The 72,089-nt window shown below is 45.3% G+C and overlaps 1 protein-coding gene and 1 pseudogene across 1 annotated transcript; one reads left to right on the forward strand and one right to left on the reverse strand.

The window, feature by feature from the left end:
• Nucleotides 1-23,655: 23,655 nt before the first annotated feature.
• On the reverse strand, nt 23,656-25,260 carry LOC147701836 (uncharacterized; annotated as a pseudogene).
• Nucleotides 25,261-25,822: 562 nt separating this feature from the next.
• Nucleotides 25,823-33,721, forward strand: LOC147701837 (uncharacterized). Its single transcript, XM_086929373.1, has 5 exons — nt 25,823-25,826; nt 29,122-29,442; nt 30,936-31,031; nt 31,713-31,862; nt 33,258-33,721. Exons 1-5 carry the CDS (start codon nt 25,823-25,825, stop codon nt 33,719-33,721), a joined length of 1,035 nt encoding a protein of 344 aa, XP_086785499.1.
• The last annotated feature ends 38,368 nt before the right edge of the window (nt 33,722-72,089 follow it).

The following is a 72,089-nucleotide window of genomic DNA, read 5'->3' on the forward strand; positions in this document are numbered from 1 at the left end:
GTGTTTGTCCTGCGCTTGAAAATTATTGCAAACTGCACCATGAGCAGTGCAAGAGGAGGCTGCTTCTTTTTGCCACTTGAGTAGATGTTCTACTCGAGCGGCAGCCTCCTCAACATGAATGGATGGTTCCTCAATGCGGACGGTCGCAACCATCTGTGACCACCCTTGTTGAGAAATCTTCCTGGTAGGTGGTCTAGCATTGGATTTTCCTTGCTCGTCAAATTAACGTTGTTTTTTTGGTACTTCCCGTGCACCACAGAGTGTTGAAAACTGTGCAAACTCCACAAACTGAGCGGAGTTAACTGCACAGGCCTAGCAGCAGTCCTTCCTGGCAGAGTATCCACAGGACCAGAAATTTACTGAAGTGGTGGGGTCTAAGGTCTTGTTTTTATACCCAGTGGTGCTTTTGAAGTGGGGGAGAATTCTAAAGATATGCCCTTGAAGGACACAGATGTCCTGCCTTCTTTGTCCTAGCTCCAGGCTAATAACAGGGGGTATGCAGTGAGGCTGTGTCCAGCTTTTTGCTCCCATCGTGCCAGAGATGACTCATTGAGAAACACCTAAACTCTCATTGTGTGTAGCTAACTAGGAGGAACAGATAAAGCCCAAATGCCAACTGCACCCAGTCATGGGATCAGAGACAGGCTACAGTAAACAAATAACTAAAGCAAGAAAAATCCTACTTTCCAAATCAATTTCAGAATTGCAATTCAAAATCTGACTTCAGCATCTGTTTGGATTTAAATTATCATTCCAGAGATACCTAATATGAAGGTTTTATCTCTTCCCAGTTGGAGATTACACTTATGCAATGTAATAACGTGATTACAATGTTAACCTATGGAAGAGATAGACCTTGCAGTAGTGAAAAACACATTTAAAAGTTTTTTCAATACCATGCCATGTAAAACTGTAAAGTACATGTCCTATTTTTTAAATATTTTGCCCTGTGTCCTCTGAATTGTCTAAGGCCTGCCCTAGGGGTAAATTATATGTGTTAAAAAGGAAGGTTTAGGCCTGTCAGAAGGTTTATTTTTCAAGGTTCTGGAATGGCAGGCCTTAAACATGTTTAAAGGGCTACTTAAGTATGTGGCACAATCAGTCCTGCAGACCCACCAGTACCATTTAATGTGCATGCCCTGCCTACAGGTGTTAAAATTTTACTAAGGACTAATAAGTAAATTAAATATGCCAATTTGGTATAAGCCACTATTAGCATCTTTGAAGGAGTGAGCAAATGTACTTTATCACTTGTTAGCAGTGGTAATAAAGCCAAAAAAAGTGAATTCAACAAAACGTAGGAGAAGGAAGGCAAAAGGTTTGGGTGTGACCATCCAAAAAGGACAATTTCCAACAGTACTATTACATTTGAAAAAAAAGGTTCTATAACTTGGAGAAGTGTGTTTTCCTTGCTATTTTTAACTAGACATCAATTTAGGCTTGGTCACCATTTTTTTTAATCCCTCCCCTGCTGATGACGGAACCGCTCCGTCATCAGCTACGGTTGGGCTGTGCTGATGACGGAGCGGTTCCGTCATGGCCCGGCCGCCGCGCCTGCGCGGCGCTGATTTCGCAGCGCTGATTTTGCGCCTGCGCGGCCGTTCTAATGAGCGGGGCGGGTCATGACGGAACCCATCCGTCACCAGCACAGCTCAACCGCGGCTGGTAACGGAGCGGTTCTGTCACCAGCATGCGGCCGCCCCGCCCCGTTAGCGCTGCGTCGGAATAGCCGCCGCAGCGAAAGGGTTAAACAGATATCTTTACCTCAGCATATTGCACTGTACAATATTTCTGTGACTTATAATCAAGCAGTCATGTTTGTATATTTTCATTGACATTGTTTTTGTTGTTTGATATGGCTGGCTTGGCAGTTTGGACTGGACTGTTCCCATAAGGAACAGGGTCAAGACTGATTTGCATATGGCTGGGTCCAAACTGGGGTGTTGTGGTGAGCAAAAGAATGAGGGTTTAAACCCAGACCCTTGTGACTGGGGTAAATGTTTGCATTGTCCAGCATTACAACCATCAATTGTTTCTTTTGTGTATGACATCTTTCCAGCATGATCCCAATAAAGTAACATTTCCAATGACCTTCTGTTAACTCACTTTACATTATTCATTCATAAAAGGCTGTTCGTGTAAGTGGTTGTCCTGCAATCTCCTTATGACATTGGCATAGAGTGGGCCGAATCAATATGCATATGGTGGGATTGTGTTTAGATGCTAAGGCACAATGACATTTAATAGAACTGTGCTCTGAGAACGGAACTTTTAAAACTTTTGTGATGATACCATGATGATTTTGCAGTTTTAATCATTTGAATTGCAATAGTCAATACAAACCCTTTTTGAGGATGAACCAGAATTTTCCTGGAGGGTTTCTGCTGCAGCTATGGATGCTATCTGTTTCTTTATTGATTTTACTGCTCATTCGAAACTTAAAATATTACTCTTTATTCTGTATCCTCTATGCCTTCATTGCAATTAATTAATGCTGGCTCTGTACTGCATCTTAAGTTGTTTTGTAATAAAACCTTGAATTTATTTTGCTAATCTACAACTCAATTAATGAGTAGACCCTTTCTCAGTTTACTGTATTTATGACCTATTGAGAGGTGTCTTAACTTGGGGTCGGCCAACTTGCCTCATGAACTATAGGTTTAACACCACCTCCGATTCAACAGACCATGGGCAACCTGTTGAGCTAGAGTTTTGGGGTGTACATTTTTCGGGGTTCTTTGTGCCCACAATACTACAACAGAATGATTGATAGATTTTAGAGGCATTATGTGCAAATAGCGTCCCTGAAGGCCACGTGGAACTGGAGGAGCCTAAAAACATAAAACAAATCTAAAAAGAAAAAGAGAAACAGAAAGAGAAGGACCCTTGATGGAAAGCACCAGATCTTACAATAACTATCAAACAGCTATGTTTTTTAAGTTCAAGAACATTTTATTTGATAATAACAAGAGAGAAACCAGGTGTCAAAACAAAATACATTGGAATATTAACTGAAAGACTGTGAGCAAAATAAAACAATCATAAAAATGCAAATATGATGAGAAAATAAATCTGGGTACTAGAGAAAGGAAAAATAGAAGGTAAAAAAAAAGAAAGGTATGTTAAACAGCAAGCATAATAAACATGAAAACATTCGTAAGGAATAAGAAAGTGGTACAATGGAGAAAAAATGGAATGCATCGAGCAATTAAGGAGGTTTGAGGACTTCCTGTTGCGAAGGTGGTGGGTGAAACAAACGTTTAGAACATGAATCCAAATAAAGCGTGACAGGAAGCCATAAGTCCATGCGTTTTGTAGCCATACATGTCGGAAAAACATAAGCAGTGTCAAGTCTATGATTATGGCAAACATTGAACCACCACGCCTTGAAGGAAATATTGGAAAAGTCTTTCCAATTGACCGTTATTTGTTGAAAGGCAGCTGCCAGTAATAAGTCAACATATTGAGGCTGTAAATCAACATTGTCCCAGCAAGGGGAAAGGCTGCCCAAGAATACATGTGTATGAGAAAAAGAGACACAAGTATGAAAAATCAAATTAATTTGAGCCCAAACCTGCAACCAAAAGCTGCGAACAGGAGTGCATAAAAATAACATGTGAAATAAAGTAGCGTGTGGTGATGAGCAAGGCCAACAAGTGTGGGGAGTGGTTGGAAAACGTTTGTGAAGGTCAAAGGGTGTAAAAAGAAGTCTGTTGTAAATGAAAAACAAAGTCTGCGTAAGGGTTGCCGCCCTCGAGGATTTGCGGATCTTGGTCCAGATTTTGTCCCAAAAAGGAACTGGCCAGGACACAGACAGGTCATGTTCCCAACAATCCTCCACCTTAGATTTGGGTCTGATAGACTCACCAGTGGGTGTAGTGTGTAAAAAGGAGTGAAGTGAGGAAGGGAGAGTAGATGAAACAGGAGGGGAACAAGGCTGTGAAAGGCGATTGTAGTTTGTTAGGACTGTATCCTTAAGCAGTTGATAGTTGCGAGCGAAGGAGGTAGGGAAGTTATAAAGGGAGCAGAGAGTAGGGAAAGGCAAGAAGGAGGAGTGAGAAAAGAGTTGGGAAATCCACAGCAGACCCTTGCTATGCCATGTTCTCCAAAAGAAGGGTCTGTTACGAATGAGTAAGGAAGTATTATGCCAGATGGGGGAGGAAAGAAAGTCAGCAATGTTTGTGGGAGGAGAATGAGAAGAAGATAGTAGCAATGTAGTGGTGAATTTATGAATAGGAGTAGAAATGGAAGCGGGTTTACGATAGAAGGAAAGATATTCAGCGAAGGAAAAGGGAGAAAGAAGAAGACGTTCAAATTTGGTCCATAAAGGACAGGGAGTGCTAGGGTCTTGCAACCAAAAGGAAGCTTGCCGCAGTTGGAACGCTTTATGGTAAGCAGGAAAGTCGGGGAAGTTAACCCCACCCTCTCACTTAGGACGAATCAAACGGCTAAAGACATTCGGGGCTTTTTTTTATTCCAAAGAAAGGACGTTAGAGTAGAATTAATTTTTTTGAAAAATTTAGAAGGGACAGGGACTGGAATATTAGAGAGGGTATAAAGGACAATGGGAGACAGCATCATTTTAATGGTATCGAGGCGACCCCACCAGGATAGATAGAAAGGATGCCACTTGGACGTGAGATCTGCTAATTTTTGAATGCATTTGGACATTGTAGGAAGGTGGATATCTGACTATGGTTACCCCCAAACTTTTTGCCTGGTGTTTAGCTGGTTTTTGACTTAGTTGGCCTGGGATCCTGCTATTCAGGGCCCCAGGCTGATTGCTCTCTCCTTAAAATGGACTCCATGTACCTTAGGTGCATAAAACAATTGGAATTGGTTCGCCTTATAGGCCCCTGTAACAGTGTACCATAGGTACCCAGGGCATAGGTGTAGCCAAGGCCTACCAGGGGCTGCAGCATGTATTGTGCCACCCCTGGCCTGGCCTCCATATTTGACACAACTGGCTGATCACTCAGCTGGGGTAAGTTGGTGTAATCACCTCTTACTTAGGTACAGTATGCCTGTGCCTAACCCTAAACTGGACACATATGTTCCTATCAGCCACTCCTATGGAAGGCCTCATCAATCCTGGAGGCAGAGTGCTTGGAAATATGTGAGATGGTGCTCTAGCATGAGCTGAGCCTGTCTGCAGCTGTCTGGAACCACTCCCTAAGCTGTTCCGGGATATTGCCATACCATATACTCTTAAGTGCATTATAATCCTCGCGGTTATATGCTATCTTTGGTTTGGCTTTATCAAAACATGTCGAGTAAGGTGTCATACGAATTGGAATACTATCCCCTCGCCAGTTCTGGTGACGGGGATAGCATTCCACCCTTCTAGAGGGACACAACATGTGTGTAGCCTTAACCCTGGTTAAAGTTAAACAGAGCCTCAGCATCACAAAATGGATGCTGCCACCACAGACACATGTCTGACCTCCTGCTGCTGGGAGTCCTTCCAGCGAGGAGGGCCTGGACAAAGGGTTTCCTGCCTGGGGAGGTGCGAGCACCACCCCAGACAGGGTTTTGTGTATTGGGTAGGACAGGGCTGAATAGATTGAGACATGCCTGGGGCAAACAAGGTGTCCCTGTGCATAAGCCAGCCCAAACCGGTTCTGGGGCTTTCCAGCCCCAGTCCTGGCGAGGACCTGGACAAAGGAGAGGGAGTGTAACCACCCCCCTTCCTGGTCCCACCCATAGGGGAGGGACCTAGCAGGAGAACCACCCCTCAGATGGGAATAAGAGAGGGAGCAGTGCCATTGCACAGCAGATCATCCTGAAATCAACTTTAAACAAGAAGAAGACTGGACTTCGACATTCTGCTGCACAGAAGACTGAAGAGAATCTCCCTTGTGGCCTAGGAGGGGCCACCCTGTGAACACAGGTATCACCCAGCACCTCGACGTCTGCTTTGCCGCCGCCTCCCGCCGGAGCCCGAGCCCAGAGCCTGACAAGACCCAGCTTCCCAGACTTCTCACAGCCCGATCCACAGTCCCTGCAAAGAAGGGACCCGTGGAGGCACCGAGAGACGTGGGAGCGGCCATCTTAAAAGACCCCCGAGGCGCTGACTGCGCAGCACCCGAGGCACCCTCGACTCTGTGCTTTGGGGTTTGAGAAGCCCCACAACCGAGCAGCATTTGCACCAAAGATCAGCCCTCCAGCATCTCCACGATCTGCGTGGGGCCCTTTTGCTTTGTGCCACTCGACTCGCCATCCCGGCCGCTTGTCACGTGGTCAGCGGCCATCTTGGCGACGAAACCTACAATTTACACTGTGGGTCTGGTTGCTCCAGACCTGCCCTCGCTCCTGTAGAAAGGAGTACCCACTCTGACCTTGCTGGTCTGAGTAATAAGCCTTTTTCAATTTCCCCGTGGCTTGCATTAGCCAAGGCTTGTTTGCTTCAATCGAGTTGCCGACACCGCCATCAGCTAGAGCCTTCGAGGGACAGCTCGTGATCGACTCCTGGACGTCCTTGACCTCTTCGTGTCCACGTGGCTGCAGAGAGAAGCAACACCTCATCACCTGTTTGCACCCGACTTTGCCTGGTTCCAATCTGGTTCCACGGTGGTCACTGGTCAGTGACTTTGAACATTGTCCCCTCTGCTTTCAGGTCTTCACCACTTCAGATCCACCCTTGGATCCACCGGACACTTCTCCTTCACATCGCCTGCAGCATCTTCAGCTTCAAGCGCCAAGAACCTGCGTGTCAAAACCCAACGCCACTTCGACCCTGTGCACCCACTTCCTGTGGGTGAGGTAACATTGCAAAGCCGGTGTCCCTACACTGGTACACACCTCTAGGGTCTGTGTCTTAAGTTTTGTTCCTCTAGGTTCAGCGGAAGTGCCCTTAAACTAATTTTGTGCTTTTTACGCACCATAGACTTTGTATTGAAAAGTGCGTGCACTTTGAACACTGCACCGAGTCCCGTGGGCCTTTCCTGACTTAGTCATTGCCAGTCTCGAATAGCTCCAGCGATTCCCAAGGCCCTAGGCCTCTTCACTTTCCTATTGGTATCTCTTATACCACTTTCTTAGTATATGGTTTAGGTGGCCCCTAGGGCTCATCCATATTGTGCAACTTTTGTATATTTTAAACTGTCTTGTGATTTAACGCTTGTGCTTCTGTGCTCATAAAGAGTCCAGGGGATTTTAATAGTTAATAAATCAATATATATTTTCAATATATATCTGTGTGGTGTCCCTTTCATTTGGTATTCAAGGGGGTTGTGTATGGTATAACAGCTGGCTTCACATGCCTTTCAGAGTTTAGCCTAAGACTGCTTTGTCCACGTTACCACTAGGATAACTGGTCTACAAGGTTGAATTACAACCATCATCATGAGGGTTGCTTGGCATGGTACAAAGTGATCACTAGAATTAGTGAGCATTATATACCAGGCCAACTTCTCACATTGGTGAGCAGCGGATTGGGATCTGAGCTTGCTGTTGTTTTACCATTACAATCTTTGAGATTATCATTTGAAAGATCATACAGGTACCTGCTAGGTACATATAAAACAAGACTAGTATACTTAAGTTCTACTGAACTTAGTTGTTGTAGAGCAAAGGGAGTAGCACACCCTAGCTACAACTACTAGATAGGTTTAGTAGGTAAACACCAGTGTAGGTAGATTGCAACACATCCACCCACACTAGAGCAATGTCTGGAGCAGAAGGGTCCAGTGGACTTACTCCTGTTGAGAGTGACCCTCCAAGGGCACCATCCAAATTTGCTATTTTTTCCTTTAAGGAATTAAGACAGCTTTGTGTCTTAAGGGGTCTGAAGACAGGGCCTTCCCCTACTACAGACCACCTAAGAGAGCTCTTAGACCAGTCTGAGACTCTAAAGCCCTCTAAGGCAAACCCCACAGGGAATGCTGAAGGAGGCCATCCTTCAGAGGATGACACTGTAGACACCCCTGCCCCTATCATCCTGGTAGATGAGGAAGCCTCCACCACTGGAGCTCCTCAGGTAGATGTAGAGGTAGATGAGGAAGAAGAGGAGGAGGTGGAAAGCAGTGAGTCAGATGATGACAGAAATAGTCAGGTGCTGGTCAGTAGACTGAACCAGGCTAACTTAAGCTTACTTGGGAATGAATCAGGTAACAACCCATTCAGACCCCCAGGTGGACTTAACCAGAAGCCTAGGAGGAGGAGGACTCACTCAGGTGACTCTGACAACTCCCATGCTTCTAGAGGCTCTCATGGTCACTCCAGAAGGGTGATGACTAGCCCTCAGAGAAGGGAACATGAAGCCAAATTGAGAGAATCTCAAATTAGAGAGGCTGAATTGAGAGTCCAGAGACAAGAGTTAGAAATTGCCCTGGCCCAAGAGAAACTTGCTAGAGCAAGACAGCCTAGAGAGAGTGGATTAGGATCCACTGGTGGCAGCAATATCCAGAAGGATAAAGACGGGTCCTTTGATACAAGAAACCTGAGTAAGATTGTGCCCCCCTACAAAGCTGGGGATGATATCCACAAATGGATGACTGCACTTGAGAGAGCCTGCATGGTACAGCAGATCCCTCAGGAGCAGTGGGCAGCAATCTTGTGGCTCTCCTTTGAAGGTAGAGGCAGAGACAGACTCCTCACAGTTAGTGACGGGGATTCTAGAAACTACATGGTCCTGAAGAGTGCTGACCAAGGCCTCACCGTAAAAAAGGAAAAATGCAGGATTGGGTGCAAGGAGTTAGACTTTCTGGGACACAAAGTGACGCCCGATGGCATCCGCCCGAAAGCCGAGCTGCAGAACACCATAGCAAACTTGATGCCACCAAAGAACAAAGAGGAGATAAAGTCATTCATGGGAATGCTGGAATTCTACAGTAAATTCGTTAAGAACTTCGCTGGTAGAACATTCAAAATACGATGCTTGCTCAAGAAAGACGTAGTGTTTGACTGGGATGAAGAATGTCAGAAGGAGTTCGAGGAAGTAAAGAGAGCACTGGCAGAAGCACCCAGCCTGAAAGCATTCAGTCCCAACAGAAGGACTGTGGTAACCACCGATGCGAGTTCGAAAAGACTAGGAGCGGTCCTCTCTCAAGTAGGAGCGAAGGGGGAAGAAACCATTGCCTTCGCATCTAGGTCACTACAGAAGTCGGAGTCTAACTACTCAGTGATCGAGAAAGAGGCGTTGGCGGCACACTGGGCCATGGGCAAGTTCAGAGACTTCATCTGGGGTACCAAGTTCACCCTACGCACCGACCACAAGCCTCTAGTTGAAGTGTTTAGCAAGAAGGGACTGGACGCCATATCGAGCAGAATCAGGCGATGGGTGGTAAACTTGCAGGAATACACGTTCGGGGTTGAGTATGTACCCGGAACGAAAAATCTTGCTGCAGACTGCCTGTCGCGACTGGTAAAAGAAAAGGCCGAGGAAGAGCCGGAAGACATGAGTAGTGAAGAAAAAGAAGACTTCCGAACGGAAAATGTGTGCGTGATCACACAAGGGGCGCTAAGTGAAGAAAAGTACAAAGAGGCCCTGGAGGCAGACGACCTATTGAAGGGAGTATGTGAAAGAGTAAAGGAGAAGTGGAGACATGAAGACAAGCAAAGCGAAACTCTACGCCCATACTGGATGGTCAGGGAAGAACTGGCTGAGGTTGACGGATGTCTGTTCAGGGGAACAAGGTTGATCCCGCCCGGAGCGGTGAGAGAACAATTGGTGGATTTGGCCCACGAGGGGCATTTAGGCATCTCCAAGACAAAACAGAGAATGCGAGAGGATTACTGGTGGCCGTGCATGGACCAGGAAATTGAAAGGAAAGTCAGAGATTGCATCCCATGCGCAGTTAGCGACAAAGTCTTGAAAACACACACACCGCCTATGGTCTGCAGGCCACCCCCCTCAGGACCATGGGACGAAGTGGCACTAGACATAATAGGCCCGCTGACTGGAGAAGCAAACACGCCGTACATCCTAGTCCTAGTAGATCTGTACTCGAGGTGGCCAGAGGTGAAGATGGTACCAGAAATCACCACCAGAACCGTCGTCGAGTTCTTACGGGAGGTATTCCTCAGAGAAGGTTCACCCAGCAGCCTACTGACGGACAATGGAGTACAGCTGTGCTCAAGGGAGATGAAGGATTTCCTCGAGTATTATGGAATCGCACACAAGCGATGTGCGCTTTACCACCCCGAAACCAACGGCATGGTTGAACGATTCAATAGGACCCTGAAGGAAAGCATCCAACTAGCCAAGACCAATGGTTTGAACTGGAAAGAAGAAGTCAAAAAACGTCTGGAAGCCTATCGCCTAACCCCACACCAGACGACGGGAGTAACCCCGTTTGAACTACTCAAAGCGAGAAGACCTAACACCAAACTTTCACCGGGGTGGATGGGTTGGCATAAAGGATGGACTGATCACTCTAGAGAGGCTAAAGCGCTAGACAGACAGGGCAAAGCCATGTTAGAGAGGAAGGAAAGGTTCGATAGGCTGCACTCCACCCGGGATGTGGGGTTCAGGGTGGGTGATGACATAAAAATCAGAGCGCCAACAGGGAGGGCGAGTTGGTCGGGGTTCAGCAGACCCACTAAGATTGTCAAATTGTTCAGGAATGCAGTGAAGACCCAGGAAGGAAAAATTTGGAACTTGGGGAGAGTAGTGAAGTATCACCCCCCGAAGGAAGACTCCGTTGAGGGGGAAGCGAGGAGGGAAAAGCCACCCGTGCATGGTGAACAGCTCCCTAGGAAGCGTTCTGTAGTAATCCATCCTGCCAGTAGGACTAGCCAAAGGATAGTCAGACCGCCCAGACATCTGGAGCAATATGTGACCTAGCATGCGGGATGTGTTCTGATAATGGTTTTGTTACCTGTTGTATTGTTGTTGTGTAGGGAAGGGGGATGTGTGGTATCTCCCATTGTGAACTGCCACCACCCCTCTGCCCTCCCGGCGCCCTGGAACACTCCGTGGTGACATCACTTAGAATGTCACCACTGCGAAGGTTCCAGGGTGAGCGCCTCGGTAGAGAACGGTGACACTGGTTACCGGTGGCTGAGGTCGTGTGCTGTATCTTAACTTGTGGACTATAATAAAGAACCCTGAGTACCAGTCATCGCCTCTCTCGCCTCATTTGGCAACTTCGACAGATACCCAGAAGACACAGACTCAGGACTGGTCTGAATTTGTTGAGTGTGCCACTAAGGCTCTGGAGGGCTGGTTGCTGGGAAGTAAGGTTACTGACTATACAGGATTGTATAATTTAATTATGAGAGAGCAAATCTTAAGTAATTGTTAAAATCAGCTTCTACATCAGCACCTGGTTGACTCTGATCTGACCTCCCCACAAGAATTGGGTAGGAGGGCAGACAAATGGGTCAGAACCAGGATCAGGCCTAAGAACCAGGGTGGTGACCAAAAGAAAGAGACTACCAAGCCTCAAGAGAAGGGTGGGGATAAAAGTAAGGAAAAGACTTCCCCAGGGCCCCAAAACTCCAAGAATGGGGGTGGGTCCCAAGACACTTCTACATCCCAGAAAAAGCCGTATTGTCATACCTGTAAACAGGTGGGGCATTACAAAACAGATAGCTGTTGTCCCAAGAATGGAAATAAGGAGAACATACCTCCAGGTAAGGCTCCAACACCTCCTGTCACTGTTAGCAGTGGTCCCCCAGGTGGTGGCAGCACCCCCAAGAATTTGGGTGGGTTTACTTTTGGAGGACAGGTGGACTCTGGCCTATCCAGGTCCCCTAACTCAGATACTCTTGTCTATGAGACTGGCATGGGGTTTGCCAATTTCACAGCTTGCCCAAACACTTTGAGCAAGTATAGACAGGAGCCCCTCATCAATGGCTTGAAAGTTGAGGCCTTCAGAGACACAGGGGCCAGCATCACCATGGTGGCTGAATGTCTAGTCCCCTCAAGGCAACTTTTACCTGATGCCAGATATCAGGTGACAAACATTGATGGCATAGAAACCAATCATCCCATAGCAGTAGTCAATCTTAGCTGGGGAGGTGTCACTGGCCCAAAGAGAGTGGCAGTGTGAGCAAACTTGCCTGTAGATTGCCTACTGGGTAATGATTTGGAAATCTCAGCCTGGGCTGAGGTTGAACAGCAAACCCATTCTAGAATGGTAAATCTCCATGGAAAGGTTAGTGGGGCTGTAATGGCTACAGCCCCAATTCAAGATGTCCTTCCTGAAAAGGTTGGGAGGGCTGAGCAAACCTCAGCCCCATCTTTAGATAACTTCCCTCCTGAAAAGAGTAGCAGGGCTGTACTGGTAACAGCCCATACCCAAACTGAGTCTCCTCCTGAAAAGGTTGGAGGGGCTGTGATGGCCACAGCCCAAACTCAAACAGATACATGGGTAGTGAAGCCTGAAATGATGGATCACTCCACCCAAACAGAGAGCATGGAGGAGGAAGATAAATCTCCCCCTCACCAGACTTTAGGAAAGGATCAGCCTCCTCAGGGAACTGATCTTACCCCTGATGAAGGAACTGTCCCAGAGGTTGTTAGGCCTGGCCTGACAGAACCTCTGATGGCAGTGGACCCTTCTCAGGAGGGACCCAGTCTGGAGCAGGTAACCTGCCCCTCTCTACCTTGCCTTACTCAGCCCAGGGCTGCAGAGGACAAGAAGGACAGTGAGACCCAAAGGGCCCCCTGTCAAATAAAGCACCCCCATCAACAGATTAGGGGCACCGAAACTAGTAGCCCTAGTGAGGTGAAAACTTTAAAAACTCCTGAGGGATCCCCCTTAAAAGTAGTTAGGGACCTCCCCCAGATGGATATTGTTGGGCACAGCCAAACCTGGGAACAAAAGGCCCCAAACCTGACCTGTCCCTCCAGTAAGCCAAACAGAGGGACCCAGCCTCCAGCTTTAGGTAGCCAGAGGTTGACCCTGAGAGCACAGTACAACTCAGTCAGAGAAAGAAAGGCACACATGGTGGAGAGTGATTGGAGGAAGCTGAGCCCTACAGAGGAAACTCACTTCAGTACTCCATCCCAACACCAGCCTTTGACTTTGCAAAGACACACCCCAGGTAGAGATTCCCTATGGTGGAGACCCTCAGATGCCCTTAGGGTGAGGGATTGCTTAGTGGACCATGAGACAGGGGGTTACCAAGCCAGAGCTGGTACTTCCTTATATGGCCACTTAGGCAATATAGGCTTACCTGGTCAAGGATAGCCTTATCTCCTTTCGTTTGGGGGGGGGGTTATGTAGGACTCCATGTACCTTAGGTGCATAAAACAATTGGAATTGGTTCGCCTTATAGGCCCCTGTAACAGTGTACCATAGGTACCCAGGGCATAGGTGTAGCCAAGGCCTACCAGGGGCTGCAGCATGTATTGTGCCACCCCTGGCCTGGCCTCCATATTTGACACAATTGGCTGATCACTCAGCTGGGGTAAGTTGGTGTAATCACCTCTTACTTAGGTACAGTATGCCTGTGCCTAACCCTAAACTGGACACATATGTTCCTATCAGCCACTCCTATGGAAGGCCTCATCAATCCTGGAGGCAGAGTGCTTGGAAATATGTGAGATGGTGCTCTAGCATGAGCTGAGCCTGTCTGCAGCTGTCGGGAACCACTCCCTAAGCTGTTCCGGGATATTGCCATACCATATACTCTTAAGTGCATTATAATCCTCGCAGTTATATGCTATCTTTGGTTTGGCTTTATCAAAACATGTCGAGTAAGGTGTCATACGAATTGGAATACTATCCCCTCGCCAGTTCTGGCGACGGGGATAGCATTCAACCCTTCTAGAGGGACACGACATGTGTGTAGCCTTAACCCTGGTTAAAGTTAAACAGAGCCTCAGCATCACAAAATGGATGCTGCCACCACAGACACATGTCTGACCTCCTGCTGCTGGGAGTCCTTCCAGCGAGGAGGGCCTGGACAAAGGGTTTCCTGCCTGGGGAGGTGCGAGCACCACCCCAGACAGGGTTTTGTGTATTGGGTAGGACAGGGCTGAATAGATTGAGACATGCCTGGGGCACACAAGGTGTCCCTGTGCATAAGCCAGCCCAAACCGGTTCTGGGGCTTTCCAGCCCCAGTCCTGGCGAGGACCTGGACAAAGGAGAGGGAGTGTAACCACCCCCCTTCCTGGTCCCACCCATAGGGGAGGGACCTAGCAGGAGATCCACCCCTCAGATGGGAATAAGAGAGGGAGCAGTGCCATTGCACAGCAGATCATCCTGAAATCAACTTTAAACAAGAAGAAGACTGGACTTCGACATTCTGCTGCACAGAAGACTGAAGAGAATCTCCCTTGTGGCCTAGGAGGGGCCACCCTGTGAACACAGGTATCACCCAGCACCTCGACGTCTGCTTTGCCGCCGCCTCCCGCCGGAGCCCGAGCCCAGAGCCTGACAAGACCCAGCTTCCCAGACTTCTCACAGCCCGATCCACAGTCCCTGCAAAGAAGGGACCCGTGGAGGCACCGAGAGACGTGGGAGCGGCCATCTTAAAAGACCCCCGAGGCGCTGACTGCGCAGCACCCGAGGCACCCTCGACTCTGTGCTTTGGGGTTTGAGAAGCCCCACAACCGAGCAGCATTTGCACCAAAGATCAGCCCTCCAGCATCTCCACGATCTGCGTGGGGCCCTTTTGCTTTGTGCCACTCGACTCGCCATCCCGGCCGCTTGTCATGTGGTCAGCGGCCATCTTGGCGACGAAACCTACGATTTACACTGTGGGTCTGGTTGCTCCAGACCTGCCCTCGCTCCTGTAGAAAGGAGTACCCACTCTGACCTTGCTGGTCCGAGTAATAAGCCTTTTTCACTTTCCCCGTGGCTTGCATTAGCCAAGGCTTGTTTGCTTCAATCGAGTTGCCGACACCGCCATCAGCTAGAGCCTTCGAGGGACAGCTCGTGATCGACTCCTGGACGTCCTTGACCTCTTCGTGTCCACGTGGCTGCAGAGAGAAGCAACACCTCATCACCTGTTTGCACCCGACTTTGCCTGGTTCCAATCTGGTTCCACGGTGGTCACTGGTCAGTGACTTTGAACATTGTCCCCTCTGCTTTCAGGTCTTCACCACTTCAGATCCACCCTTGGATCCACCGGACACTTCTCCTTCACATCGCCTGCAGCATCTTCAGCTTCAAGCGCCAAGAACCTGCGTGTCAAAACCCAACGCCACTTCGACCCTGTGCACCCACTTCCTGTGGGTGAGGTAACATTGCAAAGCCGGTGTCCCTACACTGGTACATACCTCTAGGGTCTGTGTCTTAAGTTGTGTTCCTCTAGGTTCAGTGGAAGTGCCCTTAAACTAATTTTGTGCTTTTTACGCACCATAGACTTTGTATTGAAAAGTGCGTGCACTTTGAACACTGCACCCGAGTCCCGTGGGCCTTTCCCGACTTAGTCATTGCCAGTCTCGAATAGCTCCAGCGATTCCCAAGGCCCTAGGCCTCTTCACTTTCCTATTGGTATCTCTTATACCACTTTCTTAGTATATGGTTTAGGTGGCCCCTAGGGCTCATCCATATTGTGCAACTTTTGTATATTTTAAACTGTCTTGTGATTTAACGCTTGTGCTTCTGTGCTCATAAAGAGTCCAGGGGATTTTAATAGTTAATAAATCAATATATATTTTCAATATATATCTGTGTGGTGTCCCTTTCATTTGGTATTCAAGGGGGTTGTGTATGGTATAACAGCTGGCTTCACATGCCTTTCAGAGTTTAGCCTAAGACTGCTTTGTCCACGTTACCACTAGGATAACTGGTCTACAAGGTTGAATTACAACCATCATCATGAGGGTTGCTTGGCATGGTACAAAGTGATCACTAGAATTAGTGAGCATTATATACCAGGCCAACTTCTCACAGACATACAAAGAGAAACGGTATCTGGAATGATGGGAGTGAAGTGCAGCCCAAGGTATTTAATATTAGAGGATTTCCATGTAAAATTAGATGCAGCAAAATCAGGTTTAAATGTAAATTTAGTTAAGGGGAGGATCTCACATTTATCATTGTTAAGCTTATATCCAGAAATTTGGGAATAGGCGTGAACTTCAGTGAGGAAGGCGGGAATCGAAACAGTGGGGTTAAACAGCTATGTTTTTTAACTTCCTAAATTTTAAGTGGTGTTCTCCTTCCTTACTCTGCTGCAGAAATTGATTCCAAACCATTGGATGAAGAGAACTAACTGAAATATATTTTCGTATGTATATATGCAGTGCTTCATTTTGGTGGTTGTCAGTGGGGCCTACTAACACTCATTTATTGGAACCAGTGGTTATTTTTCTTCTTCTGACATTTACTGAGACCAAGAGAAAGAAAGCACACAAACGAGAAAGAAGTATGGAGAGAAATACAGAAAACGCATCACAAAGAGATAATGCAGGAACCTGCAAGAGTGATATAAAGGGGTAGGAAGTGTTTGGTGGTTGATTAAAGAAACATCAGGTGGATTCAAGACTCTGCAGCCTTGGTATCTGTTGCACCCACATCTGATAGTACCATTGCCGGCTTCTGAGGAGAGCTTTTGGTACCATCACTTATTCTTCTACAGATTAAGAGCACTGTATATATGGCTGTCTTTTTTAAAGATGTGTTTTAAAAAACGAAAGGTCTTAGCTAATGTGAATCCTAATAAAATAAGCACTGGCAAAGCCAAGTGGACTCGTGCTGGCCACCAGCCTTTCTTCTTTGTCAATTATTGTTTTGTTCTGTCAGGGTTTTTGCAAAACATTTTGTTGGGGAAGCTACTGGGCCCTCATAAATCTAAAAGAAATTGGTTGAAGTTAAAAATATTTTTGTTCTGCAAAAAGCATATTTTTACCATAGTAGTCCCTGGCACCATGGAAAACAATTGCAGTTAGAAATTCACTTCATTGAGTGCATACTAAAAAAATAAAGTACATCTTAATGAAGAATAGTTTCAAATGGACACTAAGGGGGATAGTCACATGGAAGTGGCGGTGAGAGGCGTTAGCCTCCTTTGCATATCGCCTCTCACCACCACTTCGTAAACGCGGGGCTGCACCCTGCTCTCAAGAATGTGGGGCAGCCTGGCATTTCCCCTTGCGATGGCGCTAAGTTTCACTACTTAGGGCCAACGCAGACACCCTTACACCAGAGTGCAAGGGTGTCTGTGTGCAGGGGCGGGTTGTTTATGTACAGGAAAGTGCCTCTTCCTACACATAAACAATCCTAATTTACCATTTTTTTTAACTTTCATGTGTGCTGCTTCGTGTAGCACACATCAAAGTTACAAAATGGCATTTTTGAAAAGGTTTGTTAATGTACAGGAAAGGACACCTTCCTGTACATGAATAAACCATGCCATTTTGCTTTTTCCATGTGTGCTGCACACATGGAAAAAGCAAAAGCGAAGAGAAATGAAGCATTTCTCCTCGGTTCCCCTACTTAAGACCAGGATTTTTCTGATCTTAAGCTTAGCGCTGCTACCTATTATCGCCGGCCTTGATAATAAGTAGCAGCGTCGATCACAATGGGTGTTGCGGTGGAACGCCCACCACAACACTCACTGCACGCCTCTTTCACTCTACATTTAGCGTGAAAGGGGCCTTACTCTCAAGGGAGCGTTAAACCACTAAATGTTATGTGGGTTAGCGCTGCTTTGAGAATAAGGTGCTGACTCTATCACCATGGAAACATCAGAAAAAGTGACATACCCGTGGATATAGGGGCTTGAGAATATGCCCCACAGCATGTTGTGACCTAGCCGTGGCAGATGAAAATGCCAACCCAAAAGTAATGTAGAACACCGGGAGACGCTAACTGATAAAGCTGAAATGTGCCCTGTGCTCAGCATGAAGTGCTGGCAGAAAGCGATCTGCTATCTCGTCAGACGCCCAATACACAGGTAACATCAAAGTGAAAAAGTAGAAATAAAATAACTGGCACTGAATAGAACTGTAATGGGTGCCTGTGCTCCCTGTGGAAGAGCAAAATTAAGACACTCAAAGGGAAGTTATGTATTGGCTGAAGTAGGCTGATCCCCTGCCCCTTGTTGTGTACTGTAGTGCAAAACACAGCATAAGTAAAATGTGAATGTCACACCACCAGACCAGTGGATTGAGAAAGCTTGCTGAAAGTCCCTTTATTAATAGTATATTTTACATATATTTGTTCAAAAAAATCAAACGGTCTTGGTTAACATGGAGCCTAAAAAGGAGTGACATTGTTCGTACATCACAAAGGGCTGTTTAAACACATTTTGAGCATTTGTTATAAGTCATGGTGCTAACACTTAGATCAGTGACAAAGATAGGTTTCAACAGCAGTTTGTTATGCGCAGCATCTGTCGCCCTTACATATATTATTCATGTTAACACCTTGAACTTCGTGTATGGAACTTGGAGGCGTCAGGGATTTCAGTATTTTTTATACATAAGCTATAAAGTGCAAGGCAAATGCATTTAGTAAGCACCCAGGGATGAATTATCCCTAGGTCCTGGGCCCCACTGCCCAGAACAAACTGCAACAATGAGGGCGGAGCACATGCTGCTGGGATGACCACACATTATTAAGACATTGAAGCAATTCTCTCCTTTGATGTCTAAATAGTTAAAGTAGACTGAAGAACAATAGAACAATTGTGCATTCATCACATTCAACTGTGATGTTCAGTTATTTGAACTAATTATTTCGGTTTGGTGTTCTCCAAGGGTATGGGCTCACTTCAGGTTGCCAGGTGTCAGAGGTATAGAGGAATAGGCAGGAAGCCTCATTGGTGTGGCAGTGGTGGCCTCAAAAATGTACTTCTTGCTTGTAGGGATTCACATGACCAGGGATATGCAGATGTGCAAGAGAAGGAAGCACTTTGATGATCACCCAGAGTTCAACTGGATCTTTTACACCACTTTCTGTAATCTGGGGTCTTCTTCTGCTAAACATGTCTCTCCCAAGATCCTGTCCCTCATTTTCCTTTTCAAACCCTCTGCTATCCCTACTACTCGCCAGCGGTGAATCCACCATGAGGGGGGGGGGAGTAGCTTGCCTCCGCCTCAAAATGGCAGGAAAGGAAAGATAAAGAGATCAATACAGATTTTATTATCATTTTATTTTTCCTTTACTGCTAAGTCTTGGGACCTGGGGGGTGCCAGGCACTGAGGGGAGTGGTAGGTGCACTATCTTAGCTGTGCAGGACAATTTAGCCGGCCATCTCAGATCAGCCATATCGTAATGCGCTGTGAAGCTCTCTCCAACCCCAGCTACATTGCTTGGTGGGAGACAGCAAGCACAGGCTCCCAGTTTCCCTAGGAGCGCAAATTCACAGCGCTCAGGCCAATGCTGAGGCTGGGCTCATGACATGACAGCAGCCTCATGATTAGCCACATTGGAATGTGGGCAGGGCTGGACTGCCTGTAGCGGGCATCGGGCGTTTACCCGGGAAACTGGAAGGGGGGAGTTTTTTCAGTACTGCAATATTGGCCCTCAGTAACAAAGACTGCAATGGACACTTGCTCCCCTCCGACAAATTTGTCAGGGCTACTTTGGGTTCCCAGTCTGGCCCTGAGTTGAGGAGCCTGTGCCTGTGAGGAGGAGAGGAGCAGAAGAGTGTACCTGGGGCGTTTACAGGTGCATTTATTGAATTTACTCATTGTAAGCGTTTTCACACTTCGTCCTTAAGTAACTGTATCGTAAGTATCAAAACAGTCATTGACAGTAGCACAATAAGCTTTTTATTCACGCGTCAATTTGTTAAACAGTTTCAAAATACTTGGCAATATATAACAAAGGATGCAGGGCGTAGTCTTTGGAGTTTCAGAAGAACAGTCTTTGGTCTCTCTCTTTCTCTTGGTCACTCTTCCCCGTAGGACACTAGTACCAACGTCTCCCAAAAGGCAAACAGAGGAACACTACCGTCACAAACTGTATATATTCTTAAAGCTCTATGCGTGCACCCGTCACCAAGAACTTGGGGTCACCGGGACTCGTGATATCTTTATTAAGGAGGAAGGGTCAAGTAGTGAGGAATGGGGAAGGGAAAGGAAAGCGTGTTTCGCATGCAGCGTGCAACAATTTACTTATGCTACAAGCCCAACAGTCCTGTGCCCTCCGACCTCCTCCTCCTCCACCATTCTCCCCACGTTACTTGCCTGGGGCTACAGTCCCCTGTGACCGTAGCAATGGTATCGCGGTGTCCTGTTGCTTGGAGGGACAGCCGGATATGAGCGCGGTGTGTGTTGGGGAAACCACCCGTGGTCAGCTCTGCCGCTCCGCTTCGCCTCCTCCGTGTCTCCAGCACCTGGACTCTCCTTTTCTGTTCTTCGTGTTCCGTCGTCCAATGCTCTGTCCTGCGTAGCTTCGCCTCCTCTCCTGCAGCCGTCCGTCGCAGCCTCGCCTCCTCCGGATCGCCAATCACCCGGTGGCCCACAGCGGAGCCAATGGCTCTCTTTTAGCTTCTGTCCGGACTCCTGCTCCTCCTTTTTGCCGCAGACTAGACCGCTCAATTCTTCTGGTTGGAGTGGACCACTGGACACCATCTTGGTGTTCCCGGCGGATCGGGTGATAGGATGCTCTCTATCACATTGCCTCTCTTCTGGAGATGGACGATCGGGCCATTCAGCTGTCGGAAATCTAGAGAGATAATCTACATTCCCTTGGAACTTTCCCGGCATGTGCAAAGTCTGAAATGAAAAAGGCTGTAAGGCTAAAAACCATCTTAGTACTTTAGCATTGGTGTCCTTATTGGTTGCTAACCACGTTAGGGGAGCATGATCTGTAACTAAAAAGAAAGTCCTCCCCAACAAATAGTACTGTAAGGATTCCATGGCCCACTTGATAGCCAAACATTCTTTTTCCATGGTGGCATAGCGTGTCTCCCTTTGAAACAGTTTGCGACTCAGAAACAGCACTGGTTTAAGTAGTCCCTGATTATCTGGTTGCGATAATACAGCTCCCAGGGGCATATTACCAAGCAATAGCGATAATTATCGCTATTGCTTGGTTAGAGACAAAAATTTACCGCTGAGCTGAGGCGATTTTTATCGCAAATAAACCTTGGTATTACCAAGGTTTATCGCAAATGCGATAAAAATCGGCCGCAATGCATGAATATTGCTGAAAATTCCGCTAATGCTCTTAGCCATGTTATCCACCTCTCATTGGATAACATGGCTAAGAACTGCTGAGGGCAGGTGTTAGCTTTTGGAGATATTCGCGCTTAGCGCGAATATCTCCAAACGTTGGTAATAGGAGATAGCGATGTTAGCGACTGTTTCCAGTCGCTAACATCTTGGCACTCCCACTTTGCATGTCATTAGTGATCAATATCACTGACATGCAAAGTGGGGCCCAAGATGGTCGCTATCTCCTACTAGCTGTTGCTAACTGGTGTTAGCGACAGGTAGTTAATAGGGAGATAATTTTATCTCCGCTTTCTTGGCTTTTAAAGCCAAAAAAGCAGTGATAAACCCCCTTGATAATATGCCCCCCAGTCCTTTATCTGAGGCGTCTGTTTGCAACACAAATGTCTTTTTGTAGTTGGGGCAAGTCAAAATCGGGGCCTTGCAGAGTATAGTCTTTAGGGTTTCAAAGCTTTTCTTTTGCGCTGGACCCCACCCGATTTTTTCTCTTGAAGGTTTTCCTCTCAACAAGTCCGTAAGGGGGCTGGCCACGTCAGATAATTGGGGAATGAATCTCCGATAATACCCGACTAACCCCAGGAAGGCTCGTACCTCTTTCCTGGTGGTTGGTCTGGGAATATCTTTAATAGCTTCCAGATTATCAATTTGGGGTTTTAGGGTTCCTTCACTGATGGTGTAACCTAAATAGTTTATTTGATGGGTGCCCAGAGTGGTCTTCTTTGGATTCATAGTTAATCCTGCCTGCGTCAATGTCTCAAATACATTCTGTAGGTGTTCTAGATGGGTTTTCCAATCAGGGCTATACACAACAATGTCATCTAGGTAAGCAACGGCATAATTTTGATGAGTTTTTAGTAAAATGTCCATTAGTCTCTGAAAGGTGGCCGGTGCTCCATGTAACCCAAATGGCATTACCTTGAATTGGTACAACCCTGAGGGTGTAGAGAAGGCTGTCTTCTCTTGAGCTGCCTCTGTCTTGGGGTATTTGCCAATATCCCTTGGTCAAGTCAATGGTGGACATCACCCTAGCCTCTCCTAGTTTTTCAATTAGCTCGTCTGCTCTAGGCATTGGATAATTGTCAAATTTAGAATTGGCATTTACTTGGCGAAATTCAATGCAGAAACGGATAGTGCCATCTGGTTTCGGCACTAAAACAATGGGGGAACGCCAGTAACTTTTGGAAGGTTCAATAATATCCACTTGTAGCATCTTTTCTATTTCCTGTTCTACCGCCTCTCTCCTAGCTTCAGGTATGCAATAGGGTCTCACATTCACCACTCTTCCCGGTGGGGTAACAATATCGTGGGCTACTAGGGACGTTTTCCCCGGTTTTCCTGAACCAAGGGTAGAGTATTGGTCAAGCAGTCGCTCTAACTGCCGTTTTTCCTCCACAAATAATCGGGGACCCATAGCTGGCCGTTCCTCCTGTTCGCCCCTCTCCAGCTCCTGGGGTAACTCTAGTGGTGTGATGGTTACATGCTTTATGGATTGGACTACCTTGGCCCCTTGGGATCCTGTGTTTGGTTCCTCCTACTTCTTTAATAAGTTAATGTGATACGTTTGTCCCACCTTGTTAGTGTGTGGTACTGCTACTCTGTATGAAACGGGTGTAACTTTCTGAGTAATGGTATATGGTCCTTGCCATGTAGCCAACAATTTCTTATCAGAGGAGGGAAGTAAAATCAATACCTTGTCTCCTACCCTCAACTCCCTCAACTGACTTTTCTTGTCATATTGCTCTTTTTGTCTACTTTGTGCTTTGTCCCTGTTTTGGTGGCCAGTATCCCATAGGGTGGCTAAGGTTTCTTTAATGGTCTGCATGTATCCTAACAGCGGTTTCCCTTCATCCTCTTCCTCCGTCCACTGCTCAGCAGCCATATCGAGCAAGGTACGGGGTTTTCTTCCAAATAGCAACTCGAATGGGGAGAATCCAGTGGATTTTTGTTCATGTGTCCTAATAGCAAAGAGTACAAGGGGTAACTTCCTATCCCAATCCTTTCCTGTCTCACTTATCAGTTTCTTCAGCATGGTTTTAATCGTTCGGTTATACCTTTCCACTAAACCGTCGGTTTGTGGGTTATAGACTGCCGTTCTAATCTGTTGGACCCCCAAAAGCGAACATACTTCCTTCATGAGTTTCGCCATAAAAGGAGTTCCTAGGCCTGTCAAAAGCTCTAACCGAAATCCTACTCGTGGGAAGAAGGATATCATAGCTTGAGCCACAATTAGCGTAGTCATGCTTGTTAGAGGTATAGCCTCCGGATATCTTGTTTCATAGTCCACTAGCACTAATATATACTGATTCCCCCTGGCTGAGGGAGTTAATGGACCTACCAGATCCATCCCTACACGTTGAAATGGAACATCAATAATGGGTAAAGGACAGAGGGGTACTTTCTTATCTTTGGAGGAATTTATCAACTGACTCTTTGGGCAGGTGGTTCAAAACCTTGCAGTTTCTCTATACACTCCCGGCCAGTAAAAACGATCCAGTAAATATTTCCGGGTTAATTCCTGCATGTAGTGACCCCCACCCGTCTGGTTGTGTGCTAATTGCAAAGCTTGTTCTTGAAAGGCTACTGGGACCAGCAACTGTTCTACCCTTCCATTTGCCCCTTCACTTACTCAACACAGTAATCCTTGTTTTATACAGAAATAGGGTCCTACCTTCTCTGAGTCATTCTCTTGCACTTGATTCCAGACATTCGTGAGGGTGCTGTCATCTTTCTGAGCTGCACGGAAGCTTCATGCAGGAGTATCTCCATGCTCTGGGGAAGAAAGTAAACATGAAGCAAAAGACTGACAGGCACTGGTATACTTCTCTTAGTCCCTTCTTTTCTCATTTTTCGACTTATGTTCTCGGACTCTGGGTTGAACTAGGTTTTCGTTAGAAAAGGGAGCCTTCTGTAACCACTCTGCTCTGGCTTCTTGCTCCGAGGCCTCCATCAAATAATCATGAAATTTAGGCAAATCTGTTCCCAACAGAATATTTTCAGGAAGTCGGGGAACTACCCCTACTCTCCAGACTTGGGGATACCCGTCTATTTCCAGTAAGACTTCTGCTAAAGTATATTCCTTAACGTCTCCATGAACACAGGAAACTAGCACGGTTTCTCCTTCACATAGAGAGTTCAGGGGTACCAGGTCTTGTACTACTACCGTATGGTGACATCCTGTATCTAATAAAGCTTCAATAGGTTTCCCATTTAGTCGGATGGCTTTCTTGTATGTTTTCCTGCATAGACCTGTAACCAAAACTCGCCCTCATGACCAACCCACTTCCATTCGTTCAGAGCTGTCATTGTTCAATTGACAATTTCGTGAGATGTGCCCCCACTCTGCAAATCTAAAACATTGAGGTCCCACCTGAACAGGGGAGTTGATCTTTGGAAAGGGCTTTGGGTTGGGTTTCGGGGTAGGAAAAGGGCGTTTTTCTACACTGTCATTGGAAACTCGGGGTGCAGGTTTAGTAAATACAATGGGGGTTCTCCCCGTAGGAGCTTTGAAGTCGGGGGACCTATGGTAAGCACAGGCTAGTTTGATAGCAGATTGGGACGTTAGACCAGGATGTTGTTTTAACCATGCTCTAGTATTGGTAGGTAAAGCATCCAAATACTGCTCTAGAAAAATTTGTTCCGTAACCTCTTCCATGGTGGCCATATGAGGCTGTAGCCACCTGTTACCTAAGTCTCTGACCCTGTAAAACAATGCTCGGGGATTATCACCTGTAACCCATTTTCCCTTGCGAAAGCGTGCCCTATAATACTCTTGGTCACACCCTAATCTTTCGAGAATTGCCTTCTTTATCTCGGGATAAGGAGTTACTCCAGCTGGGTCAGCCTCTTGGTACGCCGTCTGCAGTTCTCCAGATAATAACGGCGCTACATATTGTCCCCACCTGTCTGCAGGCCAAGTGGCTGTGGTAGCAACTCTTTCGAAATTGGTAAAGAAAAACTCAGGGTCTTCTCCTTCTTGGAACTTTTGTAATACACTGCTGGGGATGTTAGGGTGGACACTGGCACTAGAAATTGCATCTGTAAGGCAGAGAATAGCTGTATCTTGGACTTTTTGGTTACTTGTCAACAATATTGCTTGCTCTTTCAATGCCTCTTGAAACGACTCTCTCTCTTTTTGGGCATTCCTATTCTGTTCTTCAAACAATAACTGTAAATGTCTCTGACCTTCTGCCAGCTGCGTTATCATATCTTGTACAGTTACTTGTTGCGTCATCTTGTATCAAATGACAGTATACCACTTCTGACACCACTGTAATCGTTTTCACACTTCGTCCTTAAGTAACTGTATCATAAGTACCAAAACAGTTATTGACAGTAGCACAATAAGCGTTTTATTCATGCGTCAATTTGTTAAACAGTTTCAAAATACTTGACAATAGATAACAAAGGATGCAGGGCGTGGTGTTTGGAGTTTCAGAAGAACAGTCTTCGGTCTCTCTCTTTCTCTTGGTCACTCTTCCCCGTAGGACACTCGTACCGACGTCTCCCAAAAGGCAAACAGAGGAACACTACCGTCACAAACTGTATATATTCTTAAAGCTCTCTGCGTGCACCCGTCACCAAGAACTTGGGGTCACCGGGACTCGTGATATATTTATTAAGGAGGAAGGGTCAGGTAGTGAGCAATGGGGAAGGGAAAGGAAAGCGTGTTTCGCATGCAGCGTGCAGCACTTTACTTATGCCACAAGCCCAACCGTCCTGTGCCCTCCAACCTCCTCCTCCACCGTTCTCCCCACGTTACTTGCCTGGGGCTACGGTCCCCGGTGACCGTAGCAATGGGTATTGCGGTGTCCTGTTGCTTGGAGGAACAGCCGGATACGAGCGCAGTGTGTGTTGGGGAAACTTCCTATGGGTCAGCTCCGCTTCGCCTCCTCCGTGTCTCCAGCACCTGGACTCTCCTTTTCTGTTCTTCGTGTTCCGTCGTCCGATGCTCTGTCCTGCGTAGCTTTGCCTCCTCTCCTGCAGCCGTCCGTCGCAGCCTCACCTCCTCGGGATCTCCAATCACCCGGCGGCCCACAGCTGAGCCAACGGCTCTCTTTTAGCTTCTGTCCGGACTCCTGCTCCTCCTTTTTGCCGCAGACTAGATCGCTCAATTCTTCTGGTTGGAGTGGACCACTGGACACCATCTTGAAGTTCCCGGCGGATCGGGTGATAGGATGCTCTCTATCACACTCATTTTTTTCTTTTGTCCCATGACCACCCCCCGCCCGCCACGCCACTCCTCCCCAACATCAGCCACTACTGCTACTTAAAACACTATCATGTTTTTAATGATGTTTATGGGTCATGCTCTGTGCTTTATGTTTAAGGTGCTCTGCATTATTCCCAAAGCCCTACGCAGCTCAAAGTCCATAAGGAATAAGAACCATGTTTCAGTGGTATTTTCCCAGTAGAAATCTTCGGTCGGCAGACCGGAACTTGTACACTGTCCCCAGATTCCATAAAACTAGATGGAAGGCAAGGCCTTTTCCAATGTGGCTGCATGGCTTTGGAACTCTCTCTCCCTTCACCTGTCCTTGCTGAGCACCAATACCCCTTTTCAAAAGGGTGCTGTGCTGGAAACCTGAAGGGGGTTCATCTCCACTTTTTTGGCTTTAAAAGCCAAGAAGGCGGAGATAAAATTATCTCCCTATTACCTAGCTGTCGCTAACACCAGTTAGCGACAGCTAGTAGGAGATAGCAACCATCTCGGGCCCCTCTTTTCATGTCAGTGATATTTATCACTAATGACATGCAAAGTGGGCGGGCCAAGATGTTAGCGACTGTTTCCAGTCGCTAACATCGTATCTCCTATTACCAACTTTTGGAGATATTTGCGCTAAGCGCGAATATCTCCAAAAGCTAACACCTGCCCTGAGCAGTTCTTAGCCATGTTATCCAATGGGAGGCGGATAACATGGCTAAGAGCATTAGCTCGCTAATGCATGAATATCGCTGACTTTTCAGCGATATTCATGCATTGTGGCCGATTTTTATCGCATTTGCGATAAAACTTGGTAATACCAAGGTTTACCAGCTCAGCGGTAATTTTTTCACACTAACCAAGCAATAGCGATAATTATCGCTATTGCTTGGTAATATGCCCCCTGGCTCTTTACGCTATAGTAAGGCTCCATAGTTTACCTAGAACCCTATGCCAGTCTCTTTGCTGGGTTACTCTATCACTTTACTTTACCACAGTCTAAATGACTCTGTAGGGATGTTGGTGTTTAATTTAAATGTGGTGTCGGTGCCCGGATTGGACCCAACAAGCCTTGGCAACAGCAACCCACGCAATTTAAATGTATGTTTCATATTTGTCTCAGCACTTTTAGTCTACTTCGTAATGTTTACATTTATTGAAGTCGAAACACTTTCTGTTCTTGGGCAGCAAAAACGAGACCTGTTTTTGGAATCACAAGTAAAAATAGAGCTGATTATATCCCACTTTTCGATCTGCAAGGTATGTGCATAATTTAGCTGATGTGTCCATTTTCCCACTTCAGGAGACACAAACAGTTCTATTCAGTTTGGTTGCTGTTTGTTTGCTTTTTGTCGCTGCTGCAAATCCAGGACTTTTTTCCACACTGAGATATTTTGGGCTTTAATGTTCCTGCAGGTCATAATGTGGGCTTCATTTTCGATGTATGTGTTTGGTTTGTTAATGTTGTAATTAAGCAATGAACGCAGGTTCAAAAGTATTGCTTTATTTATTGTCTACACTACTCCACAACAACTCAGCAGTCTTGCCTCAGCTGAGCATTGTCAATATTCCAAGGCAAGCTCACAGTAGGCATGGGCGGATTTTGCGGATTCGCAATCCGCGAATTTGCGGATTGCGAAAATCCGCAAATTCTCGTGGATTTTGCATATTTTTTTTTGTGTTCGCACGGGTTTCTGCAAGTTCGCGAGGGTTTCGTACAATTTCGCAAATTGCGAACTTACTTGTCGGGTCGCCAGTTTTGCGAACTTGTTGTTTCTACGTGCCCAGCCTGTTTGCAAGCCTTTCTTCATCACTGCCACCCTCTGTCACCACTGGCACTCTCTTTGTTCACCCATGCCACCCTCTGGCTCACCCATGTCACCCTCTCTGTCATCACAGCACCCTCTGGTTCACCAGTGTACATTATTGGGGGAAAGCAAAGCACTGCCATCCTCTGTCAACACTGGCACTCTGGTTCACCCATGCCACCCTCTGGCTGGCACACCCGTGCCACCCTCGGTGTCATCACAGCACCCTCTGGTTGACCAGTGAGTGTACATTATTGTGGCAAAGCACACCTGCTAAGTACTTTAAGTTTTGCAAAATTAAATTACAACAACACCTGCCCTGCCCCAACTGACATTAATGAAGGCTGGCACCTGCTTGTCTGCTCCCTTTACTTTGTGTTGCAATGTAAATTTTTTTTAACAGGATCTTTGTTGGCAATGGCATACTTGTAACTATTCTGTGACTGTTAGAGCAGGGTCACACAATAGTTGCAAGTAGGCAACCGAATTCTGGAGGGCCCCTTCAGGAAGCACTACAGGGAATGGTTACAAATGATGAGCTTGAACTTTTGCACCTGCCCATTGCTTTTGCTTTTGCAAAAATCGTTTTTCGGTAATTTCGCGCTATTCGCGAGGCGCGGCGTCGTGCGAAATCGACCGTGGAAGCCGCGAACTCGTGCGAATTACCCCAAGGTCGAGTATAGGCGTCGCCATTTTATTTGCGTGACGTATTTCCGTTTCCGCCCGCTATGTGTAATCTCGCGGAATGAGCGCCTTGCGAATACAAGTTCGCACGAGTTCGCGACAGAAATCGCATGCAAACTTACTTACGCGCACTTGATCGGGCCGCCATCTTGTTTTTCATTCATTCCTATGTGTCTGGGCATGGTGTTTCTATCCTCTCTATATCTCTGCCATCCTTTGCTTGTTTTAATATTTTTTGAATCTATTTAAATTATTATCTATCCCTCTAGTTTTCTAGCTATATATTTTTGTGTTTTAGGCTACTTTTGTTTACTTTCAACTACTTTTTTAAACTTTTATTTTCTTCTTCCCTAGTCTTATTCTTTTTCATTTTTTCTCCTTGTTGCTACCACCTGCCCAGACCATGGTGAAGCCAGCAGTCAAGCTGCCCAAGACAGGCCCCGCAGCCCGTGCCCGGCTCCCGTGTGGCCGTTTGAGGTGGGCGCACTGGTTTACTATGTACAGCGCCGCCTCCCCAGGACCATCACGGCAGGCGGCAGGATCGCTGCTGGCTACAACAACCGACAGGAGCGACGGAAGCAGTGGGAGCAGGTGTGCCGGGCCCTGTTTGACATCTCGGGGGTCCAGCGCACCTACAACCAGGTGATCCACCGCTGGACGGATCTCCTGGACCGGGAGCGCGACCTGCTCGACCTGCTGGGAGTGGAGGTCCCCGGGCTTGGTGAGTAGTAGTAGCAATTTTTTCATCACTCACTACTCTGTTTTTTCTCCTGCTCTGTGTGTTATATTGCAAATGTTTGTTTTAACTTTTTTACAAAGAGCAATAATGCTGCCGATTATATTGATAGTAGAGGTAAATTAATATTTCAAAATCTTCTGTGCATTTCAGGTGCACTGCTCTCCTTCTCTGTGGCGGTGCCACTGCTTATTTGTTTTCTATTTTGTGTTCATTTAATTGAGCTGAGTAATGTATGAGTGTACTTTACAGAACTGCGTAATGCTAGACACAAAGGGGCAGATTTACAAGCCCCTTGCGCAACGTTTACGCTGCCTTACCTGATGCAACAGCGACGTAAACGTGGCGCATCCCTGCGAGTCATGTACAACGTGATGCATCTAGGGAGATGCTCCACGTTAAGGCCTGGGCTTGCACCACAATGGGTGCGTTCCCACGAAGGGGGGGGGGGGAGGTCAGGCAGCTGTGCGCCTCGCAAAAGTGCCTGCGTGAAATCTACAAGATTTAACGCAGGCACTTCCGCGACGCTGCTACGTCAATTCTTTATGCCTGCTTGCTTGAAGCAGGCGTAAGGACTGATGCGGTATGTTGAGTATTGGGCAGCCCTGAGCATTGCTAGACTTGCATTGCGCCTGCGACGCGACTCTAGAGATGCGCCCCTCTTTCATCACGAGATGCGTCACGCATCTGCCTACCCTTGCGCCAGGGTGTGCCGCATTGTAATTGCGGCGCATCTGCCGTGACGCAAGGTTAGTTTTGCGTTACGCATTTGTTCTGGTGCACCTCTGGAGGTGTGCAGCCCAGAACTCGTAAGTATGCCCCTAAGTGTCAGATTTGCAATTACCTGCGCATCCCTGCAAAGTGTGCGGCACACCAGCACCACCCATGGTGCGCCGTATTTACAATGCGGCACACCATGGCCCCAAAACGTCACCGAAGCGTTACGCATCGGTGCCGTAAAGGCGGCTCATTGATGGAGTTGCGTCGCTACGATGGCGCAGCTCCAGCAATGCTGCGTCAAGCCGTACGTCTGCTTCATGCAGGCGCAGGGTTTGAGTGACGCATCATTGTCCTAAATGACTGATTGAAATTTTATATATTCCCCATAGCCACTTTTAGCATGCGTTCCTGCGCAGGAACGCCCTCCCTTGTGCTGGAACACTCCCTTATGGCGCAGGGCTTTAGAATGGGATGCATCTCCCATATGCGTCACGATGTTAATATACGCCACACCATGGCGCCTCTCTTGTTGTGGCGCTGCGTCACAAAAGTGACGCAAGAACAGAGCAAAAGAGCTGCAAGGGCTTGTAAATCTGCCCCTAGAGTAGAGGCTCAGGTGCAGTCCTTCCTTTGTAGCCCTCTTTTTGGCTGAAATAGTTGGTTCTTGTTCTTTCTAAATGTTTGATTTTGGTTGACAAGGACATCGACAAGCAGCAATCATCAATGTTTTCTGTTCTTTCTTTCATGTTGTACGTCAGGTCCCCCCAGGGGCAAGCGGATGGAACAGGAGGATGATGTGGCTCCAAAGGAGGAGGATGCAGGCCAGGGCGGCGAGTGCTCCTTTGCTGGCCCTAGTAAGTTTTCATTTAAATATAGAGGACCTATTGTTGTCCAAGCGTTCCTAATTTAATTTTTTCGAAATAGTGTTTAGATAGGAGCACAATCCATAATACTACTGTTGCAGGGACAATTCTCCACAAACCGAACTATGGACACTAAACACCAGAGTAATAATATTTCAGAGTGGCGTATTTGGCGCACTGTATAAACCTGGTAGTGTCAGAGGCACGGACTCCTCCTTGCAAAAATTGCAAAACCTTTCGCTCAGTCACTCTAGTCTGGAGGACCAAAAACCACAGAGTCTATTCAAGTTTAAAAGCTTTTTTAAAGGAAACACATATATTAAAATTAAGTTAGCTGGAAATGGAAAAGTGCTTGGTGCTGAGTTGATGAGTAATGGAACACATTTCTTGTGGTCGAGCCGAGCTTTCACCTGGTTTGAAGTTGATGTTGCTCTTGTCCTTAGAAGTCCAGGTTCTGTCTGTTCACAGAAAAATGGTGTGTGTTAAAATTAAGCAAGCATTCATCAATTGTGACAAAAAAGTGCAGCAAGACAACAGCCTTCCCTGGAAGGAGGGACATTTTTAATTTAGAGTAGACAGTCAATTACTTTTTCTGTTGTTTTCACATTTCTTCATTCCTAGACCAAATACTAGTGAGTGGTGTAATCTAACATTCTTAAATCTACTTTGTAGGTGGAACATCCGGTGGCGGGGCCAGCTCGGATGTGGTGGTGGTGGTCGACTCAGAGGACAACTCTGGGGAGGAGGCGGCGCAAGTGGCCCAAGAAGATACTGTGAGGAAGCAGACAGTGGTGCTGGCGGGTAGAGATAAGCTGGATCATGGTACTATCTGACTGTTAGATAGCATATGATGTGTATCTACAGAGAGTAGACGGTCACTGTATGAACTACGAAAATACTATGAAATGTTTCCAGGGGGGGGCAACATCATCACCATCTCCTGACATGATTGAGCACAAGTATTAAATAAAATTTTTTTTAATCTAACACGACATAGAGCTTAAATAAACAAAGAACCCCATAGGGGGAAGAGAAAAATCTTGTGCGGCACCACAGCAGACGACCTGGCAACTACATTAAAACAGAGGGAAAAACTAAAAATGCCAGAAAAAAAACAATTCTAAATCAGGAGGATGTGGTTATAGAGCATGGGTCCTCACAAACTTTCTCTCTGGGCCAAATTGACAGTGTGGTTTGTGGCCAAGGGCCGCACCGATGGGGGCAGGGTCAGTGGGGGAGGGGGGTGGATCTAGAGCAACAACAAAAAACTATGACCATGAGGTTGAACTTATGCCCCTGCAGCGGACGCCTTTGTCCACTGAGCCACCAGACCTGGCATACACACATCTTTCTTTCTCTCTCTCTCTGTCTCTCTCCCTCTCTCTCTGTCTCCCTCCCTCCCTCTCTGTCTCCCTCCCTCCCTCTCTGTCTCCCTCCCTCCCTCTCTGTCTCCCTCCCTCTCTCTCTCTCTGTCTCCCTCTTTCTGTCTCCCTGTGTCTCCCTCTACCTCGCTGTCTCTCTCTCTCTGTCTCCCTCCCTCTCCCTCCCTCTGTCACCCTCTGGCTCCCTCCCTCTCTCTCTCTCCTTCTGTCTCCCTCTCCGTCTTCCTCTCTGTCTGTCCCTGTCTCTGCCCCTATCTGTCAGTCTGTCCCTGTCGCTATCTGTCCCTGTTTCCCTCCCTCTGTCTCCCTCTCTGTCTCTCTGTCTGTCTCTGCCTGTCTGCCCCTTTCCCTGTCTCTGCCTCCATCTGTCTCTGTCTGTCTCTGTCTCCCTCTCTCCCTCCCTCTCTCTGTCTCCCTCCCTCTCTGCTTGTCTCCCTCTCTTGCTCTCTCTCTCTCTCTGTCTCACTCACTCTGTCCGTCTCCCTCTCTCTCTGTCTCCCTCCGTCTCCGTCTCTCTGTCTCCCTCTGTCTCCCTCTCCATCTCCCTCTCTATCTCTCTGTCCCTGTCTCTGCCTCTATCTGTCTGTCGGTCCCAGCCTGCTGTAATTACCATATTGTCACTGGGCCAGCACTGGATGGACCTGCGATCCAGGGGGGGGCAAGCGCCCCCCCTTGCCTCTCCCTGCGGACGCCCATGATACTGGCCTCAATAGTTTTGTACTGCGCTGGCTAGTTGCTAGTTGTACTGTTACACAACTTTCTGCTGAATCATTTTATGTTAATCATATTCTTAAAGAGCATTGGTTACAGATTATGTCTTTCTTTCTTCATATAGTTGGCCGTACTAAAACATCCAAACCATCCAGGAGTATGCAGGCTCTACTGGCCCGGCAACGGAGGCTGGATGCCACTGTTGCCGAATATCGGCGGCTGGTGGAACTGGAGGGGGAAGACACGCAGTCCAGTATATCTAATGGGACACCTGCATCCTCCTCCGCGCCCCCACGTTCTGCCGGTCAGCGCAGTGCTCCGGCGGTACGGAGCCGGGCTGGCAGACGCCACCGCCGAGCAGCAAAGTTTGTCCCTCACAGTACTCTCAAGGCTCGCTTGCGCCATGCAACCCACAGAGTGTCTGACCTGGAGGCGGAGGTCCGCAAGTTGAAGGAAAATCAAAATTTGTTGGAGGGCCTCCGCTTAGACCACGCCATCCTCCGGGAGCAGTACGATGCCCTGGCCCTAAGGCATGATGCCCTGGAGGCCAAAGTCCACAGCAGAGTTGGGGTTTTTGGGGACTTTTGAAGGACTATTTATTTGTTGGGGTTAGGGAGGGTCTTGCGGGAGATTATTTTGTTAGGGATATAAAAATATACTTTTTCAAACTTTATCTGAGCATACCTGTTTTTTACTACTTTTGAGCCTGGTGGGTGGTGGTTTTGCAGTAAGTTCGTTTTACTGAACACTGTCATCGTGTTGGTTCACGTGTAATTGGCCAAATGTTTTCCAAAGTAAATGCCTGTCACAGAGTAAGTTAATTCAAGAGTCCTAGGACTTTACTAGTACCACTGTCAGTCTCTCGCCTCTCCTAATACTCCATTATACTACCTCCCATCCAAACGCTTATCTTACCTGTAATTTGTGTTTGAGGGCTGGCTCCACCTGGAATTCACAGTGTCCTAAAGCGTTCTGCAGCAGGGCCCGAACTGGAGTTTCCCGGCGTGGATTTTCTGCAAAACAAAAGCAATCAACATTAGAAATGTGACAGCGGTGCTCACAGACCCCAAAACCCACACCCAAAAACCTAGAAGCCCCACAGACAGCACCCCTAAGACAGGCAAGCGAGCAATAACGCCTAAACGTTCACGTGTAATTGGCCAAATGTTTTCCAAAGTAAATGCCTGTCACAGAGTAAGTTAATTCAAGAGTCCTAGGACTTTACTAGTACCACTGTCACTCTCTCGCCTCTCCTAATACTCCATTATACTACCTCCCATCCAAATGCTTATCTTACCTGTAATTTGTGTTTGAGGGTTGGCTCCACCTGGAATTCACAGTGTCCTAAAGCGTTCTGCAGCAGGGCCCCAACTGGAGTTTCCCGGCGTGGATTTTCTGCAAAACAAAAGCAATCAACATTAGAAATGTGGCAGCGGTGCTCACAGACCCCAACACCCACACCCAAAAACCTAGAAGCCCCACAGACAGCACCCCTAAGACAGGCAAGCGAGCAATAACGCCTAAACGTTTTCACCTCCCATTTCCTCCTAACCAATTTCATCCCTTAATAGACCTTGCCAGCATGGCCCAGCCAAGACCCGTAAACCCAGGCGCAAACAAGTTTGACACCCCCAAACAGCCAAAAAGCAAATCCGGGAAAAAAGCCACACTTAGCAAAATGTATTTAAATGAGGACTCACTACTTCCAGTCCCTCTTTAGGTGACTCGTCAACGTAAGTTTCTTCATTGTGCGGAATCCAGGCATCAGCATTACGGGAAATTGATAGGGTGAGTCTGGAGGAGGAGGATAGACGACCAGGACTGAGTTCTTGTCAACTTGTGAACCTGAGGAATGCTGCGGCATCAAAATCAAGACAGTTCTGCTGATGGGCTTGTTGTTGTGATTGGGTGATTACAGTTTTGTTGTGATTGTGATCAAGCACTTGCTAAACAAAGAAAGACAGACACACAGGAATACAAGTGAATAAGGACGAAAAATAAAGTTAGTGATTCATTGACTCATTTTCAGAACTCGCTGTCAGGGAAGCAGAACTCATCCTCAAACTCTGCAAATTGAGTTGGTAGTACTTCTGGTAACTGAGGAAAACTTCCCTCAGGTAGGTCGGTGTCCTCTTCTTCCTGCGTGCATTCTCGTACTTTGTAATCTGGTGGTATGAAGTGCTGGTTCATCTTTATCATGGTGAGCCGCTCCACATTTGCGGGCAAGAGGCGGGACCTTTTGGAAGTCACAATGCCACCAGCAGAACTAAAAACATGTTCTGAAGACACGCTTGCGAGTGGGCAAGACAAGTAATTGATAGCCAGGTTGGTGAGCTCTCGCCATAGGTTTCTTTTCCCATGCCAATACGCCAATGGGTCCTCTGTAATATTGACCGCTGTTGAGTCATCCAGATAGGCCTGCACCATTGAAACAATGTTCTCCCGGATTCCTGTACTTTGCACTTCTGTGTCCTTTCTGGGACAAGCAAACCCTAGCTGACTTAGCCAATCCTCTTCAGACATATCGCCTGGGCCTGGTGCAGATGATACGGTTGCTGGTGTGGTTAACGGCTCAGAGGAAAAGTCACTCACTTCTGCCACAGGCACAGATGCAGAAGTGCTTTTTTGGGACGCCTGATGGCCTGCCGATTCACTAGTAGTACTGTCTTCTCCTACAGTTTCCTGCCGCTCTTTCAAAACGAATGGCTGACTGAGCTAGCCAACCTTTGTACTCTGTAACATCTGATGTTTCAAAAGGAATTAATACTTTGCCAAACAATGCCTTTTTGTAACGTGGATCCAGAAAAGTAGCACAAATGTAGTGCTGTTGTTTCTTGATATTTACAAGCCGTTCATTGCTAACTAGGCGTTGTAATAATCTCTGCGCCAACTCATATGCTTCATTCTTTCCAGCATCCTTTAATTTTAAAGACACCGCCTTGACTTGGTGCTCGAGCTTCAGCAACAATGGGATAGCTTTTCCCAAATTACAGTCCTCCCTGCTGACTTCACGCGTGAAGACCTCAAAAGGACGAAGCATGTCTGTCAGGCTTTTAACTAGCTGCCATTGTTCCACCGCTAGCATCATTTCTGTCGTAGCACCACCCAGGTTGTAGACATACTCATTGACTACTGGAAACAGCTCATGCAGACGCTCAAGCATGTAGAAGGTTGAGTTCCAACGTGTTGCCACCTCCTGGATAAGTGCTTTCACTGGCATTCTACGTTCATTTTCCTTGCGCCTCAACTCCTTCCGGGCCTTAAAAGAATGGTTGAAATGTGTGCATATTCTTCTGCAGATGGACAGTATTTTGTCGACTGCAAGTTCTTTTTTCAAGAACTTTTGCACGACCAGGTTTATAAAGTGCGCCAAACACGCCACTCTGAAATAGTCACCGTCCTCCATGGCCTTAACTACATTGCTGCCATTATCAGTGGCAACATAACCAACCTTGCATTTTCTTGGGGGCAGCCATTGCGAGACCTTTTTGTTAAAGTCATCCAAAATGTTGTCTGCAGTATGACTTTTCTCCAAGCCAAACATGGCTAATGTTGCATGTTTACAAGCACCCTTAAAAATCTCGTCCAAGTCACCACCGGCATTTATCTGTTTTGCAACCCCTGAAAAAGAGACCCAGTGATGCACATGTAATCAAGGGCTTGGCAACTGGTCCACATGTCTGTTGTCAGGTGTATAGTGTGAACAGCACTCTTCTGCAAAGCTTCCTCAATCAACTCAAGCACCTCTTTATGTAGTGCTGGAACAGCAACCCTGGCAAAATAGAACCGGCTAGGAACCTTCCATTTAGGGGCCAGTGTTGCCACGAGTTCAAGAAAACCCACACCTTCGACAAACGAAAAAGGGAGTAGGTCCACCGCTAGCATTTTAGCCAGCTTAGTGTTGTACAGGCCAACAATTGGGTGGTTGCGTTGAAATGGCGCATCTGAGGACAACATGGCTATAATGGTGCGCTGGACAAATTTACTGGATGATGCTGATGACTTCTTCGACCCAGTTGTGCTCAGTGTTGACATTTTCCGCATTGGTATGTCTCCCAGACTCTCAGTGTGCCTCCTATGTGTTGCGGAGGGTGTGGTGCTGCCAGGGGTACTGGGTGCAACCGGACAAATGACTGACGCTTCTGCCTCCCCGTAATCTTCAGATGAAACATCTAGTACGGGTATATTTTGGCCACTTGCCCTTTGGGATTGCTTTCCCTCGATGTTTGCTAGGTGCGCAAACCATTCGACAGCGTGCCTTCTTTTAAGATGACCTATCTGGCCTCCGGTACCATAGTTGGTACCAGTCTTACCACGGCTAACTCTAGTCTTACAAATGGAACAAATGGAACTGTAATCATGCTTTGCATGGACACTATAAAAGTTCCAAACTGGGGACTGGAAACTTCTGGTTTTGCCGCACGAGGTGATACTGCCAATGCCAGATGAAGCAGTGGTGGATGAGCCTTGCAGACATCTACTGGGTTGTGCAATTATTGCAGCAACCCTACTTGAAGGAGTCGAGCTGGATGGAGGTCCCCTCTGAGGAGAAAATATGAGAGCTGTAGGTTTTGTTGAACTTATTGTACTACCTGACTGCGTTGGTGGTGCTACCAGTGCCACGTCGCCAGGGTCACGCTCAGCATGACGTCGGGATAGAGTATAAATGTCTGTCTGCTGCATGGCCGGTGTGGCTGGAATGACGTGTGTGATGACTAGGTCATTGCTGTCATCCTGTTCATCAACATCAGAATGCACCACTTCATCAAGTCCGACGTTCGGATCCATAAGTATGAGCTTTCCGGGGCCCTTCCTTTTAACATTTGATACCTTTCTCAGCTCATGGTGTGCCTCCCTCTCAGACGTCGGAGATGGTTGCCAATCTAGATCCAGATCATCTGATGGAGCGGGGCTTGAAGAGTAACTTCTACACACCCTCCTTGATCTTTTCCTTGCTGGGGAGCTGGGAGAGAATGAATCATCAGGAGGAGTGGCTTCGTCTTCCTGACATGATACCCTGGCTCCAAAGTCAATTTCCTCCTGTGCCCCTACTTCTGGAAGAACAACCATTGTGGGCACTTGCACCGCTCCATGCGCCGCTACATGGGCCTCTTCACTGACCTCTACTTGCAACTCTCCATGGACCTCTCCTTCTCGGCCTTCTCCTTCTCGGCCTTCTCCTTCTCGGCCTTCTCCTTCTCGGCCTTCTCCTTCTCGGACAGCTCCTTCTCGGCCTTCTCCTTCTCGGACAGCTCCTTCTCGGACAGCTCCTTCTCGGACAGCTCCTTCTCGGACAGCTCCTTCTCGGACAGCTCCTTCTCGGACAGCTCCTTCTCGGCCAGCTCCTTCTCGGACAGCTCCTTCTCGGACAGCTCCTTCTCGGCCAGCTCCTTCTCGGACAGCTCCTTCTCGGCCAGCTCCTTCTCGGACAGCTCCTTGGACAGCTCCTTGCGCATGTACTTGTGCTTGTACTAGTAGCCCATGCAGTTGTTGTTGCGGCTTTGGTTGTTGAATAGTACTTGTGAGATGAGTTACAACCTGTGTTGATTGTGTGCTGCTACTTTCTTGCGATGAGCCAACATCACTGGTCGTTGGTGATTGAACCACTAAACAGGCTACCTGTGCAGCACTCATGGTGGACTTTTGTTTTTTCCACAAAAATTTAGTGGTCGAGGCACCAGTCTCCTTGGTAAGTGGTGCCACTTGCTTCTTCTTCTCCTTAGTAGAGACATCTTTCTTGCAAGAGGAGCTACGGGCACCTCTTTTTGGAGCCATCTTCTTCAGATGTCGGAACAGCAGGCCGCAGCAGGATTTCTTCCTGGCACTGATGCTCAACGATGATGCGGAGTTCTTGACTTTGTGCACCTAAAAGCAAACGAAGACAGGGGAACATAAGTTAAATATATGTTACATATGTAGCGCTTCAATTAATAGTTTGCAAGTAGGCATTTATGAATACACACGTGCACACCACAATATGGAAATATCAAAAATAAGAATTGCTAAATTTTTGGGAAACAGGAATTTAACATTGATCCAAGAGAGCCCACAGAGAGGGTTGTAGTTTCATGTACCACTGACTCCCCCTGGGCACAATGGGTGAAAGCAAGGCAAAATGGGTGCAGGCCTATGGCACAAAGCTCACTGCCTGCCTTCAAAATGGCCGCTTGACCCCCATCCACATGGCCAGGACCATGCCTCAAAATGGCCCCCACCAACATAGCCAGCCCCCAACCCCTACTCCAAAAAGTCAAAAAACACAACACAATCCAATGCCATCCATCAAGTTTCAGAAGATTTATGCTGCCTGCTGGTGGTTTTCTGGTGCAGAATTGCAATTTTTGCAATTTCGCGAGTGCGAGATTGTTGCTTCACGACGCGAACGTGGCAAAAAACCCGCAAAATCCACGAACAGACCGATTCTGGGCCCCCTGGGCATAATGGATGAAATCAGAGCACACTGGGTGCAGGCCTATGGCACAAAGCACACAACCTGGCTTCAAAATGGCCCCTAGACCCCCACCCACACGGGACCAGGCAATAAAATGGCCCCCACCCACATAGCAAGCCCTCAAACACCACCCCAAAAAGTCGTAAAACACACAAAAATCACCACAATCCAATGCCATCCATGCCCTGGGCAGAATCATGTTAAAATTCAACAAAACAGTTGTATCATGCACCCATAACTAAGCTTGGTCCAACTGGATACTGTGGCTAGCCAGTAGCCACTATATAATATTTGACTTAATGTTTTGAAAAAAGTTCCAAAATAGTAGCTAATGCCCCAAACAAACATCAACTTACTTGTGAAATCAAATTTCTAATCCAAAAGTAATCCAAAGAAAGTCAAAAAGGCCTCAAATCCAAATATCCAGCAGCATCCACAATATGTAATCCTTCCCAGTCAAGATCAAATTCAAAATGGACAAAGCAATGGGAGGAGCTTGCTGGACGGGAACACGAAGAACTTGGTGACTGGGGCACTTCCTTCACAACCCCCCCCACAAAATGGACTCCTTGCAATTAATTATGGTGCCTGCTAGTGGTTTTCATTCATGTGCAGAATTGTAATTTTTGCAATTTCGCGAGTGCGAGATTGTTGCTGCACGGGACGCGAGCAGTGCGAACACAAGCAAAAAAATCCGCAGCTCGCGAACTTGCAGATTTTCGGTAAATCCGCGGGAGTTCTAGGCCCCCTGGGCATAATGAATGAAATCAGAGCAGACTGGGTGGGCCTATGGCACAAAGCACACTGCCTGACTTCAAAATGGCAGCTTGACCCCATCCACATAGCCAGGACCTGCAGGACCATGCCTCAAAATGGCCCCCCACCAACATAGCCAGCCCCCAACACCACCCCAAAAAGTCAAAAAACACACACAAAAATCACCACAAACAAACAACATCAACTTATCAACTTAGTTGTGAAATCAAATTTCGAATCCAAAAGTAATCCAAAAGGCCTCAAATCCAAATATCCAGCAGCATCCACAAAAAGTAATCCTTCCCAGTCAAGATCGAATTCAAAGTGGCCAGGAAATGGACTAAGCAATAGGAGTAGCTTGCTGGACAGGAACAGGAAGTTGGAGACTGGGGCACTTCCTTCACCCCACCCCAATGGGAGGAGCTTGCTGGACAGGAACAGGAAGATGGAGACTGGGCCACTTCCTTCACCTCTCCCCAATGGTAATTTTTGTAATTTCGCAAATGCGAGATTGTTGCTGCCCGCGCCGCGGGCCGCGAGCAGTGCGAACACAAGCCAAAAATCCGCAGCGCGCGGATTTGCGGATTTTCGGTAAATCCGCGAGAGTTCGCAGATTGCGGATTTACGCAAAATCCGCGAGCGGAAGGGATTTTACGCCCATGCTTAGCTCACAGGCAACTTTCAGAATGGTCCAAAGATTCTAAAGGGACAAGGGAGAGAAACATACTGTTATAAAATCTACATTATAACACATCTTCTCTGCAAACGTTTTTACAAAACATAAACCACAAATATAACTCTAGGGCATAACCTTAAAAGAATAAAAACACAGTTTTGCACTGAATCCAAATATTTAAGAGAAGGCAGAGAGAGAGTGGTACAACAGATGTGTGGAAATACAGGAAAAGCCACAAACCGCAGATCATTGGCTCATTGCATAATCTTTCTGCCAAACAGGTGCTCTAATTTGTCTTTTAGAGGTTGTTCTTATGGGGGGCACCACAATCTATTTGACTAGAGGTGCCAACTCTAGAGGGTACTGCTGTAGCATTATGCTTCACCACTCTGTCCATGCTCCAGCACTGCCTATTTTCCATTATGGCAACACTCTGTTTGGTGATAGTAATACATATAGATTCAAAATATTTAGAATCCGTTCCAACTCTGCCCACAGGTATTTTAACATAAACCCAGTCACCTGCTTTTCAAGGTTGAAGTTTAGTGCCTTGTTTGATAGCATAATAACCCTAACATTTTGAATGGTGGTATTATTAACTATAGTAGAGTTGCGCTCAATTATGTCAACCTCTGCCAAACAACTGGGAAATAGTTTGGTGCTGAGTTTTCTGCATTTCACTGCAGAGAACGGCGATACATTAGCGACCGAATTGGGTGTGGTATTCCATGCCCATAGCATGATCTGATTAGCCTTATCCACTTTTAATTGCCTAATGCTAGCGAGTTGGATACACTCTTTTACTATGCGATTAACTCTCTCCACCATGCCGTTGGTACGTGGACAATATGAAGCAGTCCTGAGATGCATAACGGTGAGATGAGAGAAGTAATCTGCATTAGCCTATAAAGTTATTTGTACCCCATTGTCAGTAACCAGGGTAGCTGGAATACCTTCTGTTGAAAATGTGTCTTTTAAAATTGAATCAGGGACTCCGTGGTTACTTGATGAACCATCCTGGTGACCACCCAATGGGAATGGTAATTGACTAAAACATATACAAAACATTTTACCATTACACTGCGATTAATAGGACCAATTATAACTAGTACTAGTTTTTCCCATGATTTATCTAGAATGGCTACAGGAGATAAGAGAGATTTGTGGACCATTTTAGATTCATCACGACCAGCACAAATGAAGCTATCTTGACTTTAATTCAACCATGGAATCAATATTAGGGAACCAGCAATGCTCTCTAATGTGGGATTTGGTGAGGTTCTACCCAGGTGGCTTCATGGACCAGGTCAAAAATTTTGTTTCTCAAATTCATGGGAAGTATGAGCTTAGTATTCCTCAGCACAAAATGATTAAGCTTATAAATGTCTCACTGAGCCTCCCAATAACATTTGATGTTGTCATCAACCTCACTCTTGTTACATGGCCAGCCCAAGGGAGCATATGATTGTAATTAAACCAATGCCTCATCCTCTGAGCTTGCTACAATCCACTCATCATTGGTAAAAGAATGAGAACTGACTACCAGAGCAGAATACTCGAATGTATCAAACTCTTTCAATATGTCTAAGGGGACGCTTGATAAGAAATGTTCTGAATGCATAGTACATATTCGAGTTTGTAGCAGAAGCTAGCTAATAGAGGCGGAGCTCAGACGGTCAGCTGACCTAGAGCCCATCCTCTATTTAAAACTCATGGCAGACAACCCACGCAGCGAACGCGCGCATTGAGTAGAACTACAGTGCGACCTGTAAGTGGCTCTGTTCTGCCTGCGTAGTATTTGGAGATAGAGTTATTGTTTTTAAAACCTCACAAATCTGTGCTCATTTTAAACTTACCTTAATACCATTGTGCTCTTTTTAAACAAAGTGCTCGAACATCGCTGGCAGCGTAAAAATTACTTTAACATCCACCCCGGTCCACCGCAAGCACTCGGCTTGATTGTTGTGGAGGGTGTAGGGCGGAAGCTGTCCTGCTGGTAATTAGCGCGATTGGGCAAGCTAGCTAATAGAGGCGGAGCTCAGATGGTCAGCTGACCTAGAGCCCAACCTCTATTTAAAACTCATGGCAGAGGACGCGCGTGGCGGTCGTGCCCTTGTCGTGCCGAAGACGAGCCTAAGACTAAGCTACTTGTGCTTGTACTAGTAGCCCATGCAGTTGTTGTTGCGGCTTTGGTTGTTGAATAGTACTTGTGAGATGAGTTACAACCTGTGTTGATTGTGTGCTGCTACTTTCTTGCGATGAGCCAACATCACTGGTCGTTGGTGATTGAACCACTAAACAGGCTACCTGTGCAGCACTCATGGTGGACTTTTGTTTTTTCCACAAAAATTTAGTGGTCGAGGCACCAGTCTCCTTGATAAGTGGTGCCACTTGCTTCTTCTTCTCCTTAGTAGAGACATCTTTCTTGCAAGAGGAGCTACGGGCACCTCTTTTTGGAGCCATCTTCTTCAGATGTCGGAACAGCAGGCCGCAGCAGGATTTCTTCCTGGCACTGATGCTCAACGATGATGCGGAGTTCTTGACTTTGTGCACCTAAAAGCAAACGAAGACAGGGGAACATCAGTTAAATATATGTTACATATGTAGCGCTTCAATTAATAGTTTGCAAGTAGGCATTTATGAATACACACGTGCACACCACAATATGGAAATATCAAAAATAAGAATTGCTAAATTTTTGGGAAACAGGAATTTAACATTGATCCAAGAGAACCCACAGAGAGGGTTGTAGTTTCATGTACCACTGACTCCCCCTGGGCACAATGGGTGAAAGCAAGGCAAAATGGGTGCAGGCCTATCGCACAAAGCTCACTGCCTGCCTTCAAAATGGCCGCTTGACCCCCATCCACATGGCCAGGACCATGCCTCAAAATGGCCCCCACCAACATAGCCAGCCCCCAACCCCTACTCCAAAAAGTCAAAAAACACAACACAAATCACCACAATCCAATGCCATCCATCAAGTTTCAGAAGATTTATGCTGCCTGCTGGTGGTTTTCTGGTGCAGAATTGCAATTTTTGCAATTTCGCGAGTGCGAGATTGTTGCTTCACGACGCGAACGTGGCAAAAAACCAGCAAAATCCACGAACAGACCGATTCTGGGCCCCCTGGGCATAATGGATGAAATCAGAGCACACTGGGTGCAGGCCTATGGCACAAAGCACACAACCTGGCTTCAAAATGGCCCCTAGACCCCCACCCACACGGGACCAGGCAATAAAATGGCCCCCACCCACATAGCAAGCCCTCAAACACCACCCCAAAAAGTCGTAAAAACACAAAAATCACCACAATCCAATGCCATCCATGCCCTGGGCAGAATCATGTTAAAATACAACAAAACAGTTGTATCATGCACCCATAACTAAGCTTGGTCCAACTGGATACTGTGGCTAGCCAGTAGCCACTATATAATATTTGACTTAATGTTTTGAAAAAAGTTCCAAAATAGTAGCTAATGCCCCAAACAAACATCAACTTACTTGTGAAATCAAATTTCTAATCCAAAAGTAATCCAAAGAAAGTCAAAAAGGCCTCAAATCCAAATATCCAGCAGCATCCACAATATGTAATCCTTCCCAGTCAAGATCAAATTCAAAATGGACAAAGCAATGGGAGGAGCTTGCTGGACAGGAACAGGAAGAACTTGGTGACTGGGGCACTTCCTTCACAACCCCCCCCCCACAAAATGGACTCCTTGCAATTAACTATGGTGCCTGCTAGTGGTTTTCATTCATGTGCAGAATTGTAATTTTTGCACGCGAGTGCGAGATTGTTGCTGCACGGGACGCGAGCAGTGCGAACACAAGCAAAAAAATCCGCAGCTCGCGAACTTGCAGATTTTCGGTAAATCCGCGGGAGTTCTAGGCCCCCTGGGCATAATGAATGAAATCAGAGCAGACTGGGTGGGCCTATGGCACAAAGCACACTGCCTGACTTCAAAATGGCAGCTTGACCCCATCCACATAGCCAGGACCTGCAGGACCATGCCTCAAAATGGCCCCCCACCAACATAGCCAGCCCCCAACACCACCCCAAAAAGTCAAAAAACACACACAAAAATCACCACAAACAAACAACATCAACTTATCAACTTAGTTGTGAAATCAAATTTCGAATCCAAAAGTAATCCAAAAGGCCTCAAATCCAAATATCCAGCAGCATCCACAAAAAGTAATCCTTCCCAGTCAAGATCGAATTCAAAGTGGCCAGGAAATGGACTAAGCAATAGGAGGAGCTTGCTGGACAGGAACAGGAAGTTGGAGACTGGGGCACTTCCTTCACCCCACCCCAATGGGAGGAGCTTGCTGGACAGGAACAGGAAGATGGAGACTGGGCCACTTCCTTCACCTCTCCCCAATTGTAATTTTTGTAATTTCGCAAATGCGAGATTGTTGCTGCCCGCGCCGTGGGCCGCGAGCAGTGCAAACACAAGCCAAAAATCCGCAGCACGCGGATTTGCGGTAAATCCGCGAGAGTTCGCGGATTGCGGATTTACGCAAAATCCGCGAGCTGAAGGGATTTTACGCCCATGCTTAGCTCACAGGCAACTTTCAGAATGGTCCAAAGATTCTAAAGGGACAAGGGAGAGAAACATACTGTTATAAAATCTACATTATAACACATCTTCTCTGCAAACGTTTTTACAAAACATAAACCACAAATATAACTCTAGGGCATAACCTTAAAAGAATAAAAACACAGTTTTGCACTGAATCCAAATATTTAAGAGAAGGCAGAGAGAGAGTGGTACAACAGATGTGTGGAAATACAGGAAAAGCCACAAACCGCAGATCATTGGCTCGTTGCATAATCTTTCTGCCAAACAGGTGCTCTAATTTGTCTTTTAGAGGTTGTTCTTATGGGGGGCACCACAATCTATTTGACTAGAGGTGCCAACTCTAGAGGGTACTGCTGTAGCATTATGCTTCACCACTCTGTCCATGCTCCAGCACTGCCTATTTTCCATTATGGCAACATTCTGTTTGGTGATAGTAATACATATAGATTCAAAATATTTAGAATCCGTTCCAACTCTGCCCATAGGTATTTTAACATAAACCCAGTCACCTGCTTTTCAAGGTTGAAGTTTAGTGCCTTGTTTGATAGCATAATAACCCTAACATTTTGAATGGTGGTATTATTAACTATAGTAGAGTTGCGCTCAATTATGTCAACCTCTGCCAAACAACTGGGAAATAGTTTGGTGCTGAGTTTTCTGCATTTCACTGCAGAGAACGGCGATACATTAGCGACCGAATTGGGTGTGGTATTCCATGCCCATAGCATGATCTGATTAGCCTTATCCACTTTTAATTGCCTAATGCTAGCGAATTGGATACACTCTTTTACTATGCGATTAACTTTCTCCACCATGCCGTTGGTACGTGGACAATATGAAGCAGTCCTGAGATGCATAACGGTGAGATGAGAGAAGTAATCTGCATTAGCCTATAAAGTTATTTGTACCCCATTGTCAGTAACCAGGGTAGCTGGAATACCTTCTGTTGAAAATGTGTCTTTTAAAATTGAATCAGGGACTCCGTGGTTACTTGATGAACCATCCTGGTGACCACCCAATGGGAATGGTAATTGACTAAAACATATACAAAACATTTTACCATTACACTGCGATTAATAGGACCAATTATAACTAGTACTAATTTTTCCCATGATTTATCTAGAATGGCTACAGGAGATAAGAGAGATTTGTGGACCATTTTAGATTCATCACGACCAGCACAAATGAAGCTATCTTGACTTTAATTCAACCATGGAATCAATATTAGGGAACCAGCAATGCTCTCTAATGTGGGATTTGGTGAGGTTCTACCCAGGTGGCTTCATGGACCAGGTCAAAAATTTTGTTTCTCAAATTCATGGGAAGTATGAGCTTAGTATTCCTCAGCACAAAATGATTAAGCTTATAAATGTCTCACTGAGCCTCCCAATAACATTTGATGTTGTCATCAACCTCACTCTTGTTACACTGCCAGCCCAAGGGAGCATATGATTGTAATTAAACCAATGCCTCATCCTCTGAGCTTGCTACAATCCACTCATCATTGGTAAAAGAATGAGAACTGACTACCAGAACAGAATACTCGAATGTATCAAACTCTTTCAATATGTCTAAGGGGACGCTTGATAAGAAATGTTCTGAATGCATAGTACATATTCGAGTTTGTAGCAGAAGCTAGCTAATAGAGGCGGAGCTCAGACGGTCAGCTGACCTAGAGCCCATCCTCTATTTAAAACTCATGGCAGACAACCCACGCAGCGAACGCGCGCATTGAGTAGAACTACAGTGCGACCTGTAAGTGGCTCTGTTCTGCCTGCGTAGTATTTGGAGATAGAGTTATTGTTTTTAAAACCTCACAAATCTGTGCTCATTTTAAACTTACCTTAATACCATTGTGCTCTTTTTAAACAAAGTGCTCGAACATCGCTGGCAGCGTAAAAATTACTTTAACATCCACCCCGGTCCACCGCAAGCACTCGGCTTGATTGTTGTGGAGGGTGTAGGGCGGAAGCTGTCCTGCTGGTAATTAGCGCGATTGGGCAAGCTAGCTAATAGAGGCGGAGCTCAGATGGTCAGCTGACCTAGAGCCCATGCTCTATTTAAAACTCATGGCAGAGGACGCGCGTGGCGGTCGTGCCCTTGTCGTGCCGAAGACGAGCCTAAGACTAAGCTACTTGTGCTTGTACTAGTAGCCCATGCAGTTGTTGTTGTGGCTTTGGTTGTTGAATAGTACTTGTGAGATGAGTTACAACCTGTGTTGATTATGTGCTGCTACTTTCTTGCGATGAGCCAACATCACTGGTCGTTGGTGATTGAACCACTAAACAGGCTACCTGTGCAGCACTCATGGTGGACTTTTGTTTTTTCCACAAAAATTTAGTGGTCGAGGCACCAGTCTCCTTGGTAAGTGGTGCCACTTGCTTCTTCTTCTCCTTAGTAGAGACATCTTTCTTGCAAGTCGAGCTACGGGCACCTCTTTTTGGAGCCATCTTCTTCAGATGTCGGAACAGCAGGCCGCAGCAGGATTTCTTCCTGGCACTGATGCTCAACGATGATGCGGAGTTCTTGACTTTGTGCACCTAAAAGCAAACGAAGACAGGGGAACATCAGTTAAATATATGTTACATATGTAGCGCTTCAATTAATAGTTTGCAAGTAGGCATTTATGAATACACACGTGCACACCACAATATGGAAATATCAAAAATAAGAATTGCTAAATTTTTGGGAAACAGGAATTTAACATTGATCCAAGAGAGCCCACAGAGAGGGTTGTAGTTTCATGTACCACTGACTCCCCCTGGGCACAATGGGTGAAAGCAAGGCAAAATGGGTGCAGGCCTATGGCACAAAGCTCACTGCCTGCCTTCAAAATGGCCGCTTGACCCCCATCCACATGGCCAGGACCATGCCTCAAAATGGCCCCCACCAACATAGCCAGCCCCCAACCCCTACTCCAAAAAGTCAAAAAACACAACACAAATCACCACAATCCAATGCCATCCATCAAGTTTCAGAAGATTTATGCTGCCTGCTGGTGGTTTTCTGGTGCAGAATTGCAATTTTTGTAATTTCGCGAGTGCGAGATTGTTGCTTCACGACGCGAACGTGGCAAAAAACCCGCAAAATCCACGAACAGACCGATTCTGGGCCCCCTGGGCATAATGGATGAAATCAGAGCACACTGGGTGCAGGCCTATGGCACAAAGCACACAACCTGGCTTCAAAATGGCCCCTAGACCCCCACCCACACGGGACCAGGCAATAAAATGGCCCCCACCCACATAGCAAGCCCTCAAACACCACCCCAAAAAGTCGTAAAACACACAAAAATCACCACAATCCAATGCCATCCATGCCCTGGGCAGAATCATGTTAAAATTCAACAAAACAGTTGTATCATGCACCCATAACTAAGCTTGGTCCAACTGGATACTGTGGCTAGCCAGTAGCCACTATATAATATTTGACTTAATGTTTTGAAAAAAGTTCCAAAATAGTAGCTAATGCCCCAAACAAACATCAACTTATCAACTTACTTGTGAAATCAAATTTCTAATCCAAAAGTAATCCAAAGAAAGTCAAAAAGGCCTCAAATCCAAATATCCAGCAGCATCCACAATAAGTAATCCTTCCCAGTCAAGATCAAATTCAAAATGGACAAAGCAATGGGAGGAGCTTGCTGGACAGGAACAGGAAGAACTTGGTGACTGGGGCACTTCCTTCACACCCCCCCCCCACAAAATGGACTCCTTGCAATTAATTATGGTGCCTGCTAGTGGTTTTCAATTCATGTGCAGAATTGTAATTTTTGCAATTTCGCGAGTGCGAGATTGTTGCTGCACGGGACGCGAGCAGTGCGAACACAAGCAAAAAAATCCGCAGCTCGCGGACTTGCAGATTTTCGGTAAATCCGCGGGAGTTCTAGGCCCCCTGGGCATAATGAATGAAATCAGAGCAGACTGGGTGGGCCTATGGCACAAAGCACACTGCCTGACTTCAAAATGGCAGCTTGACCCCATCCACATAGCCAGGACCTGCAGGACCATGCCTCAAAATGGCCCCCCACCAACATAGCCAGCCCCCAACACCACCCCAAAAAGTCAAAAAACACACACAAAAATCACCACAAACAAACAACATCAACTTATCAACTTAGTTGTGAAATCAAATTTCGAATCCAAAAGTAATCCAAAAGGCCTCAAATCCAAATATCCAGCAGCATCCACAAAAAGTAATCCTTCCCAGTCAAGATCGAATTCAAAGTGGCCAGGAAATGGACTAAGCAATAGGAGGAGCTTGCTGGACAGGAACAGGAAGTTGGAGACTGGGGCACTTCCTTCACCCCACCCCAATGGGAGGAGCTTGCTGGACAGGAACAGGAAGATGGAGACTGGGCCACTTCCTTCACCTCTCCCCAATTGTAATTTTTGTAATTTCGCAAATGCGAGATTGTTGCTGCCCGCGCCGCGGGCCGCGAGCAGTGCGAACACAAGCAAAAAATCCGCAGCGCGCAGATTTGCGGATTTTCGGTAAATCCGCGAGAGTTTGCGGATTGCGGATTTACCGAAAATCCGCGAGCGGAAGGGATTTTACGCCCATGCTTAGCTCACAGGCAACTTTCAGAATGGTCCAAAGATTCTAAAGGGACAAGGGAGAGAAACATACTGTTATAAAATCTACATTATAACACATCTTCTCTGCAAACGTTTTTACAAAACATAAACCACAAATATAACTCTAGGGATTAACCTTAAAAGAATAAAAACACAGTTTTGCACTGAATCCAAATATTTAAGAGAAGGCAGAGAGAGAGTGGTACAACAGATGTGTGGAAATACAGGAAAAGCCACAAACCGCAGATCATTGGCTCATTGCATAATCTTTCTGCCAAACAGGTGCTCTAATTTGTCTTTTAGAGGTTGGTCTTATGGGGGGCACCACAATCTATTTGACTAGAGGTGCCAAATCTAGAGGGTACTGCTGTAGCATTATGCTTCACCACTCTGTCCATGCTCCAGCACTGCCTATTTTCCATTATGGCAACATTCTGTTTGGTGATAGTAATACATATAGATTCAAAATATTTAGAATCCGTTCCAACTCTGCCCACAGGTATTTTAACATAAACCCAGTCACCTGCTTTTCAAGGTTGAAGTTTAGTGCCTTGTTTGATAGCATAATAACCCTAACATTTTGAATGGTGGTATTATTAACTATAGTAGAGTTGCGCTCAATTATGTCAACCTCTGCCAAACAACTGGGAAATAGTTTGGTGCTGAGTTTTCTGCATTTCACTGCAGAGAACGGCGATACATTAGCAACCGAATTGGGTGTGGTATTCCATGCCCATAGCATGATCTGATTAGCCTTATCCACTTTTAATTGCCTAATGCTAGCGAATTGGATACACTCTTTTACTATGCGATTAACTCTCTCCACCATGCCGTTGGTACGTGGACAATATGAAGCAGTCCTGAGATGCGTAACGGTGAGATGAGAGAAGTAATCTGCATTAGCCTATAAAGTTATTTGTACCCCATTGTCAGTAACCAGGGTAGCTGGAATACCTTCTGTTGAAAATGTGTCTTTTAAAATTGAATCAGGGACTCCGTGGTTACTTGATGAACCATCCTGGTGACCACCCAATGGGAATGGTAATTGACTAAAACATATACAAAACATTTTACCATTACACTGCGATTAATAGGACCAATTATAACTAGTACTAATTTTTCCCATGATTTATCTAGAATGGCTACAGGAGATAAGAGAGATTTGTGGACCATTTTAGATTCATCACGACCAGCACAAATGAAGCTATCTTGACTTTAATTCAACCATGGAATCAATATTAGGGAACCAGCAATGCTCTCTAATGTGGGATTTGGTGAGGTTCTACCCAGGTGGCTTCATGGACCAGGTCAAAAATTTTGTTTCTCAAATTCATGGGAAGTATGAGCTTAGTATTCCTCAGCACAAACTGATTATGCTTATAAATGTCTCACTGAGCCTCCCAATAACATTTGATGTTGTCATCAACCTCACTCTTGTTACATGGCCAGCCCAAGGGAGCATATGATTGTAATTAAACCAATGCCTCATCCTCTGAGCTTGCTACAATCCACTCATCATTGGTAAAAGAATGAGAACTGACTACCAGAACAGAATACTCGAATGTATCAAACTCTTTCAATATGTCTAAGGGGACGCTTGATAAGAAATGTTCTGAATGCATAGTACATATTCGTGTTTGTAGCAGAAGCTAGCTAATAGAGGCGGAGCTCAGACGGTCAGCTGACCTAGAGCCCATCCTCTATTTAAAACTCATGGCAGACAACCCACGCAGCGAACGCGCGCATTGAGTAGAACTACAGTGCGACCTGTAAGTGGCTCTGTTCTGCCTGCGTAGTATTTGGAGATAGAGTTATTGTTTTTAAAACCTCACAAATCTGTGCTCATTTTAAACTTACCTTAATACCATTGTGCTCTTTTTAAACAAAGTGCTCGAACATCGCTGGCAGCGTAAAAATTACTTTAACATCCACCCCGGTCCACCGCAAGCACTCGGCTTGATTGTTGTGGAGGGTGTAGGGCGGAAGCTGTCCTGCTGCTAATTAGCGCGATTGGGCAAGCTAGCTAATAGAGGCGGAGCTCAGATGGTCAGCTGACCTAGAGCCCATCCTCTATTTAAAACTCATGGCAGAGGACGCGCGTGGCGGTCGTGCCCTTGTCGTGCCGAAGACGAGCCTAAGACTAAGCTACTTGTGCTTGTACTAGTAGCCCATGCAGTTGTTGTTGCGGCTTTGGTTGTTGAATAGTACTTGTGAGATGAGTTACAACCTGTGTTGATTGTGTGCTGCTACTTTCTTGCGATGAGCCAACATCACTGGTCGTTGGTGATTGAACCACTAAACAGGCTACCTGTGCAGCACTCATGGTGGACTTTTGTTTTCTCCACAAAAATTTAGTGGTCGAGGCACCAGTCTCCTTGGTAAGTGGTGCCACTTGCTTCTTCTTCTCCTTAGTAGAGACATCTTTCTTGCAAGAGGAGCTACAGGCACCTCTTTTTGGAGCCATCTTCTTCAGATGTCGGAACAGCAGGCCGCAGCAGGACTTCTTCCTGGCACTGATGCTCAACGATGATGCGGAGTTCTTGACTTTGTGCACCTAAAAGCAAACAAAGACAGGGGAACATCAGTTAAATATATGTTGCATATGTAGCGCTTCAATTAATAGTTTGCAAGTAGGCATTTATGAATACACACGTGCACACCACAATATGGAAATATCAAAAATAAGAATTGCTGAATTTTTGGGAAACAGGAATTCAACATGGATTCAAGAGAGCCCACAGAGAGGGTTATAGTTTCATGTACCACTGACTCCCCCTGGGCACAATGGGTGAAAGCAAGGCAAAATGGGTGCAGGCCTATGGCACAAAGCTCACTGCCTGCCTTCAAAATGGCCGCTTGACCCCCATCCACATGGCCAGGACCATGCCTCAAAATGGCCCCCACCAACATAGCCAGCCCCCAACCCCTACTCCAAAAAGTCAAAAAACACAACACAAATCACCACAATCCAATGCCATCCATCAAGTTTCAGAAGATTTATGCTGCCTGCTGGTGGTTTTCTGGTGCAGAATTGCAATTTTTGCAATTTCGCGAGTGCGAGATTGTTGCTTCACGACGCGAACATGGCGAAAAACCCGCAAAATCCACGAACAGACCGATTCTGGGCCCCCTGGGCATAATGGATGAAATCAGAGCACACTGGGTACAGGCCTATGGCACAAAGCACACAACCTGGCTTCAAAATGGCCCCTAGACCCCCACCCACACGGGACCAGGCAATAAAATGGCCCCCACCCACATAGCAAGCCCCCAACACCACCCCAAAAAGTCGTAAAACACACAAAAATCACCACAATCCAATGCCATCCATGCCCTGGGCAGAATCATGTTAAAATTCAACAAAACTGTTGTATCATGCACCCATAACTAAGCCTGGTCCCACTGGATACTGTGGCTAGCCAGTAGCCACTATATAATATTTGACTTAATGTTTTGAAAAAAGTTCCAAAATTGTAGCTAATGCCCCAAACAAACATCAACTTATCAACTTACTTGTGAAATCAAATTTCTAATCCAAAAGTAATCCAAAGAAAGTCAAAAAGGCCTCAAATCCAAATATCCAGCAGCATCCACCGTAAGTAATCCTTCCCAGTCAAGATCAAATTCAAAATGGACAAAGCAATGGGAGGAGCTTGCTGGACAGGAACAAGAAGAACTTGGTGACTGGGGCACTTCCTTCACCCCCCCCCCCACAAAATGGACTCCTTGCAATTAATTATGGTGCCTGCTGGTGGTTTTCAATTCATGTGCAGAATTGTAATTTTTGCAATTTCGCGAGTGCGAGATTGTTGCTGCACGGGACGCGAGCAGTGCGAACACAAGCAAAAAAATCCGCAGCTCGTGAACTTGCAGATTTTCGGTAAATCCGCGGGAGTTCTAGGCCCCCTGGGCATAATGAATGAAATCAGAGCAGACTGGGTGGGCCTATTGCACAAAGCACACTGCCTGACTTCAAAATGGCCGCTTGACCCCATCCACATGGCCAGGACCTGCAGGACCATGCCTCAAAATGGCCCCCCACCAACATAGCCAGCCCCCAACACCACCCCAAAAAGTCAAAAAACACACACAAAAATCACCACAAACAAACAACATCAACTTATCAACTTACTTGTGAAATCAAATTTCGAATCCAAAAGTAATCCAAAAGGCCTCAAATCCAAATATCCAGCAGCATCCACAAAAAGTAATCCTTCCCAGTCAAGATCGAATTCAAAGTGGCCAAGAAATGGACTAAGCAATAGGAGGAGCTTGCTGGACAGGAACAGGAAGTTGGAGACTGGGGCACTTCCTTCACCCCACCCCAATGTAAGGAGCTTGCTGGACAGGAACAGGAAGATGGAGACTGGGCCACTTCCTTCACCTCTCCCCAATTGTAATTTTTGTAATTTTGCAAATGCGAGATTGTTGCTGCCCACGCCGCGGGTCGCGAGCAGTGCGAACACAAGCCAAAAATCCGCGAAGAAGGCAGAGAGAGAGTGGTACAACAGATGTGTGGAAATACAGGAAAAGCCACAAACCGCAGATCATTGGCTCATTGCATAATCTTTCTGCCAAACAGGTGCTCTAATTTGTCTTTAGAGGTTGTTCTTATGGGGGGCACCACAATCTATTTGACTAGAGGTGCCAACTCTAGAGGGTACTGCTGTAGCATTATGCTTCACCACTCTGTCCATGCTCTAGCACTGCCTATTTTCCATTATGGCAACATTCTGTTTGGTGATAGTAATACATATAGATTCAAAATATTTAGAATCCGTTCCAACTCTGCCCACAGGTATTTTAACATAAACCCAGTCACCTGCTATTCAAGGTTGAAGTTTAGTGCCTTGTTTGATAGCATAATAACCCTAACATTTTGAATGGTGGTATTATTAACTATAGTAGAGTTGCGCTCAATTATGTCAACCTCTGCCAAACAACTGGGAAATAGTTTGGTGCTGGGTTTTCTGCATTTCACTGCAGAGAACGGCGATACATTAGCGATCGAATTGGGTGTGGCATTCCATGCCCATAGCATGATCTGATTAGCCTTATCCACTTTTAATTGCCTAATGCTAGCGAATCGGATACACTCTTTTACTATGCGATTAACTCTCTCCACCATGCCGTTGGTACGTGGACAATATGAAGCAGTCCTGAGATGCATAACGGTGAGATGAGAGAAGTAATCTGCATTAGCCTATAAAGTTATTTGTACCCCATTGTCAGTAACCAGGGTAGCTGGAATACCTTCTGTTGAAAATGTGTCTTTTAAAATTGAATCAGGGACTCAGTGGTTACTTGATGAACCATCCTGGTGACCACCCAATGGGAATGGTAATTGACTAAAACATATACAAAACATTTTACCATTACACTGCGATTAATAGGACCAATTATAACTAGTACTAATTTTTCCCATGATTTATCTAGAATGGCTACAGGAGATAAGAGAGATTTGTGGACCATTTTAGATTCATCACTACCAGCACAAATGAAGTTATCTTGACTTTAATTCAACCATGGAATAAATATTAGGGAACCAGCAATGCTCTCTAATGTGGGATTTGGTGAGGTTCGACCCAGGTGGCTTCATGGACCAGGTCAAAAATGTTGATTCTCAAATTCATGGGAAGTATGAGCTTAGTATTCCTCAGCACAAAATGATTATGTTTATAAATGTCTCACTGAGCCTCCCAATAACATTTGATGTTGTCATCAACCTCACTCTTGTTACATGGCCAGCCCAAGGGAGCATATGATTGTAATTAAACCAATGCCTCATCCTCTGAGCTTGCAACAATCCACTCATCATTGGTAAAAGAATGAGAACTGACTACCAGAACAGAATACTCGAATGTATCAAACTCTTTCAATATGTCTAAGGGGACGCTTGATAAGAAATGTTCTGAATGCATAGTACATATTCGAGTTTGTAGCAGAAGCTAGCTAATAGAGGCGGAGCCCAGACGGTCAGCTGACCTAGAGCCCGTCCTCTATTTAAAACTCATGGCAGACAACCCACGCAGCAAACGCGCGCATTGAGTAGAAATACAGTGCGACCTGTAAGTGGCTCTGTTCTGCCTGCGTAGTATTTGGAGATAGAGTTATTGTTTTTAAAACCTCACGAATCTGTGCTCATTTTAAACTTACCTTAATACCATTGTGCTCTTTTTAAACAAAGTGCTCGAACATCGCTGGCTGCGTAAAAATTACTTTAACATCCACCCCGGTCCACCGCAAGCACTCGGCTTGATTGTTGTGGAGGGTGTAGGGCGGAAGCTGTCCTGCTGGTAATTAGCGCGATTGAGCAAGCTAGCTAATAGAGGCGGAGCTCAGACGGTCAGCTGACCTAGAGCCCATCCTCTATTTAAAACTCATGGCAGAGGACGCGCGTTGCGGTCTTGCCCTTGTCGTGCCGAAGACGAGCCTAAGACTAGCACGTCTGTTCCCGTCCGAGCCCAGACGGGACCAGGGGCCAGTACCCCTGCCCAAATCTCCCCCCATGAAACCGTGTTTTCATCTGACCAACTACGGGTTCTCCAGCCACCATTTCTGAAAGGATGTCAAACCCTTACAACCAAACATACGGGTAATGCAGTATGCAGTAAATGTAACTTCTTGCTCCTTAATTTCCAGCCATATCCCCCCGAAACTAAATAAAATTGTTGTACGCACCTCCCCCACACAATTCCCCACTACCTCTTCCTTTGTACCCACTATAACACAGAGCAGGAATTGGAACAAATTAGATCTCACTGCCTTAAATAAAGTCCTTTGCTCTGAGGCCCCTTCAAACGAATGTAATGTTGAAATGGCTGCTGAATCTATGCAGTCTTGGCTCTTTAAAGCAGTGGAATTATGTCTTCCCCTAACTCATAGGAAAACTAACAATCACCACCCCCCTTCCCCATGGTTTAAGGACTCCCTTAGAATTGTTAAAACTAAATGCAAAGCGCTGGAGCGAAAATGGCAGAAAAACTACCTACCTGAGCTAAAATCTGCATACATCAAAGCCAGAAACACCTATCATACCTTGTGTACGAAAGCCAAAGCCGCCTATGTGTCTAAAACTATAATGGAAGCTACTAATCGCCCAAAAACACTTTTTGGCATGGTCAAAAACTTGGCAGGAGCTAAAACAGCTGCTACTCCCTGGCCTTTAAATGACAATCAATGCAACAATCTTGCACAATTTTTTGGAGGAAAAATTAAAAAAATTATTGTGGAAAGAAATGTTCCCAATTCCAACAATTGTTACCCTATCAACCACGAGGACATTGTATCCCCCTCTGCTCCTAAGGACCACCTAGACTGTTGTTAAATCAGGGTCACCCGATGACCCCTTACCTATTTCTATCATAAAACAACTTGACACCCCTCACTTGCAGGCAATTCTGAATACTCTAAATGCCTCACTATTACAGTCTATGGTACCAGCCAGATGGAAACATGCAATGGTGACCCCTCTTTTGAAAAAGCCTAAGGCGGACCCTGAGGTCCTGGCTAACTATAGACCTATTTCCCTCTTACCTACTTTCTCCAAAATACTAGAAAGACACGTCCATTTAATACTCTCACAATTCACTGAAAATAACAATTTACTGCACCCCTCTCAGTCCGGCTTTCAAGCAGGTTACTCTACTAAAACTGCACTACTCGGGGTCACGGAGAAACTCCGTCAACTCTTAGATGAAGGTCAGACGGTCGCACTGATCCTATTGGACCTCAGTGCGGCCTTTGACACAATCTCACACAAGTTGCTGGTGCATACGTTAAAAAACTCAGGTATAGGGGGTTCGGCACTTGAGTGGATTACTTCCTTTTTGAATACCCGCACTTTTCAAATTATGTCTACCACCTCCCGCTCCCAAACCTATAATGCACCCATGGAGTTCCCCAGGGCTCGATTCTTAGTCCGCTACTATTCAACCTTTATGTTAGACCCCTAGCGGACATTGCAGATCAAGCTGGACTAACTATTTTTACATATGCAGATGATTCCCAAATTATTTTTTCCCTCACCAACTCTAATCCCTTGGTATTCTCTGATCTTAAATTAGGGCTCAGTCATATTTCCAACTGGATGAAAATGAACCAGCTTAAACCTAATGGTGAGAAGACCGAGGTTCTTATCTTGGGCAAACAAAAAGACCTTTGGAAGCTTTCTCACTGGCCCACCCAAATGGGTAATCTCCCGAAACCCATCAGTCACATTCGGAATCTGGGCGTCATTATTGACGATACACTATCTATGCATAAACATACAGTCCAACTGACTGCACTCTGTTTTACGATTCTGAAGTGGCTTAAGAAAATCTTATGGATGTTGCCCGTCTGCACTCAAAAGACTGTAGTCCATGCACTTATTACATTGAGACTGGACTACGGCAACATCCTCTACTTGGAATCTAATAAATCTGTAGTCCGCAGACTGCAGCTAATTCAGAACTCAGCTGCGAGGTTACTCTGTAAAATCCCTAAAACTTCCAGCATTTCTGGGCATTTACGTGAATTACCCTGGCTCAGGGTGGAGAACCGGATTAAGTTCAAAGCCCTGAGCTATATGTTCAAAAAAAAGGCTGGCACTGCACCTCAATACCTTCAGGCCTTAGCTCGACCCTACAGACCTTCCCGCTGCTTGAGATCTGAAACACTGGGCAATTTTTCTCTGCCCAGGGTCAAACTTGCCCGAATGGGAGGAAGATCTTTCTCCTTTTTGGGTCCGTCCATTTGGAACACGCTCCCATCTAGCATACATAAAGAAACGGATTATATCCACTTTCGCAGAAACCTCAAAACCTGGTTATTTAACCAATAACATAATCTACAGGACCTGCTAGCTCTAACTCATGTTCGCTCCAGCGCCGGGAAACCCTTTTTGGTTAGCTGTGCGCAATATAAATTCAATTAATGAATAAATAAATACATTTCCAACCCCAGGCCAGGACCCATTTGGTAATCCGAGGAGTACTGTTGTACAACCCTTTGGTCAAGAACATGTATATAAGGGGTTTGTGGTCGGTGTGACTATCGTATTGTTTACCCCACAAATAAAACTTGAAATGCTTGACAGCCCAAAAACACGTCAAAGCCTCTCTTTCCACAACTAAGTATTTTAATTCTGATTCATTTAGGGCCCTTGATGGGAATGCCACATATCTTTCTTTACCAACTATGATTTGAGACAATGTAGTACCTACGCCTTTATTGCTGGCATCCATCATAATTATCGTTTTCATATTGTTTTCAAAATTACATAGATTTGGAGCAGTTAATATGGCTTCTTTTACTTTTTTGAAACACAACTGATGCTCATTTGACCACTTGTAGTGCGCATGGTTTTTTAGTAAGTCTCCGAGGTTGTGAGTAAGATGCTACATGTTTGTCACATAAACTCAGCTGGACCTACAAAGGATCTTAACTTGTCGTTACTGCTTGGAGCACTTGCTTTCTTAACATCCTCTAGCAAGCATATTTTGGGCTTGAATCACTCCTTGGAAATTGTATTTCCTAAGTATTCAACAGCACTCTTTTTTTGTGTGAGCCCAGCCTCCCTAAGTTTGTTAAGAGCAACCCTGAGATTTTTATCACGCTCTTCAACTGTGGCCCTATACACCAGAACATCATCCTGAAAGCATAGAGTATTAGGAATTCCTTCTTTAAGGTGCTGCATGATTTTTTGGAAGACTGCTGCAGCAGACACCAACCCAAATGGCATCCTGCAAAACATGAAAGAACCCATGGGTTTGGTAAATGAAGTCAAACATTCGGATTCTGGATGTAACTCCACTTGATGGTAAGCATTGGAAATATCCAAGACAGAAAAACATACAGCCTCTACCGTTGTGCTTAACCTCTCCTGGATGTGGGGAAGAGGGTGCTTTTCAACACAGATGCTTCTATTAAGGTTGAGTAGGTCCACACATGCTCTAATATCTTTAATCTGGTTCTTCTTGGCAATAACAACCAATCTGAGCTATTTATTGTTTGAATAATACAGAGAGATTTCAATCTGTTGAGCTCTTTCTCTAATGGTTGCTTCATAAGATGGTGTATAGGCTTGTTTTTATGTATGGCAGGTGTGGACCCTACCTTTAATTTGATTTTATGTTGAAACTCTTTTAATAAGCCTAATTTGTTACAAAAAAAATTCTGGAAATTCCTTGCTAATCTACTCACCATTGATGGACCGGTGTACGACCAAAACTTGTTCAGGGTTGTTAGGATCCAATTTGATTCCTAGCTCTTTTTGGTGCTGCCAACCCAAGAAATTGGTTCGTTCTTTAACTATGTTCACTTTACCTACAGTAGACCATTCCTTGGAAGTTATCAGGGACTTGAACATACCCTTGAGAGGAATGGGGTCCTTATTGTAACCACTGTGGGCAATGTCTGGATCAAGCAAATTAATCTCTTTAGCATTCATCAACTTATTATACTCTGTAACATTTATAAAAGTAAAAGGCAAGCTTGAATCAGTGAAAACTTTCACAGGACTACTGCCAAGTGGAATATTACATTCAGGGTATTGATAGAATGGATCACTCATTCATCATTCGCTTGTAATACTAGTTTCCTTACAGCTTGGGTGACTTCTTCAACCTTTTTGTCATCCATACGTTTGACATTTCTATCAATGTCCCTGCACACCCTCACAAAGCAACCCCTTTTTTTGCATTATTGCATTTCCTACTGGTAGCTGTTTTGACCCTGCACTTTGCAGAATTGGCCAAATGATTGCTACTACCATGGCGGATCCATCTCAGCCTGTTGCTCTCTTCTTCAGTGTTGGATATGGAAATACTAGTATTTTTTATTTTACACAACTCGCCTTCAGAAGCTTCTACACAAATCTCGGATACTTGGTCAGCAGCAGGGGTAGAACGGTTCACTGTCAAGCATAACACAGTATGTTAAAAAACTTAGCGATTTCCACAGCTTCCTGTAAATTGAGGTGTTTCTGTAATAGCTTCTCTTGAATTGTAATATTGTTGGAACAGGGTACACTTTGATCCCTAATGACAGAGTCATTCAATTTTCCAAAACTACACCCCCTACTCAATACCCTGAGAGCAGCAACATAATCTGTTATACTTTCTTGTTTACCTTGATTGTGGCAAAAAAAAATATGACTCTCAAGAACTGTGTTAATTTTGTCACCAAATTGCTTTTCTAAATTATATTTTGTGTGATTTTATAAACATCGGATTCATCACCCTGATCATCGACCTCCCTCTCTGGCTCAGGGAGAGATTCATAAATTTTCCTGCCATGCATGCCTAAATTATGGAGCATTATGTGTTGCTTTCTTATCTGGCTGAATTTCTCACGCCCTATTGCTATCAAGTAAGATTCAACAATATTAACCCATTACTACCATGGCATATTCAGTTACCCTACCTCATTAAAAAATGGAACAGGTTGATACATACTTCCTATAATGGATGCTGAAATAAATAAAAATGAAATGAAGCTACCTGTACAGACAGGTCCTGTGAAGATATGTTCAGAAAGAAATACAGCAATACATAAAAATTGTACAAGGCACCACATAAGAAATAAAACAACTAACACTGGTGAACCCTTTAATACTGGTAAATGTAAAGGTGTAACCATTAACACCACACATACATCTATGACTAGTAAGAACAATCATTGGCACAGCCAATAGGTCTTGCTTTTGGGAACTTATAAGTATTTAGTTATGCAGCACAATATCCTTGGTGCAACAACATCAACTGTTGCATGGATAAACACTTATAAGGTCCCAAAAGCGAGACCTATTGGCTATGCCAATGCTTGTTTTTTAAGCAGCAAGATATATTTCAGATATTTACACCTATTTGAGTGGGGTTTGTTTTTTGCTGTTCTGTAGGCTAGGTGTGTATTTGTGATGTAACTACTGGTGGTGTCACCAGGGTACAAATGATGTGCGATGTACCAACCAGCAAAGTAACTTCCTGTGGTGTTGGTCCATGCTATAAAGTGGGGCGTGCAGTGCTTAATTTATCAAAAGAAAGAGCAGTGCTGCCCACAACTCTGTTCAGAGCAGTGCAGCAGGAGCTGTCAATCACACAGACCTGTCACACAGAGGTGAAGAAGACCTTTTTAAAAGTGTCAAGAAAACTGTTAGTTCAGTTGAAATGAAAAAAGAATTTCTAAAGCGCATGGCTGCCCTTGAGCGTCCCAGCGCTACGTGTACACACAGACAGACCTCCTCTGAACCGCATCCCGAGATGTTAGTCATTCTGGGGGAAAAGGAACGTTTTCAGAGATTTTCGGAATCTGGTCAAGTTAGGTTCTTTCCTCATTGATGTTGGGAGGGAGTTCCATAGCTGGCCCGCATTTATTGAGAAGCGACGTCCTCCGGCCCTTGCTCTTTTTGCTCTCGGGATAGCTACCAGGTTTTCCTCGCCAGAGCGGAGCGTTCGTGATGATTTGTAAGGGCGGATCAGATCTCTGAGGATCGGAGGGCCTGTGCCTTGGAGGACTCTGAACACTGTATAGAGCGCTTTGAATTTCACTCTCGCTCTTATGGGCAGCCAATGGAGTGCTTTCAAGGCCGGTTTCGCTGACGTTCTTCTGGGTGTATTCGTCAGCAGTCTTGCGGCTGCATTCTGTGCCCTCTGGAGCAGGTTCAGGGTGTATTCCGGTGCAGCCAGGAAAAGGGCGTTGTTATAATCCAGTCTTGACAAAATAAGGCCCTGTACCAGCAATTTCCTGGAGTCTAGTGGGAGTAAGGGCATAACTTTCCGTATTGAGCGGAGCAGCCCATAGCAACACCCTGCGGTTTTTTTCGCCTGAGTGTGCATCGACAGCTCCGGTTCAAGCCAGACGCCAAGACTTTTTATGGATCCCTTCGGGGTAGGAGGATCTCCTAAGCAGGCCGGCCACATACATTTGGGGAGGGAGGTGCAGAGATTTCCCAGCAACATCACCTCGGTTTTGGAGGCATTAAGCTTGAGTCTTGAGTCGGCCATCCATGCCATGATGTTGGTAAGGCAGGCGGCAAACTTCTCACCGTGGTTTTCTGCGAGCGAGAGCGAAACAATCAATTGGGTGTCATCCGCGTACGTTGCGAGTTTCACTCCAAAGGGTGCGACCTCTCCCTCCAGTGGGGCCATGTAGATGTTAAAAAGCGTAGGGCTCAGTGAAGAGCCCTGCGGGACACCACACTGAAGGGGGGTGGGCACTGATCTATTGTTGCCCTCGCACACTTGATATGTTCGATCACTCAAGAATGACGTTAGCCAGGTGAGCGCCAGGCCTCTTACTCCCAGCTCCTCCACCCGGTGGATCAAGATCTTGGGATCCACCGTGTCAAATGCCGCGCTCAGATCCAGGAGGACCAGGGCTGCTGATCCTCCTGAATCTAAGATGCACCTGCCCTCTTCTACCATGGTGATCAGCGCCGAGTCAGTGCCCTGACCGGGCCGAAAGCCAGTCTGGGTGTGCCGTAACAACTCGTTGGATTCCAAAAAGGACGAGAGTTGCCGGTTAACCCATTTCTCAGCGATCTTTCCCATCCCCGGCAGTAAGGAGATTGGCCGAAAGTTGGACAAATCGGCGGGGTCAAGGCCCGCTTTTTTTAGCAGGGCTTTTACTATAGCCTGCTTCCAACTAGGGGGGACCTTGGCGGCGGCAAAGGAAGCGTTGAGTAGATCTACTGCCGGACCCGCTATGACATCCGTAAACTGCTTTAGGATGTACATAGGCATGGGATCCGTCGGAGAGCCACTTTTTTGCGCGGCCAGCTCTTTACAGAAAGCTTCCCTAGTGATCGGGGCAAACTTGTCTAGCACGACTCTATCAGTGGCCAGACAGCTCTCCCCTAAGGGCGGGCTCTGACGGGGCAAGGGGAGGCCGGCTATGATGTTTTGAATTTTCTGGTCAAAGTACTGGGCCAGAAGGTTACAGCGGTCCGTACTCCCCTCTGAGGGTTCTGGAGATACTGGAACTTTGAGCAGCTCTTTGAGAATTTTATAGGTTTCCCTTGAAGAACTGGCTGATGATTTTATCCTATTTTCAAGGTAGGCCGCTTTGGTGGCATTGCGTGCCACTTTATACGTTCTCATGGCTGCCCTGTACTCTTCTTTGGAGTTTCCTGCCCAGTTTTTCCGCCAGTCACGTTCTTTCTTTTTACAAATTTTTCTCAGAAGACCCAGCTCTGGGGTGAACCATAAGGATTTGGGGCCCCCCGTCTTCCTGTTGGCTATTTTCAGGGGAAGTACCGCATCTAAGGCTGTGCTGAGCCATTCGCAGAAAGCCTCATCTGCCTCTATAGGATCCCTATTAAGCACCGGGATGGTATGTGTCAGCTTGCGTGTAAGATCGCTGACCGGGAGTTTCGACCATATCCTTACTGGTACTTGTGCTGTGGCTGCCGGGGGAGGTGGGGGAGCTGTAACAAAACCCATTTGAAAGGGGATCAGGAAGTGATCAGTCCAAGGGAGAGGCAGGGACGGTGACATGGAGAGAAGGGGAAGATTAGAAAACACTGTATCCAATAAGTGGCCCTTGACGTGGGTGGGCTCCTGATTATGGAGGGTGATGTTCCCCAACCCAAGTTCGGATCTTAGGTCGTTTGCAACTTTATCCTCCGCTGAGTCGAAATGTAGGTTTAAATCTCCAAGCAGGAGAAAATTGGGTGCCGACGCTATTAGCATTGGGGCCTCTTCAAGCAGAGAGTTCACGAACTGCTTGATATTACCCGGAGGCCGGTAAATCAGCAGCCCCGACAGTGAGTCGTTGGGGGACAGTTGAATCTTAAATCTACAACTTTCCGCATCCTTGATAGACCCTTCAGCGGCCCTACATGTCAACGTGTCTCTATATATAATGGCCAGCCCGCCCCCTCTGCCAGTTATTCCACATATTGTTGTGCTGTCTGAAAATAACACGATGATATGATGCAATGCACACCATGCACTTGCTCGAAAGATTTGTGTGCACTGCAACAGGTCATGGTTGAGATGCTCCTGCTAACATCAAATGTTCACTGTAATGTATGTGTGGGGTGCCTGTCTACCGCTACCCTTTATTTTTCACTGATTAGGGGCGGGCGCTGGCCAGCCAACCAGATGCGTCCTCCAACAACTGCCCAGCAGCTGGCTGGAGATGATCATTAGCCTAGGGGGATGCTAATGCAGGAGCTGAACTCAAAATGTCATCATAGGTAGAGCCCTGTTCCTACCCCGGAAGCAGTGCGGCGGGAGCTGCCTATCACACATACCTGTCACGCAGAGGTGAAGAAGACCTTTTCAAAAGTGTCAAGAAAACTGTTCGTTCAGTTATTCCACATATTGATGTGCTGTCTGAAAATAACACGATGATATGATGCAATGCACACCATGCACTTGCTTAAGAGATTTGTGTGCAGTCTGTTTTGGATTAAGGAAAAAATACTTCCTCCTTGAATATGATCGGTTAGATTTTCAAATTTAGTATTCTCGAAGAAGTCAAGGATCCGGCTACTTGAAGAATCCATAAATTACATTTTTTTTACAGAGTTTTATATAGAGCAAACCTGACCCAAATTGGGTATCAAAGCATTTTACATAGCACCAGTTGAATTACATGAGGACACATTCATTTGTTGCTAGGCATGGGGAGATTAAGAGATTTACCCAGAATCACAGGTTGTTCATCGTTATTGACTAGACTCCAACCCAGTTCCCCAGATTTGAGGTTGGACGCCCTAGCCATTAGGCCAACTCCACTCCCTAAGGGCCCAGAATCTTACAGTAGTGATGAGCAGGTATGACTCGCGTGTGTGCTGGCAGCAGCTCTTCAGTTCCTCAAGGGGGAAGTTTACTCTGATTCCGAGGCAACTACACACCTGCTGCAAGCAAGGCAGCGACCAAGGAAGGAGAGGACAAGCATAAGGCCACACAGCAAACGAGGATGCCAGCTTCCAGTCTTGATGCCCCTGCAGCCTTCCGCCTGCCATTAGCCCACACACCGACTGGCTTTGTTCCCCAAAGCAGGAGCGCAAGGAAAAGGGGAGAGAAGGGCTCATGTCCCACAGGTGCGACCCCAGTAAGCCTGCTGCAAATCAGGAGAAGTGCCCTCTTAGCTGCCAGTAAATAGATAATGGGTAACCCAATTTACCCTTGTAGGTATCGGCAGTGAACAATTCAGAGTAGGGAAAAGCAACAAGGGATTTAGTTTGTTTACTGAGTTAAATTAATTTGATGGCATCAGTCAATAAAGTTAGTTCAAAAGAATCTAACTAGAATATACCCATGGGGTAACAATTACTTTCAATAGGGAAAATATTCAATGTCAGAAACAAAAAAAAAAAAAAAAACAAGAAGCACAAAGAAAAGTAATTATATCTTAAAAGGTATTTATATTGAATTAATCAGAAGATTATTTCATGGGGAATCGAAAACAAATAAATATGAGCAAAGCAAGTTATGAACAGATGTGCGTGTGGGTCAGCAAATCAGTACATAACAATTCATCAACTCCTTTCTTTGGAACAGTGTAACCAAGTCATTTCATGAACAAAGGTGTACTCTTGAAGCGATGTTTAGCTTAGGAGATGTTGATTTGGTCGACGTTTCGGTCTTGAGTGCTGTTGTCAATAAGACCATCATCAGGACTAATATTTGTGCACAATGGTTGCCCCCTAAGTAAAAACAATATAATGAAATTACTTAAATGCCAAAGAACAGATAGAAAATTCTATCACCAGAATCACTCCCATCAGTTGCGCAATACAGATCATATCGTGACGTCTACAAGGCTCCTCGATTTAAAACCTTAAGGGTGAAAATTACAGAAAGGAATTAGCTAGTTATTTTATTCAGTCACGAGAGTAACTATAAGTTAAGCCCGAACATATAAAAACTTATTAGTGCTATTTAACAAAGCGAAATGTGTAATCAATCTAAATTGCTTCAGTAACGGTTAAAGGAGGTTAAAAGTACCTCTCGGAAATTAGCCAAAGTAACTATCACGGGAATCTAACAAAACGAGAGGACAGCGCCACCACGTATTGCCGTACTTACATCAGTCTGTAGACAGCGCTTCGGGAAGATAAATCATCAGAGTCAGCATGAGCCGGAATATGGGGTGCCAAAGTGGCTCCTGTATTTAAATACCATAACCCGGAAGTGAAACTACACTAACAGCTTGCTATATGAAAACCGTTTGTTAAATGGAGACTACGCAAATATGTCGGCCATTTTGAAGTGTCTAAAAGATGTTATACGAATGGTGAAGTGGACATTGGTGCCATATGGTTTTGACAATGCAAGCTTATATAAATGGAAGACAAACCGTTACAATATTCACAGTTTTACAGACCACCTCCACAAAATTTTAACATACAGCGTAATATATGTTATTGTGCAAAGCCAACATTTTTAAATCACATTTCGCTTTGTTAAATAGCACTAATACGTTTTTATATGTTCGGACTTAACTTATAGTTACTCTCATGACTGAATAAAGTAACTAGCCATTCCTTTCTGTAATTTTCACCCTTAAGGTTTTAAAACGAGGAGCCTTATAGACGTCACAATATGATCTGCGTGCACCCTGTTAGATTAGCTACCAGACTTTAGTGCAATTGCACATAACTATTCATGTTTGGTGTTCCAACTATTTAGTTGAGGGGCCTTAGCCTCGCGGCTCGTTATGTCATTTCAATTCTGTTCACAGACTTTTCAGACAGTCTCTCTTATTCAAGTGTGTATACACTCAGGACTTTTTCTTCAAGGAAACTTTGTTATCTAGCTCAGTTTACATTTAGTTCAAGGGGTGTAATATTGCCATGTCTCAACTTCCCCTCTTTCAGAAGCAACAAATTGGCGAAACTTGGGGTTTCATTTATTGGGCAAACCAATTACATTTCAGACGCCCTGATATAAGATACCTATTTCAGGTAGGAGCAGTGACTTTAGATTCACATCCACCTTGATATCAATGAATCAATGAGAACATAGATAGGCTCATGTGCCCCATGTTTTCCTTCTCTCCTTCTCCAGCATATACACTTGCGGTATCCTAGTCCTCTCATTGTTCCTCTGGCCTGATTACTCTTTGCCACACTGCAAAGTAAAAAAAAGGTTAAAGCAATTTTAGATTGGCCAGCTCCTACCTCCGTAAAGGAGGTGCAAAGAATTTTGAGTTTTGCAAATTTTTATAGGAGATTCATCTCAAAATTCTCAGAAATCGTAGTACCAATTACTAGACTGTTACAAAAAGGAAAGAAATTTCAGTGGAACGCTGAGGCAGAACTAGCTTTTAACATCCTGAAAAAAGCATCCACTTCAGCTCCTATTTTAAAACATCACGACCCTGACAGACCATTTTTTGTTGAGGCAGATGCTTCACAAACAGCTATTGGAGGAGTTCTGTTACAAAAGGATGTAAACTCAGGGAATTTTCATCCAATAGCCTTTTATTCTAGAAAACTATTACCAGCAGAACAGAACTACACTATTGCTGAGCGTGAACTTTTAGCTATTAAGGCAGTCTTTCTTGAATGGAGACATCATCTCCTGGGAGCTAAACATACAATGACAATATTTTCTGACCATAAGAATTTACAGTTTTACTCTACAGTGAAGGCCTTTACACCACGACAGAAGCGATGGCTACAATTTTTTAGCGAATTTGACTTCATTATTACTTATCGACCAGGAGCCAAACAGTAATTTGAGTTACACTTTTACTTTTGGTTTGCGATAAGGACAAAGAGCCTAATAAGGAACGACAGAGTATTATTCCAGTAGAAAAGATTTGTGCAGAAATTACACAGGTTGATTTTATATCTATACTCAGAGATCAGACTAAAGATTTAAATCAAGAAGATTGGCTTTCACAGAAAGAGACTTCACTATCTGATGGTTTATTTTATCTTAAGGATAAATTATTTATTCCTAAAGAAGATTTGAGAGAACAAGTGATAAAATGGAACCATGATTTAGCTATTGTTGCCCATCCTGGAATTAAAAAAAACTTTGGAGTTATGTCAAAGGTATTTTTGGTGGAAAGGTATGAAATCAGACATACAGCAATATATTCAAACATGTCTTGTGTGTGCTTGACAGAAGTCATCTCATTCATTTCCTATGGGGTTATTGCAACCAATGGAAATTCCTCCAACACCCTGGCATACCATTAGCTTGGATTTTATAACAGATTTACCTAAGTCATCTGGAATGACTACTATCTTAGTAGTAGTAGATCTATTATCAAAGATGGGACATTTTATTCCTTTACCAAAACTTCCATCAGCAGTACAATTCAGTAATGTGTTCCTAGCTAATATTGTTAAATTACATGGTTTACCACAAAAAATTATCTCAGATAGGGGTCCACAATTTCTGTCTAAATTCTGGAAACAATTAAGTGGCCAGTTGGGTATAGACTTAGCATTATCATCAGCCTTTCATCCTCAAACAGATGGTCAAGCAGAAAGAGTGAATCAATACCTAGAACAGAGCTTGCAATGTTTGACCACTACCTTATCTTCAGAATGGGTAGAAGCTTTGCCTTTAGCAGAATTCACATATAATGACACAGTACACTCAGCTCTTGGTTGTTCTCCATTTTATTTTCTCACTGGCCAACATCCCAGAACTCTGCCAATAATATTTCCAGAAAGAGTAACTGATATGCCAGCAGTTTCAGATAGACTAGTCAGTTTGCGTAAATTTCAAGAAAATGTAAAACAAACATTGATAAAACAGAAACACAAAATAAAGGTTTATGCTGATCAACATAGGATTCCAGCACCTGTTTACAAACCCGGAGTTCAGGTTTGGTTGTCAACCAAGAACATACAAATAGAGGGACCTAGAAAACTTAAACCCCAATTCATTGGCCCATTTTCCATTAAAAAAGTACTAAATCCAGTCTCCGTAAGATTAAACCTTCCCCAGGAATATAAGATTGATCCAGTATTTCATGTATCCCTGATGAAACCAGTGCATCCAAACACCCGTCCTGATACACCACCTCCTCCAATTGTAGTAGGAGATCACATAGAATATGAAGTCAAAAAAATTCAGGACTCAAAACGTATTAGGGGTCGTTTGTATTATTTAATTGATTGGAAGGGTTACGACAATTCTGAAAGATCCTGGGAACCAGAGAATCATGTACATGCTCCCCGTTTGATTCGCTCTTTTCATGCATTGTATCCTAATAAACCACGACCTTGGAGAAGACCTTTGGGGGGGAGCTGTCATGAAAATGTAAACATTTGATTCTCCTCAACACACTAGGGTTTATCTGTATTTAAGATGTATTGAGGTGCATTTAGATTTAGCAATGCGTGTTGGATAATGTCTGCTCAAAACGTATTGCTGTATTGAACATTATTGGATTGAGCAATGCCTGATGACTAAGAACGGTAGCTAGCACAATGAATATTCATAAAGGAACACGTGGAGCATATGCGCTCAACTGACAATAAACAACACGTGCATTGCCTCAAACTCACGTAGTGAAAGCCTATAAAAGGCTTGCCGGTATGCAGAAAGACGCTTCGCTTCAAAGCTACAGCGTCACTTCAAGAGCTCCAGGACTCCCGCGTTTGATTCCTGCATTCCTGTTCCCAGTCCCGCTTGCTTGTCCCTGCTCCCCTCTTACCTCATTCTCCTTCACGAAGCCCAGCAGCAGAAGGATCCTCGTCGCCTTGGTCATCCGGAAGGTTTCTCGAACTCCGTCTCCAACAGAAGTCCCGACTTCCGGTTTCTTCATCGGAGCGCTATTCAGGTCGGACCCGTTCTTCCCTATTTCGGTTCCCGCATCACGAACTTCCGGCCTCCTGAAAAAACAGTAAGACTATTCTATACTTGCAAGAAAAACAAACCCTGGCTAAAGCAATTATCGAGCAACGTTTATTAAGTGCAAAGAAAGCTATTTCAAAGACAGCCTATTTGAAATAAGAGAACATTGATTCTAAGAGGTAAAAATTACTATTCCCACTCCAGAGAGTGCAACAGGAGGGAAAACATTGGATAGCGTAGGGGTAAAAATTACTATTCCCACTCCAGTGAGTGCAACAGTAGGGATAGCATTGGATAGCGTAGGGGTAAAAATTACTATTCCCACTTCAATGAGTGCAACAGTAGGGAAAGTATTGGATAGCGTAGAGGTAAAAATTACTATTCCCACTCCAGAGAGTGCAACAGGAGGGAAAGCATTGGATAGCGAGGGAGTAAAAATTAATATTCCCACTCCAATGAGTGCAACAGTAGGGAAAATGTTGATAGTGTAGTGGTAAAATGTGCTATTCCCACTCCAGAGAGTGCAACAGTAGGGAAAGCGTTGGATAGCGTAGGGGTAAAAATTATTATTCCCACTCCAGAGAGTGCAACAGTAGGGAAATTCATATATGAATACAAATTAATAAAAAATTATTACCAATATTTTTTTAAATAATTAATTTATTACAATAAATTAATTAATCAATTAAAATACAAATATATATTTTTTTTAATTACCTACTTATACAAAGTATTTAACAATTAACAATATATTAATTAACAATTACAAAATAATAATAAATTATTACAAAAAAACAATACCTAAATTAAACAATGTTATTATTTATAATTAAATTACTTCCCAAACTATTCTCCTATTAACCCACAACCCACTACTGAAAAGAAATTAAAATAATTAACATAATTAACATTTAATCAATTATTTATAATTATTTACCATTTATATTTTAATTACTTACCAATATAAATTAATTAACAATGATGTACCAATTATATTTTAATTAATTACCAATTAATAAATTAATTAAAATTAATTACCAATTACATTTTGATTAAATACCAATTAATAAGTAATTAAAATTAAATCAAAATAAATACCAATAAATACATTACCTTATTTAATTATTTTTATTTAAATTACTTCCCATCCTATTCCC

Source organism: Lissotriton vulgaris, chromosome 7 (assembly GCF_964263255.1).
Source record: "Lissotriton vulgaris chromosome 7, aLisVul1.2, whole genome shotgun sequence".
In the NCBI taxonomy this organism is placed as follows: Eukaryota; Metazoa; Chordata; class Amphibia; order Caudata; family Salamandridae; genus Lissotriton; species Lissotriton vulgaris.

Coding starts and splice junctions, on each gene's coding strand:
- LOC147701837 (XM_086929373.1), top strand. Junction 29,443..30,935: donor AGTGGAGGTCCCCGGGCTTG/GTGAGTAGTAGT, acceptor GTTGTACGTCAG/GTCCCCCCAGGGGCAAGCGG. Junction 31,863..33,257: donor TAGAGATAAGCTGGATCATG/GTACTATCTGAC, acceptor TTCTTCATATAG/TTGGCCGTACTAAAACATCC.